General features: G+C 37.1%; 1 long non-coding RNA gene across 1 annotated transcript; it reads left to right on the top strand.

The window, feature by feature from the left end:
- Positions 1 to 50,269: 50,269 nt before the first annotated feature.
- Positions 50,270 to 64,911, top strand: LOC102010634. Its single transcript, XR_262045.2, has 4 exons — positions 50,270 to 50,338; positions 58,950 to 59,085; positions 59,565 to 59,671; positions 64,647 to 64,911. It is a non-coding gene; the product is annotated as an uncharacterized LOC102010634 (long non-coding RNA).
- The last annotated feature ends 7,178 nt before the right edge of the window (positions 64,912 to 72,089 follow it).

Here is a 72,089-nt window from a genome sequence, read left to right as displayed (position 1 = left end):
GTGCAGAAATGGGTTTTTGGACACTAGAATTTTATGGGGTAGCATATTGTAAGTCTGACTTTATAGTTCCAAATCATTTTAGATGTGCCTCGACCTATCTATTTTTTTAAATCTTCCAACAATTTTATATTATTTTGGCATTTATTTATTTATTTATTTATTGTCTTTTTGAGACAGGGTCTCACTATGCAGTTCAGGCTGGCCTTGAGCTCACTATGTAGCCCACACTGGTCTCGAACTCTCAGTGATCCTCCTACCACAGCCTCCCTCTCATATGAGGGCTTTGGGATAAATAAGGAATGACATATCTCCTCATCATTCCTAACATATTAAGGAAGTACTTTTCCATATTGAGCCCTCGGAAAAGTGTTCTTTAAGACAGCTGCTTGAGAACACAGTCTAGTGGGTTAGAGAAGACTGTAGATAAATCCAGTCTGTTTTTATGTGACAGGAGTCAAACACTTAATAATTCTCAAGCCATAAATTCTCTCTTAACTCATCATCCAGGTGCTCCTTCTCCAAGGTGCTCTTCCCAGCTCCTTCAAGGTAATCAGTGTAATCAGCATCAACATTAAACGTGAAGACAGAAAGCCAACGCCTTGGGTTCTCTGCCATCATGGAATTCACTAAAACAAAAGTGGAGAAGGGTCCTGCAGCGGATTGATAACTGGTGGTCAACTTGTAACCCCCAGCTGAACTGAGTGAGTGTGGTGCTGGGTGTGGGAGGCCCACCTGAGGATTGTTGCCAGCAGCATAAAGGCAGACCTGGGGAAGAAGCGGGGCTGTTGGGAGCTGAGAGAGGCTGTGAAGAGCTGGTAGAAGCTGTGGGGAGCTGGCTTTTCTGATGAACTTGGCTGTTTTCATCCTCCCAGGAGCTCGGGACCTCGCTGGCACTGAGAATGGCTTCAGTTCACTTTGGAGAGCTCTGGTCCTCACTTTGAGCATCACTTCCTGGTTCCTGAGGGGAAGTTGGTGCACTGCCGGCCTCCTGGAAAAGCTTGCTGCGTTGGCTTCCCTGATTGGAACACGGCCATCCTGATCATCGGAGGAGCTCGGGACCTCACAGTTGCCAAGGATGGCTGTGGTACCTTTTGGGGGAGTTTTGGTTCTTCTGAGCATTACTTCCTGGCTCCAGTGGAGATCCCTCAGCCTGCTGGCACAGATCCTTCATCCTGCTGGCGCAGACTTTGTAGATTTCACCACTGACTTTTGGGCCTTCCCAGCAGATCCGTGAAACAGGCCTGCATGAGACATTGTCATGGGCTCTGGGCCTCCAGTTGGATTCATGGGAGGCATTGTTATGAGCTCTGGGTATTCAGCTCAACTCATGTAGGACATTGTTGTGGGATCCAGGCCCTCAGCTGGATTCCTTGGTCTTAGTGTGTGGACAGATTTCCTGCACTCTTTTGTATACTGTGTTTTTTGGGTGACTATTATAAATAATCATATAAAGCATGTGTCCTGTATTATATTGTTCCCCTTGCAAAATAAGCCCGAAACCAACACAGGTCCTAATGGGAGTTGGCCTGACATAGTGCACCAGAGCCCATAGGTAACTGAATTCAAGGACACTCTCCACCGTGTTCCTTCCTGTGTAACTGTAGAACACCAGAATGTAATGAGATAGCTGAGGGGCTGGGGATTTAGCTCAGAGGCACAGTGCCTGCCTGGCAAGCTCAAAGTCGTAAGTTCAATTCCTGGTACCAGAAAAAAAAAACAAAAAAAAAGAAAAAAGAGATAACTGATATAAACATACAAATCACACACAAATTTCAACTGCCCCATGGAAGAGCAGTACATTACATTTGCTTCCTGCCTTCTGGATTTTAAAGTGCCTTCTAATACTGACCCTCACAACTCTGTGAGTTCAGCAGAATAGGCTTTTTTGTTCACATTGTACAGATGAGAGAACTTGGCTGTTGGAGGTGAAGAGACTTTTACTTCTTGTAGGCAGCAGGTGTGGCAAAAAGGCCTTGATCCATGAACTCTTCCGTGCTCCATCCCGACCATGTCTTACCGCCTCTTCATGCCACAAAGCCATCAGAATATAATCATGTTCTATTATCACTTCTATTACATTTATGTGCCTCTAACCCTGGAATACAGATTTACTTTTGTGGAAGCTTCACACTATTTTTTATTTTTTGGCATTATTGAGGATTGAATCCAGAGCCTTTGCAGTGAGCTACATTCCCAGATTTTTCTTTTTTAATTTTGAGTCTGTGTCACTAATTTTCCCAGGCCAGATGAAACTTGCAATCCTCCTGCCTCAGCTTCCCAAGTGATATTTTAGGCATTTTCCACCACATTCGGCAAGGCTTCTTGACTTTTAAAGGATAATTTGTAAAAGCTGGGCCAGGGATATAGCTCAATGGCACAGCGCCTTCCTGGCAAGTGAAAAGTCTTGAGTTCGATTCCAATTTACAAAAAAAAATTGTAAAAGCAAATTTTAAAAAAAAATCTTTAAACTTGCATCAGCATATCTCTTAGGGGAAACAAGCAAAAGGTAACGAACAGGAGACACGGAAAGACACTGGAAACAAATTTTACTGCCTTTCTGTGTGTCCTGACTGTACATCATCCTAATTCTGCAGCCTAATTTTATGCATTTGACCATTAAAAACTAGTTTTGATTCTCTGAACTTCTTGAACATATGTTTTCAGTTTGTGCTCTGATAGTAATAATGACAAATTGTATTTATTTTCAATATCCCTTCAGAATGACTTACCAAAAATCACAGGCGTCATCAGTCAGTGGGAAGAGCAGTGGAAGAGCTGGGGGGAAAGACAAGGAAGTGGCATTCTCAGAATTTCTCAGTGATTCCAGAGCACTGCCAAAGGCGAGAATTTACAGCGAGCTGGAGGATTTGAGTAAAAATAAAGTTACTAGTTCTAAGGTATTTTAATCTTTTATCTCTACTAGACGTGAGAACTTTGTAAGCACATCTAGCTGTAAGTAATTTATGTCCCAGCACTAAATGTTGAGAAAGTTTGACTTCATGCTGAAATAAGACTTCTGACTAGTTGCTGTACAGACTTCTGAATTTTTATTCGAGTACTTTAGTTACCAGAATGCTTTTGGATTAATTTAACAGTCATTACAAAAGCCTCTGCTTTAAAAATTCAGCACGTTATTGAAATATTAAATATTTGTGCTTCTTTCTTTTCTTGTGAAATGTACCAAAAGCACAGAAAGGTTTAAAATCTGTATGTGGAAGTTTAAAATTAGCTGTAAATGTTAAAGATGACACTCAGTCTGTGTTATCTTATAGAAATATTTTTCCTGAGGTAATGTTCATTCTCTGCATAACACCATATTCAAATTTTTCCCCATAAAACAAAAGCCAAATAAATTAGAAGTGATGCCTTAAAAACTACCCTACCTTAAAATGCTCGGACTGGTGTCCTGTAAGACTTTAGGAATTATTTCCTCCATAGATGCTTAAACCTCTTAAGTGTGCCACAGTAGCAGTACAAAGTCTGCTTCACTTATTGTCTAAAAGAATACTGCAGTGGAATGGAATCCCTGCAGAACAGAAGTGGAATTTGCTAATCTGAGCTTTTAGTTCCCGAAAGTAGCAACACTGCTAGCAATTAAGAACAACAAACAGCCAGCAGAAGGAGGGGAAAAATTCAAAGCAGAACTTTTCTTGTTTTGAGAGGTTCATCGGGGAATGCTGTGACGTCAGGGGAATAAACACCCGAGTAGGGAAGCTGTGTTGCTTGCAAGGAATTCCAACGATATCGAACACCTCTTATCTGTTAATCTGCACAAGACCATGGTTCAGACCCTGCTAGGTGAGATGCAGGCAAACCAATGCCCTTTAGAGTCCGTGGAGTTACTAGGATTGAGGATTCGTATTGCTTTGTGAAGGACGTGAAAACACTTTCCTTCTGTTGCTTCTTTGTAGGAGGCTTTCCTGTTTGGTTGGTTTAGCAACAGAAAACCTTGAAGCTTTTTATTTTAGCTCGTTTACTGTGGGGTTAGGAGAGAGTTTACTACTAACAGACTAGTTATTAAATATAACAAGGTCTTTTCTAATATTAGGTGAAATACTATTCAAAACTCGGCAAATTGTTAGTGAATCATGGAAAGATCAGTGTAATGAGCCTTACATTTCCAGCCGTTGTACAGCCTAAGTCTTCAGGAGAGAGGCAGTGCTCAGTAATACAACACACTGAGTCATTTTAATATGAGCTCTGTGCAATTCAGAATATTCCTGCTGGAGATCTAACGAAAGGCATTGTTGGTGAAGTTTAGAATTGTCGTTATCGGCTGTCTTGGCTGCATGGAAATTATCATTCCCCACTGAGCAGGCTTTAGAAGGTCTGATTACTTGGTGAGACCAAAGCTCCACACCCTGGTGGTACTTTGAGTCTCATTTTCTCTCCAGCTCCTGCTCCCTTTACCTAATGGTGGGGTCCCTACTGCAGGAGAGACAGGAAAGACCTCAACTTGCCTTCCACCAAGCAAAGATTTTCTTTGAATCTACTGCATCTCATCTCAAATTTTTGTTAGCAGTGAAATCCTTATCACTATCCTTTCAAGCATGAGAACAAAAACTGTACTCAGCAGGCCAAAGTCCTTTACCCAGTTCCTCTTCCCCTGATCCTCTTTCATATACGTATGTTAAACGAAAGACACTGCTTGAAATTGTGACTAATTATAGTGTAGGAACCAAAGTACAGGTAGAAGAAAAAAACAAGAAAAAACAAAAGTAGAAAAAAACAGAGGAAGGTAGCCAATAAACCCCAAAGAAATTGGGGTTAGTATTAATGTTGTTAATTTAGGGTAAGGAAATAATAATGGGTGAACTAAAGAAGAAAAGGTTGGGACCACCTATTTGGGAATCAGAGGAGAAATACTCTGACCTGAGCCTGCTGGAATGCCTTACATCAACCATTTGCTTTTTGAAAAGTTGACAAGCACCGCACGCCAAAGACCGGAGATGGAATTATAACCGTGATTTAAGTATGTGTTCAAAGTGCATTGTGTTTAAAGTAACACAAGGTACCGAAACCTGCGGGGAGAACGGCAAGCCTGCAAAGCCATTAGCATCTACCACTTAAAGCTGTTCAAAGGCGGCGCGCCAGTCACAGTCCGAGGACCTGCTGACGCACTGCGGAGGCCAAGGCCAGCCGAAACCCCGCGGGGCACCAAGCAGAGGCCAGGGCGGAAGGGCGCCTAGCAATCAGCCGCTGCCTCCGGGGCTCTGCGTGCTCTGAAGAGGCACTCTTCAGGACTTCATTCAAGACCTAATACTGCTGGAGACTTTGGTAGCAATCAGCACTTAGTAGGCACACAAAGACCCCTGATTACAATTAGCCTTTATAGGTCAGCTTAAATTCTAAATTGCACACCTTTCAGGGAGGTTAGCAGGGGAGCTGCGTGAGCCCTGCACCCGGACTCTGAGGTGGAACCAGGGTGCGGTCCTGATCCCTGCCGCTCCAGCCAGCTGATGGCTCGCTCGCTGAGTACGACGCCCCAGAGCCATGACGTGGCAGAACAGCAGACACTGGAAGAGGAAATGAACTTCAGACATATATTGTACATGCATTGATAAACGGTAGGAACAGGAATGTGACACTGCCCAGCGCCTTTTGAATTTTAATTAGCTCCCAATTAACAGCTATGGCAGTATTCCCACCACTGGCATTTGTAAGTCGTAGAGGTTCAAAGTGGATGAAAAGGAGGAAGGGCTAAGTATGAAGTTAGCCTGTGTGTTTTGTTACAACGTACATTCAGACCACACAGTGGAAGGGAACGGTAACTAAGCCTTAGAATCCGAAGTACAGGAAACCGTGATTTCAAGCTTTGTCAGCTTCACGTGGCGACCGGGCAGCGTGGAAGACTGAACAGGTGTGTGGGTCCTTTTTAAAGTACTGTATATAATTATCGCTTATTTCCCCCTTCCTTAATTATAACTGCAAATTGCTTAAGCCTAACAGCTCCAGTATTTCACCGTTATTTTAAAAACTGGCTATAGTGTAGTCATTTAATTTCGACTAGTGGGAAATATGGCTTGGAGATCCCAAGGGCACATATTAGGAAGAAGTTTTCCTGAGTATAGCAAAGTGAGAGAAACCATCTGAAAGAAGATGGTAAAATAGTTGCGTGACGATATTCTAATTTTCATTAAAATAAGAAAAACATGATATCTATTTTTGTTTCTTTTTAGTACTATATGTTCATGATACACAAAAGTTGTGTTTACCTTGAACTGGTAAGTACTGTGTCCCAAGAAATGTCCCTCTTGCAGGTCAGCCATTATTACTTCTCCTTTCCCTCCCCCATCTCCCTCACGCCGGACCTCCGAATCTCCGTAAACACTTATACATGAATCTGCATACATATTTAACATTGCATGTAATTGCATAATTAAAAATTTGATTGAGAACTCTACAACATAGAAAAAGGTCTCCAGACTTTTCATTTGCATACAGAGGAAAATTTTCTCCTTCTAGGAGATAAAAACTAATGGAGGTTTTGGTAATGATAAGTGTGCTCTGTCTTAATTTTGTTTATCAATTCTAAATAAAAGAGATATCTAAATGTCTAGACTAGTGCCCTAGATTAGTAACACCTGACGGAGCTGGAGGATAGATGAGAGGAAGTTGGTCTAAGACACGTGAATTACTGGAGAAGTGATGTTCTAAAACAGTGCTGTGTCATCTAAGGCCCTTACCTCATCCTTAGGAATTTTCCCCAGGACTGAAGGATGGGGCCCCAAAAATAGGGAGTTGTCATTTGGGGATAAGAAAGGAGGTTATTAAAACTGGTATTTATTTCTAGAGAAGGTGAGAGGGTGTTCTCTACAGGCTCTGAGATTTTTGGAACTGGTGTACGGAAATGGCAGCAAATCATCATTTTGAGCGGAGGGGAGTTGGTGGCAGAAAAATTGCGTGCTGACAGTTTTGTTTTCATCGATGTTTATTTTGCTCCAGTTAGTGACAGTCACTGAAAGACACACTATGTGGAAAATCATAGCACCATGAAGACATTCATTAGGAAACAGAAGTGACTTTAGCCGAGTGGTATCGTGAGAGGCAGTGGGATACCAGCTAGTGGTGGCAAATACGGCCCGTGTGCTGCAGCCGGCTGTTCCTTACCATTGAAAGCTCTAAAAGGTTCGCCAGCACTGAAGTAAATCGAGGGAACAAGATATTTAGATTTCCAGCAGTGTTCCTCACCCACCGCACTGTGAGGGTTGCTCAAGTTTTGTTGGCTTTAAGCCAGTTTGTCCAGGAGAAATAAAGAAGGGTAGCATCCACGTCATAGGATGGGAGCATTAACAATGCATTTACCCTTCATCTACAAGATAAAAATATTTGATGGTTCTACTTATATTGGTTCAAGAATGATATTATTTTAGCAGCTAATCCTTAACCTATGTATGCATTTACAATTTAAATTCTGTATCTGCCATATGCCTGGATTTGAGCTTTTAAAAAAGTGCCTAAAGCAATGCATCGCTATATTGGCCTTGGGAATAGTTCCTACAAGACAGATTGTTTTTTTTTTTCTTTTGGACTCCTATGTTTTTACAAGAAGACTGAAATGGATTCACTTATTTAACATTCTGCTCTGGGCCAGAATGTGATAACTTTTTCAAAGTGGTAAGCCTACATTTTTTAAGCTCTGCAAGGCAAGACCCTTTCCTACGATAACCCTAAGTGTCAGCTTTAGTAACCAGATATGAACTATTTGCCCCAGGGATGAGTTTCCTAACAATGATAAAAAAATCACTATAAAATGAAAATAATCTTAGTCTTGACATTATAAAAAAGGTAATTTTTGTGTAGAGTGTACTTCAAAGTCGCGTGGGAATGCATTCAGAAATAAGAAGATGAGAGGAAGTTCCTCTGCTCCCTCCTCTCTTCCACAAGTGCAAGAGGAACAGGTTTTAACACAGATCACCGGCAAAAAGCTGAAGACCTTTGCCTGCTAGCACAATGTCCTGTCCACTTCACTCTCCTTAACTTATTGCATAATTACACAAAGCTAATGAACACAGCTTCAACTACAAGGACGTAATGAACCTTTTTCTCATCGAAGAAAAGCTTATCCTGTTACAGTAACACGTGAGTTTTGACAAGAACCTAGTTGCAGGATTAAAGACAGACTGGAGTGATGTGGATTAAGGGTTGAGGAAGAAGTTACATATTTAAAAATAAAAAGATGTATTAAATTTCAGTGAACTTACTTCCGTCTGAAAGAAAAAAAAATTTGTAGCTTCTTTCAAAAGAAAAGTGATCATTTCTAAGAATGACATATGCAATGCTATAATTCATATTGAAATATGTGAACATTAGATTTCTAAATGAAATTCATTTTAAAGCTTGCTAAAAAGGTTTGGAGATGTGAGAGCAATTTTCCATGACTTTTGCAGATATTTTATGACTGTTTATCTTTGAGATGCCTAGAAAAGGAACATAATTGCAATCATGTATGTAATTGTCTATCCCTATGCACCCCCAAATAATTTTGCTCATTACTTACAGTGATATTAAACATTTGGAGGTACAGGGTTTTTTCTCAGGATTCCAAAGAGACCACTGTGATTATGATTTGCTGTTTTCCCAGCTGACAAGGAGGGCTACCTCCATCCCCTTGAAGGTGGCCTTGGGCGTTTGACTTGATAAATGAGAACTGAACAAAAGTGACACCTCTAAAGGCCAGTGCACAATTCTCCGTGTCCTCTCCCCTCTTGCTGCGACCAGGAGCAAGCTAGAACCTTGTTAACGTGCACTTCTGAATGAGGAAAATCTGAGGCAGAGCCGGCATTTGACCTCTGTTGGATATGTACCATACTGAGCAAAGACCTTGCTATTAGTAACTACACTACTTTGCCTAGTTAGTATTATTACTTAAATTCTTTGTATTAAGGACTTTATTAGAAAACACCAATTTAATGTCAGTCAAACTGGGATTCAAATTCTGGCTCTGTCACTTTTTAACTAGGTGATATTGGCAAGATTCCCAACTACTCTTTCACTTATTTGTCTATGAAAATGGAAGTATAAGAGCTGCTTCATGAGGTGGCTGCGTGGATTACAATGAGGACATGTAAGGAACTGGCCTTAATTCCCAGCACATTGTATTCAGCGACATAGTACATAGTATCTTCTACGATAACGTCTCCTAAAGACGTGTACAGCTTAAGCTATTTCAGGTTACTTATGATGTCATCAGGTTTTAACTCGAGGCCAGATTTTTAGTTAATGTTTCCACTAATGTAACTCCATGCATATTATGAATATTATAAAGGTAGAGATTTAGGCCAAATTATAATGGCAATTTTTGCGAATCTATTTCAGCATCCTGAGTTTAGAAATTTTGATTAATGGCTCCTTCAAAAGCTTGGCGTTAGTAGTGACTGAGAATGGTCAGCTGAGTGTAGAGCTGAGTAACTGCCCAACAAAGGCCCGCGGCAAAGCTCGGATAAGAGGGGCCTAAGAGAGGGGTCTTCTCACTAGCAGCACAAGTGTGTCTGTTTTTACACATCAAATCCAGCTTCTAAGAATTGCATTCTTAAAGGGAACCGACTACAAATGGAAGTAGAATGGAAAAAAGTAATCTTTGGTTGCGTATGGTGACACTGTCGTTGAAAATTTGTATTCTCAGAGACCACGTGATTCTCGAGAACAACAAACTCTACAATAACTGTAAGAAGTAACTTAATAAAAAAAATAAATCAAATGGGTAGACTGGTTAGTGTGAAGGTCAAATTTATCTACCACTTAAATATTTCTAGTATCTATGATAATTACTCTATTTACAAATAGATAATATTATTACTGAACTACATACAAGGAAAGAATCAAGAATCATTATTTGTTGTACGGCTGGATGTCTATACTTACTAGCAGAGAAAAAGCATAAAACAAAGACAGGTCCTTTGGGAGTTACAATCTAATTGGGAAAACAAAATGTACATTCCTTCCCCTTTAAAGGTTAATGCATGCAGTTCAGATGAAAATTGCATCAGAGTTTAGAAGAAAGAAAATCACTTAGTGGTTCATGAGGTGTGGCTGAGGAACGCCTGGGGCTCACGGAGCCCTTTTAGGAGACCCACAAGGTCAAAGTTATTTTCACAACAATATCAAGACAGTGTTTCCCTTTTTCACTTTCATTCTCTTATGAGAGCATGTGGCATTTCCCAGAAGCTAAACTCTGTTCAATGACACCATTTCTGTGATATCTAATGGGATGTATACTCTCTAATTTTCATGCCTTGATAGCTCTCTGTTTTAATTTTTAATTGATATAGAAAAGGTTATGAACCTATATAGACAAAAGCTCTGCTCAAAAATTTAAGAGTCCCAAGAACCTTGGATTTATACAAAATCTACAGTCTCCCCAATTTTAAAGATTATCGGTAGATAATTATTTCTACTGGAAAAGTTTAAAGATTGAATGGTGTGATACATTTTGAGATGCAGAAGTAGATGGCATTTGTATATTTCCCCTAGTTACACACACACACACACACACACACCCCACAGTGGTAGGATGGACTGGAAAAAAAGAAGCGGCTTTGAGGTTCTTGTGGAAACTATGAGGTTTATACCCTGAAAATTATCCAGTTATTCTATTTATAGGGAACAAATATATATCATTTGTTGCAAGAGGCATTCTGTACCCTAGTATATACATTCCTCTTTTCTAGTAGAAATTCCCTTTTTTACTTTGAAAATGAGAATTTCAAAGAATCATTTATCAGATACAGAAACTGGTAATGTGGGAATGTGGGAATGTGGGAATGTGGCAATAAAAGAGAAACAGAGCTCCTTCTGTGAGGAAAAATGGGAGATGGAGATTTTGTTCCAACAAGAATCCACTCTGGTGTTGCTGTCCCCTGTGTCTCCGTGTTCCCGTCTCTCCACTATCCCAAAGAATCCCTGGCATCTTCGTGTTAGTTAACGCGGGTCGTGAAAACTCAGCTCTCCCTTTCGTCAGTCACCGCAGCCCCTACCGGCTCCAGCTCGTGCGTTCAGTCCGGACGCCGACGGTACTGCACACAGGCCAGTAACACCGGCCCGACCTGGAGTGATGTCTCTCCCGGGCCTGCACCCTCAGATTCTATACGCACACGGATAATTCAGATTCGTAGTCATGCATATGCTCTGTTTCAGAGTTTGAAGCTGTACTTGGTCACGCAGAACCTCACAGCATATGACCTGGTAACAGACGAGGAGGCACTGGGCAGAAAAGGTGGAAGAAGTACCCACGGAGACTGGCTCCCCTCGGAGAGCAGCTGAGGACCTCGTCCTCAGGCAGGAAGACAGCACAGCCGAAAGGCTTGGCGCGGCACCTGCACCGAGCTGTGCACTAGCGTACCTGACCACGTCCGTGCGTCCGTGCCCCGAGGAAGCTGGGAAACGGAACTCCCGCTTTGGCTTTTTTCAGTACTAGGATGAATAAAGATCAGCATGTAGCCTTTTACCTTTAATTAACAGAAATATTCCAGAAGTCAAGACTTTTATTCTTACAACTCTAAAATCTCAGTCTAAGGAAATTAATTCCACAGCTGAACTTATTCAATGCTCAGTAAATAGTGTCGGACGACTTGAGTCTATGGTCCATCCTCTCTTCTACTATGCTATGGTAACCAGGGACAGCTATATTCCGTAAGGGAAAGCAGAAATAAGGGCAGTGAAAGGATGGGGAAAGGAGTCAAAAAGGGATTCACCCAGACAGACCTGAACTATTGCCCGGGAATGTCTCATGATGCAACTGACTCAGCTTGTTCCCGTGTCCACATAGTCATATGAGCAAACACACGGCCTACTGGAGATAACTGAATGGAGCTTTGCTATGACCATTTCACTGATCTAACCCTTACAATCAAGTCATTTGATAACACTGAGATCATCTAATTCATTTATCTGTCATGAAACATTATTACTTCTGGTTTAACCTCAAAACTCTGACAAATACTGTTTTCAAAGGATTCTAAGAAAAAAGTCAAAGAAAAAAGTGCTACAAGAAAATCTTTTGCTATTGTAACCTGCACATAGTTTGCAATTTTTCTTTCCTTCTATACCCATGCATTTTTGCCATTTTGCTCTGCATTTCCTTACATAACAAGAAGAAAAAAGCTGAAGGTTGTGGTACTTGCCTGTAATCTGGGACTCTGACGCAGAGGGTCATAAGTTCAAGCCCAGCCTGTGCAACTTAGTGACTTGGTAAGACCCTGTGTCAAAGAATAAGTTCAAAAAGAAGAAGAAAAGGGAATGAGGAAAAAGGAAGAAAGAGAGAGAAAGAGGAGGGAAGAAAGGAAGGAAGGAAGGAAGGAAGGAAGGAAGGAAGGAAGGAAGGAAGACAAAAAAGGCTGTAGATGGAGTTTAGTGCACAAGCCCTGGACTCAATCCCTAGTACTATCAAGGAAGAAGAAGAAAAAAGAGAAGGAAGAGGAGGAGGAGGAGGAAAAGGAGGAGGAGAAAGGGAAAGCAAGACCAAACACAGCAGAGCAAAACTGAAATCCTGTGGTTTCATGTCTAGCACCCAGGGCATGGAGAGATGCAAGGTAACATGGGTTGACCCACCCCTGGCCTTCCTGTTGGCAACCAACCTCGCCTCTGTAAGCTCTATCTTGGGCTTGAGCTAGTTCTGCTTGCTACCTATGGTTTTCCTCTATCAGATTAATTAGGTCACCACTATTAAATTCAGCTTCACACAAAGTCTTAGGATATTGGCAAAATGAAGACAAGTTTTCTGCCAGAGCATAATATACACGGTCTCTACTCCAGCTGCCAGTGGAATCTTTCCTTGTTCCCAGCTGAAACCTACTGACCCTGAATTTTAGCCACTAAATTCCTGTGAGCATTCTGCTCTTCTGAGCTCCAACCAGAATTACCCATCAGGCTATGCTTACAGCAATCCAGGGCTTCTCTGGCCTGCTTCTCTAAACTTTCCCAAACTCTTACTGCAAACCAGTGTGAAAGTATTGTAAACCACATAGTCAAGTATAGTTACAGCAGTGACCCCACTCTCAGTACCACTTTTCTGACATAGTTGCTTTGCCATCACTAGGACATAATATCCCAAACCTGCAGTTTAAATAAAGAGAGATATATTTTGGCTCACAGTCTCAATGGGTTTAGTCCATAGTCAGCTGACTCCAAGCAGAATATGCAAGGTGAAAGGGCGTGATGAGGGAATCCACTTGTGTCATGGCAACCAGGAAGCAGAGAGGGAAGGGAGGAACCAGGAACAAGAACACGGTCTTTCAAGTCACAACCCTAGTGACCTTTTCCTTCCGAGCAGGGTGCTTCTCTGAACATGAGACATTTGGGAGATATTTTAGATCTAAACTATAGCCTCACTCAAGAAAGTACATGGAGCTGTAATTCAAAAATTAGCTTTTGAACACCAGTTCAAATGTTAGCCCCTTCAAATTCTAGGATATATCAGTATTAGTGTTAGATATGTGGTACAAGAGTACATTTTTTCCCAAATCAATAGCTTCCACTGAATCCACAAATGCAGTAAAATATTTAATATAGTCAAATATACCTGACTGCTCTAAAAAATGCTGAGATATGCAATGTTCAGTGATTGACATGAGCATTCCAAGATTAAATGGATCAATATAAATGGGGTCATTGAATTTTCCTCACAATTCTAGTTCTACTGATAGTGTTTATCATAGAAATTGTGAGTATATCCAGGAATTTATTTGGTGACAGTCTTCTGGGGTATGTTTATTACACTTTTAAAATACTGGAAATATAATACTCTGTTCTCATGCAGCAATAAATTCCTTGTGTTGTTAATCTGTGTGAAAATATTTGGATTTATGTTAACTTAACAGCAGTACTTCAGCCTACATTTGATATCCAATTGGAAATAAGTCATTGCTTCCATTTGCATTTATATTCCAGAAAGGAGGCAGCTGCTTTTAAGAAGTAGGAAAATGGTGCTGGGGATATAGTTCAGTGGCACACAGCCTGCCTGGCAAGTGCAAGGTCATAAGTTCGATTCCATACCCCCAGCCCCCCCCCCACACACACACAAAAAGTAGGAAAATGAAAATATTGTTCATTCCAAAACAGTCTTCCAAAGTCACATGTGCACTCAAACTAAAGCTACTTTGATTATTTCATTATAATTTCAATACTATCCAATGCCTGAAGAACAGAGATTTTCTTTCCTGCATTAAATGCAGAAGTATGCTTGTACATTGAAAGGGAAATACAATGTATGAGAAAATTATAGTGGAGCCACTCACTGTGCATGGAAAATTAGAATAAAATTAGGGGGAGTCTGAAGGTGTTTTAAGAAAAGTTAACGTGTTGCTTAAGTAATATAGTTGTCCTCACTGTCAATCAAGAAAATGGCTTATTTTTCTTAACTATATTTTTAACATAAAACAATTCCACATAATATGTCTACAGATATTTTGGCATTTAATCAAAGTTTTTTGTAACTGAACTAAAAACGATCATATAGGAGTCAAAATGTTGAATGGTATTTGTTTTTCATTGTTCCAGTGATGAGAAATGAAGAAAGTTTTAGACAGCTTAACGTCTATCGAAGTGTCAGGCACTTCCTCCAATTTTTAGTCTAGTAACACCTTTTCAGGGTAGATGTTTACCTAGAATAAAAATGCACTACTGTTTTTAAGATATAGTATTTTGAAATATATAACAAATATTTGCAGAAATGGAAAAAATGGAATATCCTGTAGGACTGAGAATATGTTAAATACATACTGTGTTGGTTTGGGGCTTATTTTGCAAGGGGAACAATATAATATAATACACATATGTTATAAGATTATTTTTAATAGTCACCCAAAGAATGATATACAAGAGAGTGCAGGAAATCTGTCCACACACTATAGACCAGGCATCCAACTGAGGGTCTGGATTAAGCAATAATGTCCTGCATGAGTGTTATGAGCCTAGAGCTCATAACAGTGTCTCCCAAGAATCCAACATCTCATGCAGGCCTATTTCACAGCTCTGCACTGGGAAGGCCCAAAGGTCAGTGGTGGAATCTAGGGAGTCTGTGTCAGCAGGATGGAGGATCTGTGCTAGCAGGCTGAGGGATCTGCACTGGAGCCAGAAAGCGACACTCAGAAGAACCAGAGCTCCCCCAAAAGGTACCACAGCCATCTTTAGCAACAGTGCGGTCCTGAACTCCTCCAGTGATCAAGATGGTGAAGTTCCCATCAGGGAAGCCAATACAGCAAGCTTCTTCAGGAGACCAACAGTGCACCATCTTCCCCTTCAGAGCTAGGAAGCAAAGCTCAAAGTGAGGACCAGAGCTCCCCCAAAGTGAACCAAAGCATTCTCAGTGCCAATGAGTCCTGAGCTCCTCGGAGTTCATCAGGAACTCCCGAGCTGAGTTCATCAGGAAAGCCAGCACAAGGAGCTCCTCCAGCAGAACCAACAGCTCCTTACAGCTTCTGCCAGCTCCCAATAGTATCTTAGCTCCCAACTGCCTCACTTATTCCTTTCCAGTTTTTCCTCTTGTGCTGCTGGCAACAGTCCCTGGTGGGCCTCACACACCCATCACCATGCTTACTCAGTTCAGCCGGGGGTTATAAGTTGACCACCAGTTGTCAATCTACCACACATACATAGAAACTTCTATTTCAGAAGATCTTTAGGAATAATAAATTTCATGGTATGATGGGTTTAATCTTCTGGGAAGATACTCAGCAGGGAAATTGCTGGGTTAGATGGGACTCTAATACTAGTTTTTTGAGGAATCTCCACACTGATTTCCACAGTAGTTGCACCAGACTACACTCCCACCAACAGTGGAGAAGTGTTCCTTTTTCTCCACAGCCTTGCCACCAGTTATTATTAGTTGATTTCTTAATAATTGCCATTCTTTCTGGAGTGAGATGAAATCTCAGTATTTTTAATTTGCATCTTTGGGTGACAACTTATGCTGAACAGTTTTTCATATATTTATTTCCTGTTTGTATTTCTTCCTCTGAGAAGTGTATATTCATCTTACATGCTCATTTTTGGATTCTGTCTTTAAATTTGGAGGGGCTAATTTTTTTTCAAATCCTTATAAGTTCTAGATAGTACTCCTTTGTTTAAGGGATAAGTGGCTAAATGTTTTCCCAGTCTGTGACTTATCTTTACACTCTATTGGTAATTTCTTTTGCTGAGCAAAAGCTTTTTAATAAGATGAGATCTCAATTGTTTATTCTTTGTAGTATGTCCCATGCAATCAGGGTTTTTGTTCATGAAATCTCTGTCTACACCTGTGTCACCAACTGTTCTACCTATTCTCTTTTCCAACAGATTTTGCAGTTTTGCTTTAATATTTAGATCTTTGACTCATTTCAATTCTAGCTTAATGCATACTGAGAGACTTGAGCCTACTTTTAGTCTTTGATCTGTGGAAAGCCAGCTTATGCAGCACCATTTATTAAAGAGGCTATCTTTCTTCCAGTGAATGTGCTTGGACTTTTTGCTAGTGATAAGGAGGCTGAGTGTGTTTGGACTTGTTTGTGTATTTTCTAATCTGTTCCATAGAACCTCAAATCTATTTTTTTTTCTTTTGGCCAGTACCATGCTGTTTTTATCACAGTGGCTTCGTAGTATAATTTCAAGTCAGGGATTGTGATGTATCCTACATTGTTGACTAGAATTATTTTTGCTATTCTAGGTCTCTTCTGGTCCCAAGTAAATTTTAGGAATACTCTGTCTAATTCTTTGAGGTATATAAATGGCATTTTGATTAGGATCACATTAAATCTGTGTAGCAATTTTGGAAGTATGACCATTTTTACTATGTTGATTCTTTCTGCCCATGAGCAAAGGATATCTTTCCACTTTCTGGTATCCTCTTAAATCTCCTTTCTGAGCATACTGTAGGTAACAAAAGAAATGACAATTGAAATGACATCCCCCATGAACCTAGCATATTCTCAGATAAAAGATAAATGATCTAAGGAGAATGATAGAAACCATGAATGCACAGCATAGGAAAGAAATAGAAGCCATGAAACATATCCAAAAAGATATCCAAGAAATTAAAAATTCCGTAGAAAGCATACCTAACAGATTGAACACATGCAAAGATAAAATATCAGATTTAGAAGACAGGATGCCATTAGTGACATAAAAAGAAAGATATCTTAAAAATAGCAAGGGAACAGGAAAAATCCATCCAGTAGCTACAAGATAAAACAAAAAAATCATGAGAAGAGTGATCACAATCAATGAGAAAGCTGGAGATAATGCAAAGGTCATAAAGAATATCTTTACAGAATTAATGGCAGAAAACTTCCCAAACACAAATAAAGAATTTGACAAACAATAAGTAAGGCATATAAGACTCCAAATAGCCATGATCAAAATAAATCTACACTAAGGTATAAATAATCAAGATTTCAGAAATTTAACATAAGAACAGAATATTAAAAGTGATTAGAGAATACAAACAAATTACATATAAAAGAAAACACATTAGAATCACAGCAGACTTCTTAACACAAACTCTCAAGTCAAGGAGAGCTTGGAGTGGAGTCTTTTAAGCTCTAAAAGAAAACAACCTCCAACACAAACTGATGTACCTTGAAACTCTCTTTCAAAATTAATGGAGAAGTAAAATACTTCAATGACAAAGAAAAACTGAAGAAATTCATGGTCACCAGACCAGCTCTCCAAAATGCTCTGAAGGCTGTTCTGGAAAGAGACAAGGAAGGCCAAAATTCCAAGAACACCAATTAAAAAAAGCCACCAAGCAGAGCATGCACTTAAACAGAGGGACAAGACAGAGAACTAACAATAAGAAAATAACATGAGAAGGATAAACCAATACATATCGGTTATAACCATGAATGTAAATTATCTCAAATTCACCAATCAAAAGAAACAGACTGGTAGAATGGATCAAAAAGCAAGATCCAACAATAAGCTACATGCAAGCAACACATTTAACTCAAAAAGACATTCTTGGAATGAAAGTCAAAGAATGGAATACAATACTCCCTGTGACAAGAATCCAGAAAAAAGCAGGGCTAGTTATTCTATTTGTAGACAAAGTGATCTTCAAGCCCAGAATTATCAAAAGAGACAAAGAAGCTTACTATATACTTTTTAAGAGAAAACTCCAAGCAGAAGAAATAACAATCATAAATATATATGCACCAAATACTGGTGAACCACCTACATAAAACATATTACATTACATTCATATTAATGAACATGAAAAATCAAATAAGCACTAATGCAATTGTAAAAGAAGACTTCAATACCCCACTGTTACAAATAGATCAACTAGAAAAAATACTAACATAAATATCAGAACTAAACTAAACCTGTGAATAGGTAGGCTTAGTAGATGTCTACAGAGAGTTCCACCTAATAACATCAGAATACACATTCTTCTCAGCTGCAGTTGGATGTTCTTGAAAATAGACCACATACTCGCCCATATAATATGCCAAAGTAAATACAAAGGAATTAAAGTCATCCCGTGCATATTAGCTAACCATAGTACAATGAAATTGCAAATCAATGGCAACAGAAACCACAAAAAATACATTAAAACCTGTAAATTAAATAACACTATACTGAACAACAAATGGGTCACACATGAAATTAAAGAAGAAATTAAATAGCATTTACAATTAAATGATAAAGCTGACACAACATACTAGATATATGAGATGCAATGAAAGCAGGCATATGAGAGAAATTTATAACAGTGAATTCTCACATCAGGAAAACAGAATAAACTCAAATAAATAACCTAATGTTGAAGCTCAGACTTCTAGAATAAGAACAAATCAAACCCATAGCTCACATGAGGGAGGAAATTATAAGGACAAGAGCAGAAATTAATCCAGTCATGACTGAGAAAACATTACAATGAATCAATGAATCAAAGAGTTACTTGAAAGACTAAATAAAATTGATAAACCATTAGCCAAACTCATTCAAGAAAAGGAAAGAAAAGACTCAAATTCATGCAATTAGGAATGACAAGGGTAAAATCACATTGGATCCTGTGGAAATCTGGTAGATCATCAATACCTACTTCAAGAACCTGCACTCTAATAAGATGGAAAAGACAGAAGAAATGGACAGATTCCCAGATACATATGAACTGTCAAAACTAAAAATAAATAAAAATTCTAAATAACTCAATGTCAGTCAATGGAATTGAAAATGTAATTAAATCTTACCAACAAAGAAAAGCCCAGGTCCTCATGGATTCACTGCAGAATTGTGCAAGTAATTTAGAGAGCTAATGCCACTACTGATGATATGCTTTAATGAACCTGAAAGGGAAGTACTACTCCCAAAGTCATTCCTGGAAGCAAATAATTACCTTCATATCAAAACCAGAGATGGACCCAACAAAAAAGGTGAACTAGGGGCAATTTCTCTCATAAACATAGACACAAAAGTTCTCAGTAATATACTAGCAAACAGAATGCAGCAAATCATCAAAAAGATTACACCATGACCAGGTAGAAGTCAGCCCAGGAACGCAGAGCTGGTTCACCATATGCAAATCAATACATGCAACACACCATATCAACAGAACTAAAGATAAAAATTGCATGATCATCTCAATAGGTGCAGAGAAAACATTTGACAAAGTCCAACACCCATTCATGATTTTAAAAATGTACAAAAAATAAGAATATATTGTCTTTATCTAATCTGATAAAAAGCCATTTTTGACATACTGATAGCGAAAATCATACTAAATGGTCAAAAACTGAAAACCTTGACTCTCAGTTCAGAAACAAGACACAGATATCCACTGTCACCACTCCTGTTTAATACAGTTCTGGAAACATTAGCCAGAGCAATTAGACAAGAAAAAGAAATAAAAGGAATAAAGCAATAAGGACTGGAAATGAAAAAGTTGAATTATCATTATTTGCAAATGACATGATATTCTACACAGAATACCACAAAAATTCCACCAAAAGACTTGTAGATATAATAACCAAATTCAGTAGCTGGTTATAAAGTTAACACTCAAAATTAATAACATTCCTGAACACAAATACAAATGCACTGAGAGAAATTAAGCAAACAACACCCTCACAATAGCTTTGATCAATGGAATACTAGGAATCAATCTAACAAAGGAAATAAAATATCTATAGCTAGGGTAATTGTACTACTAATATCTGTTGGTTTATTGAAAGGAACTGTTACTGTGTAATTGATCAATCTTGCACTCCTATATCTAGTTATATGTGCAACCATTTTGAAGATGACGTTATGTACTATAACAATCATTGTTCATATCCTATCACCACGTTTTGGAATTCTGTATCATTTCTATTATTCTCTATGCTGTTTTGTTTATGTATTCATTTTTGTTATTTTGGGTTTTTTTAAAATGGAAAACAAAATTTATATGTAAAATTCATATGTATAAGGATATACATATTCATATGTATAAGGAATAGGTGTATTGCTTGTGTCAGTGGTTTATTGAAAGGGTCAGTGATTACAATTTTCTTTTTTTCTTGATCAGTATTGCATGCTTGAATTTGGTAATCAGAATGACTGATCTGAAAACAATAATATGCAGTATAAGAGCCATTGTTGAACTCCTACCATCTTGTTTGGTGAAGCTCTGCATCATTCCCAATGTTGTTTTTTATTATTATTTGTTACTGCCTTTGATTGTTTGATCCATCTTATATCTTTTTTTTTTTATTTTAAAGAGTAAAACAAGGATAACATAATAATAGGGGGGACTTAGCATATTACAGACAAAATGGTAGGAACTTATCAATGGTTATCGTTTTACATATTATTATCTACAAAATAGTTTCTCAGGAAAACAAATAGACAAATAATAGTGCGTTAGAGACAAAAGAGGTAGGAGATTATCAAGAGTTGTTGTGCTATACTTTGGTATCTTCAAAGTGGCTTCTAAAGAAAATAAATAGAGCTATACATGAGTGACCTATTGAAAAATCATTAACTATTCTCAATGGTTGTTGCCATCTTATATTTTTATGTCTGGTAGACTGAGAAACTTCATTGAAGATAACAGTATGTAATGTAACAACCACTGTTAATTCCTATCATTTTGTTTGGAGGTCATGTATCATTTTTGTTGTTTAGTGCTGTTTTGATACTGTCTTCATTGTTGTTTTGTTAGTTTCTTAATTTTTAAAGTAAAAATTCTAGAAAAAAGAGAAAATTACAGTGTAGCAAATCTGCTTTACACCTAGCAAATTTTCAAATCTGGGGCTCACCTTAAGGGCTACTATACCAGCTGTGTCAAAAGTTTATTAACTGTAAAATACAGACATTAAATTTTATTGCCAAGTCAAAGCATCTTAGATATTTTCCTCCCCTAGAATCAAGAAGCAGTTTTTTGTCCATTCTTTCTCATCTCTTAATATTATTTATTTTTTTCTTTTTTCTTTTAAAGAGAATAATAAAAAAAGAACAATAGCAAAATACCGACAAAATATACAAAACAAAAACAAAGCAAAAAACAATAAAAATGATAGAGGGTTTCAGAATAAAATGATAGGAATTAACAGTGCCTGTTATATTACTTATTGTTATCTTCATTGAAGTTGCTCAGATTACCAGATGTAATAATGTAAGATTGATCAATCTATTAAGGAGGTTAAAAAGTAAAAACAAAACAAAAATCTATTAGAAAAAATAGAGTTTCAATAGACTAGATGGTAGGAATTTACCAATGGTTGTTATATTGCATATTGTTGTGTTCAAATTAGTTGTTCAGATTACCTCATGTAAGCATGCAAAATTGGTCAAAAAGAAAAAAAAACTTAGGCATTAACTGCTCCTTTCAATAAGCCACTAGACTTCAGCAGTACAGTTACCCCAGATATATCTATATATCTATATCTCTATATATATCTATATAGAGATAGATATACATATTTGGATTTCATTTACTCTTTACTTGAGCAAGCAATTTTCAGTTATAAGTCAGTGACTTTTATGCATATATGTGCAATTCAACCAGATCAAGACAACAAATGTTTCTAACCCCATAGAGTGTTCCATGTGTGTGCAGTATTTCATTATGTATAGTGAACTAGGCCTGAATTACTTTGGGCCTCTTTCCCATGATCATAGAAAATTCTTCATGAAATCATGCATATAATTTGAGGGAATAGGCAAGTATCAAGCATAGACACATGAGATTCTAGAGTCGCACATGGAGCCCTTCTTGTGCCTTTAGATTCTGGTTACCTAACCTGAGATGCCCTTAATGAAGGGTACTGCTCTGCATGCCTGCTTTTATGACATGAGAAGAAGGATAAAATGCGTGCTGAGTAGGACACATGTCTCACAGCCCCTACACCCTAAAATAAACCCAAATTTGTTTCACAAAATTAAAGTAATTGTTCAAAGAAGGAGGCATTACTTCTTTGTAAATCCCAATGGTCTGTGTTGTAATTCTACTATTAGGGCTAGAAACTCCTGATAGCATTCCCAAGTATCACAAAAGTTTTAAATGCCCTTGGATTTTCTGCGTCAGAATACTCCAGTGCAGAATGTCTTCGAACTAGAACAGTTTAAGAGTCTTTTCTTGCTCGGGGATCCTCTAAAAGCTGAATTAAATATTAAACACATCATAGATTACATTTGATTCTGCTATATAATATCTTTAATATAAAGAAAACTATCAAATCTTAGGCCTTCTCTTATTCTGAAGGGAGCAATGTGCAATCTGTCTTTCATCTAAAAATAGCTCAACATGAGATTTACCATTGTGTCTCCACAAACTTGGCCAAAGTAGCAGCCGTGAGAGTTTCCATATATCCTCTGGTATACATACACATAACTTATGAAGGTTTCCACAAAGTTCATCATTTTCTCATACTAAATAACATCAATATAATGACCTATGTATATACCCCCAGTTTAGGTGTAATGCCTAGTTGACCAAGATTGCGGTGCACTAGATTAAAACAACCAGTGGTAAAAACGTAAAGGTGTGTGACTTTACTGCTCTATAAAGGCAAATTGCTTATTATGGTCTTTACTAATCAATATAAAGGAAATAGCATTTGCCAGATCAATAGCAGCATATGAGGAACTAGGGCTTGAGTTGATTAATTCCAGCTAAAGAAGCAATATCTAGACTAGTAATAACAAGTGAAGTCAAGACCTGATTAAATTTATATTAACACAATGTCATTCTTCAAGATCCATTTGTCTTTTTTGCTGATCAAAAAAATGTCATCACATATGCATTTTTTAACTGTTTAAGTCTTCGAAGGTGGCACCAATCTCTATGTGTTTATAGGGATGCACTAGTTTTCTTTTAAAAATATACATATATATTACTCAAAGTAGGTTTGAGATATATCTATATATCTACATATCTATCTATATCTATCTATATGTGTGTGTGTGTATGTCTACTACTCAAAGTAGGTAAAATTTTAAGAACAGATATTCCATGGTTAGCAGAACAATAGTAGCACTTTAGGAGCCCCCTTTATGCTCAAAGATAACTGTTATTCTCAGTTATAACAATATATTTTTCAGTGTTTATTCAATGTACATAAAAGGAATGATAGTATATGTCTTCATTATATAGTGTTTCATTTACATGATATTGAATTTGTGAAATTTACCTATATTGTTGTATGGAGCTGTAGATATATAAATTCCTTTGTTGTGCAGTTTTCATTATGTAAATGTTATATGCATTATTTAACAAAACTTTTCTTAATGGGTGTTTGAACTGTTTCCATTTATGTTTAATACAGGTGCTGCTGCTCCAAACATTTTAATGCATGTCTTTAAAATGATATACTTGCTCTTGAGTATATCCCTAAGGATGGAATTTCTGGCACATAGAGCATGCACATGTTCAATTTTACTAGATATTGCCAAACATGTTTCTTCTTGCCAATTTGCATTATCACCAGCAGTGTACGAGAGTTCTAGTTGCTCCACATTCTTGCCAATATTTATTTTCCATCGTTTTTAAACTCACAGCTTTTTTAGTATAGATACAGTGATATAATACTATCATTTAATATAACAAATAAGAATTGGGTATTTTTTCTGTGTGTTTATCGGCCATTTAGCTATTCTCCTAAATGAAGTGTCTATTCAAAACTTTTTATCCACTTTTCCTCTCATGACTGTCTTTTTCAAATTGACTTGTAAAAAATTGTATGCAGTCTATAAAAAAGATCTTTATAAAATTAATTGAGAATATATGGCTTTACTCTATCATTGGGTTTAAAAATCTTTTACCAGGGTATAATATGCACAGGAAAAGAGCACATGCTGTAAATGAACAGCCCAGGGTGTATTACATATTGTATGTGACCATGCAAGCAACATCTACTTCAAAAAAGAGAAGATCTTATATGTCTCTCAGGCTACCCTTTAGTTTCTATTCTTTCAAAAGCAAGTTTTTACAATTTATAACATAAAATGGCCAATAATGGCCAGGAGCACAACTGGTCAATAAATACATAAAAAATGTTCAACATCTCTGACCATAAAAGAATTACAAATTAAAGCAATAGTGAGATTCAAAATTATTCCAGAAAAAATGGCGATCATCAAGAAATCAAATAGTAACAAATGCTGGAGAGGTTGTGGGGAGGGATGAGCATGTCAACATTGTTTGTGGAAACATGAACTAGTACAATGATCATAGAAATCAGTGTGGAGATTTCTTAAAAAGCTAAAATAGAAATTCTATTCCACCCAGCTAGTCTCTTTGTAGGTACCACCCCAAAAGAGTTAAAGACAACATATTACAGTGATGCATGTGTACCCACATTGATAACAGCACAACACAACTCATAATAGCTAAATCCTAGCATGGCCTAAATGTCCATCAACAAAAAATGTGGTATTCACATACAGTAGAGTACTACTCTGCCATAAACTTGAGTCATTGATAAACTGGATGAACTTTGAGACCATAATGTCTCAATTTTTATTTAGATAAATATTCTTAGGTAGAATATATATTTTTTATTTTAAAGAGAAAAAACAAAAAATCCAATAATACAGAATTTCAAAACAAAATAATAGTAGATAAACAATGATTAATATATTGCATATTGTTATCTTCAAAGCAGTTGCTCAGATTATAAGATATAGGCATGCATAATTGATCAAATAATATAAGCACAAACCATTTTTTTCAATGAACTAAAAGAAGTCGGTAGTGTAATTATTGGTGAAAGAAAAAAGAAGGAAGGAAAAAATATATATACTTAAGTAGAATACATTAAGGGCAAATCAAAAATAGGAAAGGCTATTAATAATTGTTACAACCAACAGAGGATTCATCTTTTGATTACATAAAGTGTCTATACATCCAATAAAAAGTATAGATAGTGGACATAAAAGAACTAATCAAAAGAATATATCCAAGTAGCCTAGAAAATGATGATGCACTTAATCTCACTAGTCATATGGAAAATATAAATTATAAATTAAATTCACAACATCACACTACATACATATCAGACTGGAAATACAAAATTTCAGAATAGATATGAATTAATTAATAGTTCATACATCACTGGTAGGAAATTGGTTCATTCAGCTTGGAAAACAGTTTGGCAATATCTACTGCAGCCATAAACACCCCACACACACACACACACACATACAGAATGATCTGACAATTGTTCTTCTGGCATACACCCAATAGAACCTCACAAAAATTTCAACAAAATTCATGGAAGTCAAAAAACAAAAGAAAGCAAAAAGACATAAAAAAGAATACATGAAATAACAAGAATATCAATAACAAAATAAAACTAGTAGAACCCAAATATCCATCAACAACAGTTAATAAATTGTTATTTGTATAAAATTAAATATTACAACTCAGTACAAAGTAAACAAACCGCTGGTAAATGCAACAACACAGATGAAAATGACAAAAGAGAGCAGATATAAAATAATATATGATTCTTGTTATATGAAAATTAAAATAGAGACGACTATTCTACAAAATGTCAGAACTTCAGATGAAGTATTGCCTTTGGGTGATAATGACTCAGAAAGAACAAGCAAAATGTCTGTGTGGTACTAACATGTACCTCTTGATCTGAATGATAGTGACATATTGTATGGATACTGAAACTACCAATGCGTTACAGTAACATAGAACGCAGTAATCCTCAAGTTGTTCATGTTCTAATATTTTCTCCCAGTAGGATCTTGTAAGGTGATGTTGGTAAACATTTTCTGTAAAGGGCCAGGGAGTAAATTCTTTGGATTTTGTGGGCCGTAAACTCCCTTAAACTACTCAGCTCTATCACTGTGATATGATGACCACCAAAACAATATGTAAAAAATTGTCATTTTTAAATATACATTTATTTGCAAAAACATTAACAGCCTAAGAGGAATGTGAGTATTTTACTGAAATGAACAACAACAATTGTATAGTTACTTCATATTAGAAGCTTTGGGGAGTACTATCTACTCAAGAGTCTCTATGTTAACTAATCTTGATTGTCAGGTTGCCTGGGCTAAGAGATGCCTGGAGAGGTGACTGGACTGGGAAGCACGCCACGCGTCCTAGATGAAGCCACTGATGTTCACAGCTGCAAGTGCTGTTAGAGGAGGTGGGCCACCGCACGGCTGTGGAGAGCGAGCTTCTGCCGACACCCTGCTTTGCTGCTCAGTCAGCATGAAGTGAGCAGGTCTGTTTCACCACTTTCTTCTGTCCTGATGCTCCTGCCTGGAAATCAGCCAACCATGGACTGAGACCTCTGAAACTTTGAGCTAAAATAAGCCTTCAATTTAAAACTCAGGTAGAAGACACATTTCCTAGCTGACACAGAAAGTACCAAACACAGCCTCATAGTTTTTTAACAATATGAAATCTTAAATATTGGCTATTGATTTTCATAAGCTGAAACATGGACAGATAGACTTAAAAATATCAAGACATATTTTCTTCCTATTTCTTGTTTTTGTGAATTTCTAAGGTAAACTGTGCTTTCAGATAATATCTGAAGATACTTACATTTGTTACCTGACAGGGATTTTTCAATATATGCTAAATCATCATTTGCTTTTCATGGGGTTGGTGTTCTACGCTTGGATCTAAGTTACTGCAATAGATAGTCACTGGGGTTCTATCAGTACTGAATATTAGCAAATTACTGTTAATTGTTGTATTAGTGAAAACAGCATACTGATAAATGAACAGCTAAAAAACTATTTTAGAAAGTGAAAAACGAATGGATTCTGAACAGAAGATGAACATTTCTTCTCTTGATGCTATCAACAAAGAGATCAGTTGAGGATAAACAATTTGAGAGAACCACTGGGGCCGCAATAGATGTGTTTCACACCACTTGCCAGCATTCTGCACAGCTGCAAGTTTAATGGGGCTCGCAAGGCCCAAGTTAAATATTTTAATATGTAATGCGATGTGATTCTCGAGCAGAAAAAAATTAGGTTAATTACCCCTTTTGTAACAGTTAGCTGGAAAAAATACTGTTTTCCCCTGTCAAGGAATGAAGAATTCATGCATAATGACAGTCAGTAGAGGCATCATGCAGACACAGTCACCCAGGAAACTGTTGTGGAAATAGGCCAAGGAGAATGTGGAACATGAAGAAAATGTGTCTATACATTTACACCCATAATTGTGCTTCCACTAATCCCACTTTTTTATGTGTTATACATGTCAAATTTTAATCTCTCTTGGGCTACCTGTAAAATGGCATAATACTCTTTAAATAGATACACTGACTATTCTCACGGCCGGGAATATATATGTATTCTCAGCTTGAAGAGAAAATGTTGATGTAAGATTTAACGAGCTTCACCGTTCACTGAAACCCCCGCAGGTGATGTTCAAGGCTGACCTTCAGATTCTGAAAGAGAGCAGTACCTGCAGGTGAGGCGTAATTGTTTTCTGTCACGCACTTTTATCCATTTATTTGTTTCTGTCTGCCATGACTGCTTTGGAGTGAAAACACAGACTCTCCCAGGAGATACCAAAGCATTTACTACTGAGGACACATGGGTACTAGAAAAAATAGTTACTCCTCAAATATTAGCAAAGAGGAAAACAGAAAAAAAGATGCTTTTACCATTTGTTTCAAAGCAGTGTAAGAAGGTGGAACCCATAGGCAATGGAAGCCTCCTTGGAGCACTGATGCAACTACAGAGGCGTCAAAGGGCAAGGGCAGTTCTGTCACCGGCTTCACTGTTCATCGCATCCCTCCATTCTCCCAATAAAATAGAATATTTACAAACTTTAGACATTGCTGTGTAATTCATCAATCCCCTGAAGATGCTGAAAAGTTGAGATGAAGTCTGTCTTTAACTTACTTAAATTTTTTTTTAAATTAAGCTTTCTAATTTTGTGCATGCAAACTACACTTATTTAGGCCAGAATATACTCTTCTAATTCCTACTTGCTTATAAAATAGTTCTCTTACTCACAGTTTTTGACTACTTACTATGTCCCAGGCATAGGGGCTGGGGCTTTCCTGTATTAGTCATTTTAAATTTTCTAACTACTTAATAAATTCGTGAATACTGAAGGCTGCAGTTAAATGGCATGTCCAGATTTCATACAGCTATGCAGCGTCAGGGCCAGGACTGGAATCCCAGTCTGTTTGACTTCCGAGTTTGAAGACTGCTCACCTGTTGCACATCTCTCCTTGATCTGCATAAACATTTAAGAATCCCATGTAAATCAGGGAGGCCACCAAGTTTCTCTTTCATGTTAAATATTCTTTGTTGTGTCTTTCTATTTCTGTAATCAATCTCCTGGCTTTAATAAGTTCCTCCTGTGCATTTCTGAAAGATTGCTTAGACATCATACGTAAAGGTATTAGCCCAGATGTGTTCTAATCTGTTTATACAAAGAAAGACCTGCTAACACGCTGGTTACTTCACTTCAAGTAAAACGAGATTGGAGTCTCTTTACTCTAAAACACTGAACACCATGGAATTTGTCCATGAAATAACTTTCTGTTGTTGTTAGACCCAAGTAAGATTCAACTTTCTGCCCAAGTACATTTCATATTATTATATACACCACATAATTTTGATTATTATAAATAACTTGAATATTAGGTATACCAAATACTAAACATGTCAAGGTAAGAATTCAGTCCTTACACTGCCTACTCACTGTCATCTTACTTAACCACTGATGAAGATGTTGAAAATATATTTCCAAGTAACCACATTATCTGCTGTCTACTTATTTGAGTGCAGGTATTTGACTATCATTTGAGGAGATAGCAATGCGCATAGCTTGCAGTGGTGATGGGTATGCATCTGTGAACGAGACAGTTGGGAGCCCGAATTAGAGATTTGACTTAAGAACTAGAATGAAGCTGATGACCAATGTTACAGGATAGCTAAAGGCATGGAAAAATAGGAAAATTCTACTAGGATATATAGAAGTGTGGGTAATCAAAATTAACAAGGAAAGTTTAAAGAAAAGAAACTGGAGACTCAGATACCCTTAAGGTATTAAATACCCTTTAAGGCCCTTCAGGTGCCATAAATATCACAGAAAAACAACACAGAGATAAAATATGAGTGTTTTAGGCAAGCCACTCAGCATGTACCTGATGGTTTTACAAAATTCTCCCAAACAAAATAGCAGGTTGTCCCCAATAGCATATGTTTCATCAATGCGTCAAAAAGTGAGGAATGAAGGAGAGGAGTGAAGAAATACTGAAAGGGGGGGCTGGGGATTTAGCTCAGCGGCAAAAGCGTCTGCCTGGCAAGCGCAAGGTCGTGAGTTCGGTTCCCGGTACCGGAGAAAAACCAAAAAAAAAAAAAAAGAAATACTGAAAGGGTCTCTGAGGAGGGACCTTCGGGAAAACTGTGGACAGCGTGACAACGGGAAGAGGAAACGTTTCTGCTGCTCAGAGTTCTGTGTCTTTCAGTGCTGCACGATGAGATGAGCACATCTGTAAGTGTAAGTGATTTCAGCGCTGAAAGGGAGAGCTTGGAGAGGAAACGACAGGTGGAATAATACCGCAGGGAGGACTGAAGGAACGTTTTCAAGGAAACCGAAAGTAGTTGTAGAAGTAGTCCGGGTTCCCTGTTGGTCCCTGATATTACGATGGCATAATTCAAGGACACAGCCAGATCCCATAACATAATGCTGACCTCGTTTGTTCTAATCATTGGAAGGTATCATTGTGTCAAAAAAATTTAATCACTTTTTGCCGGGTGTGATCTCTGAGGACTGAGGCTTTAGCTTTCCCTTCACATGCTTTCTGTGTGATTATCAAACAGCCTGGAGGAGGTCTTCTGCTTTATGGAAGGATTTGTTGCTACATGTCTGTGTCCTTGGGAATTTGATGGGCGTGGTGCCGCTTGGGGGTGGGCTTGTCTTTATACCCTTGTCTTCTCAGAATCAAGGCCTTGGCCAGAAGTGCTGAAAGTAGAAAAGAAAATATTATCCGACTTCACTAACGCTGTATGTAGAAAACTTGTCTAATTTGGATTGTGGTTTATGTGCATTGTGTCTCTAATCTTCATTTTAAAGATGTGAACTCGTGGTGAAAATAACAGCAAATTATTCCTTGTGACCCTCTTACAAGATGGGCAAGTAGTATCGTCTTGAGTGAGGGAAATTGGCTGTCCCGGGAATACTTAATGTGGGACCCATGGACAGAGAGGGAGAACAAATCATCCCTAAAGCTGAGAATTTTCATAGTCACTTTGACTCATAAGCAGGACAGTGTATTTAATTAGACATGTTCTAGGCAGAGACGATGAAGTTGAAAGCAGTCTACAGGCATTCTGTAATTCTTTGAAGGTAGATCTGTGTTTGTGCAAAGTTTATGGTGACCTATAATTTCTCTATTGTTGCTGCTTACAAATTGAGCTTTTATACAAACTGAGTTGATCCAATCTCACATATATTTTTGTACACTGATATCTGCTCTGCATTATCTTCTATTTTTATAAATTCTAATAACTTTTTTCAAAAGGGAGTGAGGAGGGGCTGGGGATTTAGCTCAGCGGCAAAGCGCCTGCCTGGCAAGCGCAAGGTCGTGAGTTCGGTTCCCGGTGCCGGAGAAAAAAACAAAACCAAAAAAAAAAAAAAAAGGGAGTGAGGACATTTTAATTTCCTTTGTGGTAGTAGAAATGGGCTCATTTACTCTCTCTGTCTCTGTCTCTGTCTCGCTGTCTCTCTCTCTCTCAAAACAGCTGATATTAAAAGACACAGAAAGACAAGTCATGTATTAGCATCCATTTTTGGAAACTAGTAAGCCAATCTCTTTAAGCAATGAAATAAAATAGTGATACAAGAGACTAGGAAGAGCATGGGGTTGGGAAGCAAGGGATTCATAGAAAGAACTTCAATGCAGAGCAATAAAATATAGACTGAGACATTACTTCTGGTTCTTCAACATAGAAAAATGTCATAATAGAAGTAACATATGATATATTTGAAAATGATTACAAAGAAGAGTATGGAATTCCCAGTACATAAAACAATTAATGTTTGAAGAAAAGGACATGCTTATTACTATGACTTGATTATTGTATACTATATGTATCTATCAAAATATCATAATGAAGAAACAGGACATTAAAATCTCTCCCCTCCTCATGTCATTACATGATATTTTCCTACTTCATAATGTGCTGCATTGATTCCATTTTACACTCTTTTTGTATGTTCCCCCCCCCCCCCCTGGTATCAGGAATCGAACTCACGACCTCACGCCTGCCAGACAGGTGCTGTGCCACTGAGCTAAATCCCCAGCCCCTCTTTTTGTATGTTTACTCACTTATTTACTCACCCAACAAATAATTCTGTAGTGCTTTCTTAATGCAAATGAAACCTGGTCTTATCCTAGTCTTATGGGATGGAGGTAGGACAAGTGATAAATATACAGAACAACAAAATGTAGAGCAGATTAAATAAATTCTACTCAAAAGATGAAACTGTGCAGAGTTCAGAATGATGAAGAATTTCATTGGGGTGGAACCATTTTGTGGGTATGAGAACGTAGCCAGTAAAATTTGGGAAGGATTTATGGAAGAAACTGAATTTGGGTTGAGAATGAAGGACAGCGTCTGAGGAGACCGAATGGTGAAGGAAGACCACGCATCAAAGACTTCGCTGTACTGCGTTCCAAACAAAGCTGACCGACGTCGTGATTTGCAAACATAAACAAATGTGCCAAGGCCTGGCTTAGTCATTAATGACTAATTCTACCAGCTGTTTTTAAAAATCAGAATACTATGGGAGAGAAGGTATCGAATTTTCTTTTAACATGATGTTTTTTTCTGATGTGCAGGAAGGATAACAAGGTGAAGATAGCCCAGAAAATGTCTGGAATTTGATTTGTCAAATGCAAATTGCCAAAAGAGTCCCGAATAGTATGCCTCCTACGTGCACATTCTAGCACAGACAGCATTTATGTTGTAATTTTCCAAATGAATAAATTGAGACAAGGAGATTTGTCATAATGTATTTATTAGACTAATCACTGGAAGAGAAACAGAATCCCAGAGTCCTTGTCATGAAACCTCTATTTTCTGTAGTTCCTACAATAAGGATTTGTTCAGAGAAGCACAGTTATTATAAGTAGTACAGAATGAAAAAACTGTTACAATATTTTACTGTGGAAATGTAAGACCTGTCTAGGCGGCCCAGTGTAACACTCTTACCTTTGCATCTAGTGTTTTTAAAATCATCAGTGCCAGCGATAGGGAAGAAAATATAGATGCAAATAGGCGTAGCAAAGAAAATCTGGATACCATGAGGACAAACAGAACCTCTCCCCAGATTAACAAGTACCGAGGTTTTATTCTCAGAGCTGTCAATCACGGTAATGCAAGTGACGTCTGTAAACTGGCCTCATTCCTCCACACCTGGCCATGCTTCCGGCCAGAAATCAGAGAGGCTGCAAAGGAGACTGAGACAAAGAAACAACTGTTGCTTTGCTCACATTTTTCAAATCACCAGCTAAAAACTTGTGGCTTAATAAAAAAACATTTAGGGTGGGAGTTCTAGTAAATATGGTTCCAGTGTAGCTAAATTGACAAGGTACAAGTCATCACTGCATCTCTTGACACCTTGAGACCATACTAAAACCATATCCTTTATCCATTCTTAAAGCCTATAAAGGAATAAATAGCCAATTGTGCTTTCATTTAACATAATGCAAATTAGTTTCACACATCCAAGAGCATGGTAAATCTCTCCTTAAAAATGCATGTCAAGTCCTTTTATCCATCCCTAAGTGATGATTATTCTAATCATAACTGAGTAACTCATCTTTGACATTTTAAAATCTATATAATGAAATAATCTCACAGAGATAATATTCAGAATGTAGTAGGAACTCCAAAAGCTTAGTTGCAAAAACCATCACATTAAATAATAGACAATAAACCTAAATAAGCATATTTTTAAAAGAAGGCATACAAATGGCCAACTGACACATGAAAAATATTCTCAATATCACTTATCATCGGGGATATATAAATTAAACCACAATGACTTATCTTCCTGCCCCAGTAAGAATACTTATTGTAAAAAACTTGGGAGAGAAAAAGACACAAAGTCAATAAAGAAATATCAGAGTTAAACTGCACAATAGAACGAGAGGATTTAACAGGTCTCTTCAAAATTTCATCCAACAACAGCAGAATACATAGTATTCTCAGCATCCCATGTAATCTTCTCCAAAAGAGACTGTATTTAGGCCATAACATGTATCTCTGTAAATAAGAAGAACAGAAATAAAATTTTGCAGACTAGCAGATCACAATAGGATGAAACTAGAAATCAGCAGCAAAAGACACCACAAAAACTACACAAACACATGGAAATTGAATAGTACACAACTGATTGATCAAGGAATCATAGAAAAACATGAGGGCAGGGGTTTAACAATTCCTAGAATCAAGTTATAATGGTAATACAACAGATCAGAAGCTGTGAAACCCAGTGAAAACAGTTCCAAGAGGAAATTTACAGCAGTGAGTGCATACATTGGGGAAACAGAGTAATCTCAAACAAAGAACCTACTGATGCATCTCAAGGCTTTAGAAAATAAAAAAGTCAAACAACTAAACATTAACTGTTATATTTGTTTATCTGAGTAACCAGTCTGAAGATATCAATATGTAATATAACCACCATTGTTAATTTCCTATCATCTTGTCTGAAATTCTTTATCATTTGTATTGTTTTGGTGTTATTTTGTAAATGCCTGTGTGTCTGTTCACATGTTTTTGTTCTTTTGTCTTTAAAATAAAAAAAGAAAACAAAAATGTCAACTTCAAACTTGTAGAAAGAAAGAAATTATAAAGAGCAGAGAAGACATCAGTGAAATAAATTAATATCAGAAAATTATGTACTCAAATCCACAGAACAACCAGGTTAAGGGAATAAGAAATAGCTCATCCTTCCAATATATGTAGACTGGATTATAAAATTGAATATTTATCCATAATTAAAGCTCAGCAAGCTATTGATATGAAGAAATATCCTTCCACAAATAAATCTTGAGAAACAAGAGTAAATATTAGATTTAAACATAAAGTATTAAGATCTTGCCCTTTGAGTGACATAATAGGAGTACTCACAGCACATTTGTTCAGCATTATCTTAGAGATTGTATGCAGCACAAGTAAGTGATGGAGGAAAAGATATAAGGATTGGAATTAAAGAAAATTGTTTTCTACAGATTATATGCTCCTCTATGCAGAAAACCCTAATATACAGGTAAATCATTAAAATTATTGAGAATTCAGTAATGCTGTCAAGTACTAAGTCAATCAAATCACATCATCCACACAAAAACCTGTACATGGATGTTTTTATCAGTTGTATTTATATATGGGTATATGTAGAAGAGTCAAGATATTTATCAATAGATTACAAAATAAGCTATGGTATGTTCAGACAATGGAATATTATTCAGTGCTAACCATGAACAATCAAGCCATGAAAAAATATGGTAGAATCTTAAATGCGTATTGTCAAATGAAAGAACTAGAAGGTTACCTTACATATATGATTACATATATGTAACATGGCAAAAGGCAAAACCATGGAGACATACAAAGATAAGAGCTTCTAGGTGTTGACAGGGAAGGATGAACAGGTAGAGCACAGAAGACTTTTAGGGCAGTAACGCTGCTCTGGGTGATGCCGGCCTGGTGAATATTTGCCAGTACACATTTGTACAAACCTACAGTGTGTACAAGAATCAGAGTGAACCCCAGTGTAAATTTTTAACTTTGGGTGAAGAGAGTGTGTTGACACGGGCTCATCAGTTGTAACAAATGCACCAGTCTGGTGAGAGATGTTGATGGGGGGCTGTGCTTATGTGGGGAGAATTTTATATAGAAAGTCTCTGAACTTCCAGTTCAGTTTTGCTGCACACCTAAAACTGTTCTGAAAAATGAAGTCTATTAATAAAAACAAGACTAAGGATAAATGCTAGAGAGGATGTGGAGAAAAGGGAACCCCTACTACACGCTGCTGATAGAAATATAATTGAGAACAACCATTATAGAAAGTGTGCAGGATCCTAAAATATTTAAAGTTAGAACTACAGTATGGCCCAGCAATGCCACTCCTGGGTCCATGTCCGAAGGAAATGAAACTTCAGTCTGCTGAAGAGCTATCTGCTGCACTGAGTCATTACTCACAAGACTTCTGTACTCCTGTGTCTCCTGAATCACTATTCACAATCGCTATGCGTGAGTAAAAAGTGCAGGTTTTCTGTGCAGTGGAGTACTACTCAGCCATAAGGAAGGATAAACTTGAGACATTTAAAGCTAAATGGATGGCCTGAGACCATCACTTTTTTTTAGTACCAGGAATTGAATTCACGACCTCACACTTGCCAGGCAGGCACTGTGCCACTGAACTATAATCCCAGCCGAAGACCTTAATCGTAAGTGAAATAAGTCAGATGCACACGTGTAAATATCACACTGTCTCTCTGGTGTGAGAAATTGAAAGTGTAAATAAGAACAAAATGTAAAATAGAAATTTTGAAATAGGAAGAAATTGTTCAGAAGGAAAGGGGAACTAGGGAGGGAGGAGGGGAAAAGGAGGAAGGGAGAAGAAAACTACGAGAAAAGAAAGATAAAATGGAAACAAAGCTTTGTAAACAAGGAGAGGAAGAAAGGTTGAAAGGAGGGGAAGGGAATGGTAAAAAAATAAAAGAGGAATCAAGATATATCATGTGCAGGTACAAATTCCCTATGTTGAACGTGACCATTATATATACCTAAACTGTACCAATAAAATTCATAAAAAATAAATCCGTACAATTGTGCTGAAAAACTAAAAAGAAACCTAACAGAACACTAAACGGATGACAAGCATGTTACCGGGATGGACTGTGGACAATTGCACGGAGATAATTAGTAAGATCTTGTTCACTCAGACTTCATAATTGAGGTCTTGCCTTACAATGAATAGTTGCTTCGCAGTGTTTTATTTCCCAGGTATGGTCTGCCTTGGAGAACATTCTCATGCCTTTTCTACATGATGTGCTCTTTCTGAAACCCCTTTGTGCTTCAGCATACAGTGACATAAACATTCCTTATTAAATTTTTCCTTCTTCTGTGCAAGATGCCTATGTCCTTTTGGTAAAGTGTCCATTTCGCATACACTCACATAAAGACCAAGATTAGGTGTAAGCAGTATTGGTGAATGAACAGCAACACCATTGCCGACGTGTCTGCTTATCACATTATGCATATAATTACTTTTACACCAGTCAGTAGCTTCCTAGCTTCTTCAGACAAATGCAGCCTAAACTCATTACAAGCTCCCGGAAATTCATCAGCTGGAAGGAGTACCAGTGCAGGTAAGTGATGTGCTTCTTAACTGGGGATTTCATTGCTGCTACGTCATGCCGCCAATCCATTCATCCGAGTTTCCCACCAAATGCTTTGGGTTGAAAACAGAAGACTTCATTAGTGACACTTAGAAACTCACCTTGATTTCTTGTAATTCCAAATCTGTCATAAAAGCTTGAGAATTCAATTGAAATCCATAGTTTTTCTTCAAAGTTCACCAAATTTCAAATATGTGCTTACATGCATTATAATGTGATTTCCTTTTATTCTGGTTATTAGTTCATAGATGAGTGGCTTGGCCCTAGAATTTTCAGATCCAACAGAGGCGTGAACTATATACATATATGTGTAGGTGGATGTGTGGGTATGAAAGCTTTGCAGGTGTCATCCATTAGCCAAAGAGAAGTGCACATGCGCGTGTGCACGCACGCATGCACACACACACACACAGTCACACATATGTTTTTCTGGTTCAGTCTATCTGAACTCTTCAACAGTCAAATCTCTCACAAAGAATGGCTCATCTTTTAATGAACTTATGACACTGAAGGAGTCTCTACTTCAGCAAGTTCTTTTGTCCAGAAGGTTGCTGAGCTTATCAAATTCTTTTTGTTCTCTAACTAAGAGAATGACTGTTTGAAGGCAGGCACTGTGAAGGGATGGAAAGAGCATACAATTGGGTAACTTGGCAATTATCCTGTAAAACCAAAAATAGGCTGATTCCTGCCCCAAAACTCAGTTTTCCACTGCTCTCGCACAGAATTATTTTAGTGGATGTTGTGGTTTTCTTGGTATTGTGTATATTATTTCTGAATGTTGTTTATCTTCTGTTAACTACATCTATAAAGTTCAGATAACATAATAATAAGTAATATATCCCTTGGAATTAATCATGAATATCAGCAAGAATCAACTCAGTTTAAAATGGAATTCAAAATTTTCTTCTATAAAAACTTTTTAAGCTCCAACATAAACAAAAACATCAAAAAGGATATATTCTAGCAGTACAACTCAATTTTACTTATAGCAAATGCCTAATAAGTTCTAATTATACATCTAGTGTCTTGAAAGCTGTGCCACTTTACTGTAGTTTGTATGCTTTGAAATCCCTTATATGGACAGTGAAGGTGTTCAGTAAACACTTTGAACTAAGGTTTAAAGAAAGTGGTCACATACACCAAAGAACATACAAATAAATACATGTATGCCTAAAAGTACTTTTTCTGTAGACAAATTTGATCTGTGGAATTCTGCATTGGTGCTTTCCTCAGACAGTTTTCCTTCTAAGAGTCTGTGGCATGAATTGTTAGTGATCCCAAATGAGTCAAATTCAAATTAATAAAGACTTTACCTTCATCCCTACACTTGTGTGTGTGTGAAAACCACGTCCTCAGATTCATAATCCTGCTGAAGAGCACACCGAGCCTCTCCTTCTGCCTTGGACCTCTGAGAGCTCCACATTTAACTCCTCCTGGCAAGAGTAAGACCGTGGTCAGAGAGTGAAGTTAGGTGACCTTGAACATGCGTCACTTAATTCCCTATTGTGAGACTTCTCACACAGCACTTAAAACCCAGCCTGGGCTGAGGATGGAAGTCAGCATGTGAGTGATTTGGCCGAGTTTAAGAAGACTGCATGCTGTTTTAAACCCTCACACCTAATTTTGTGCAATTAAGCATGACTGACACTGTCTTTTCAGGAAGGAATTAGGAGCAAGCTGGCGTCTACGAAGAATAACTTCCCCTATGCCTAACAGACAGTTCTCCCCGGGGTGAAGTTGAGCTAATTAGCAGGGCACAGTATAGACAATAAAGGAGAACTTTAATGTCAGTTGCTGCCATGGACTTTATTATCTTAAGCAAAATGATGTCCCTCAGTAGAGAGCTGCAAAAAAATTGTTCTCTTGGATGGGGTGGATTCTTTAATTGGATGAGATTTGTCACAGCCATATTTCAAACTGACACTCAAAATGTCAATCAGTTACTTTCAGGTAATGAAATCGATCTATTGTATTTCTGTGCCACACACGGAATAGCTGAAAGCTCAGTAAACATTTCTTTTCAGTTTTTTTCTGACATGACCAAAATTAAATAGTGATTTATTGTCAACACATTACAAGGAAGCTTATCAACTGAAAGTTTATTCTTTCCATACTGGCCTCCTCTTACCTGAAGGAAAACTTGAAAAGACTAGTTTTATAACATTTTAATTATTAGCCTCTAATTCTTTACTTATTTTACAGAAAGCATTTTACATGGTTCTGGTTATATTTCTTTTGTTTTCATACATTTAAAGGTGAAATTTGGTATATATAGAAGCTTGTCAAATTGTGTGTCTATTAACCCATTGGGAAGAGTTATGGTGAAACTAGTAGATACCTACTTTGTAATTTTGTGCACCTAGAAAAAATTTTGGTATATACTTTAAAACCTTGCCACAGTGTATTTTGTACTATACTTACTTGAGAGTTTATTTTGTCTCTCAATCAGATTCAAGAGAGGTTGGGTAAGATTTGGGCTTTGAGGGAGTAAACAGAATTTAAATAGGTAAAAAGTTAAGGACAGAAGTTCAGAGAGATTAAAGTATTTTACTCATTTTTGTGTTCTGTACAGAATCTATGATCAAGTCTCACTCAGAGTGGACATTTAATATCCAATGGTTGAAGTGCACTGAAATCTAAGCCCTGGGGAAAAACTGTGCAATGATTACTTTTCCTTGGATTTTCACATAAATGTTTGATTCTTGCAGATATACGGTTTGGCAACAGCTACCAGAGCATGACAAACGTATTTGTTAATACTTCCGTAAATGATGTAGCAATTCATGTTGGCACTGACGGCTGCATTTCCCATCACTACTGAATTTCTATGCGATGGGAAATTGTTCGTAGAATCTTGCTGAAATAGTATTTTGTCATAGTGTTTGGTCTTTTAAATTTTTGTATTACATTTTTGTCTGTAGTAACAAATAGTGTGTGCTAAAGTATTAGAACTTGATGTTTGTGGCTGAGAACACAGTGTTAAATATTACTGTATGTTGGAATGACAGATGTTTATACATTAGAGAGCACAACCATGTGAGTGACAGACGGGCCAGCTGAGGAGTTCGTTTTGCTTTGCACAGATTTAAAATCGTTTCAGTGAATATTCGACAGTGAAGCAATTTCACAAGAAAATGTGAATTTCTCTATTACCGTGAGTAAAATGGTAAGGTTTGACAGCAGTGAACTTACATCCATACACTGCAATAATTTTTTCCATTTAGACAGGGCATGCAATCTGCAAATGATGAGCTAAATGTTTATCCATTTTGTCCTTGAGATTGGGACTCCTAATGTGTGTCTCACTGTGTAAATAAAATATACACAATTGTATTTAATAATAATAAAGTAGCTCTTTTATAGTTTTTACAGATTTCAATCAAACAGAAATACTTTTTGGATGTTGGCTATGTATACAGTGCCATGTTGAATGCTACTCAGAAAGGTAAATAAATGAGCCCAGGACTCTAATCAAGCTGGAGAACATGCTAATCTATTGAACTCTGATTGGTGTGGCCACAAAAAATATATTTAAGTACATGGAGGAGTCAATGATGAGATTATGAATGAATTCTACTTCTGATCAGTACTGCGGAACCGAAGGTCACTAACCCAGAACCTAGAGGGCTGACCACCAGCACAGGTGTGATGTGGTCTTGGCTTTGGAAGGATGCATGAATTCAGATAAGCAATTATTATATGGAAAAGGAAACAGAGACGTCAAGCATTCTACAGGAAAAAAGATAATAAGACAGATGATAGAATAAAAGTTTTATCTAAAATAATAAGGAAGATATGGCTGGAGGTTTTATACCACAAAATTCTGGGTCTTGAAAGAGAGAGGTGCTCATTTTTAAAATTTAATTTTAGTTTAGTTTTTGGATCTTATGGTTGGTGATCCTGTGAGAAAAGTTCTAGAATTATAACTGACTACTAACATGCTCTTTAAAATTCACTTGAAGTCTATGCTGCGGGAGGCAGACTTGGGTGTATTAATAGATCAGCCTGGATTTTGTACATCACTTGAAGGGTGTTGGCGGCAGAATGGAATCAATACCCAAAGACAGCCAGAGGCTGTATCTAGAGCTCGAAAGGACACACAGAAGGGATAATAAGAGCCCGGGCTTGTTATTTTGTAGTGAAATCTGCCAAGTTGTAGCAAACATATGTCAATTGGTTTGTGCTATGAGAGACTAATTGCAGATTTTAAAAGAAGTTAACTTAAACTTGAGAAACTTGATTCAAAGAGCAGCTTGGCTCTCAAATGCATATGGAATATAGTCTCAGCATAGCAGTATCTCCAGGCCTAATGTGGCTTGGTAAATGACAGCTCGGTCTTGGATGCTGTTTTCTGACTGTAACCCTTCATTTTTTTTTAGCGCTCCGACCTTAGCTATTTTGTACTGTTTCTGTGCTCCAGTTTCTTCAACTACAAAATGGGGAGTAAAGTCAGTATCTGTTTAAGGTTGTTTGGGATTAAATGCCCATAGACGCTAATACCACACCTGTCACACGGTAAAGGCTGTTATTTCTGCTATTATAGCAGTTTTCTGCTGTTTCTCTCTCCTCTTCTGTTCATTCCAATCTTCACTTCCTGTCTTTTAACTCACTCATTCGAAAATGTATGCCTCCTCTAGTATCTAAAAATATTGCCCTCTACTCTTTACCCCAGACTTCCTAACAAAAACTTGCCTTTTCTGTGTATTTTCCTATGTCGCCCTCTTCATTTGGATGAAACTAAACAGATTTTACATTTTGTCCGTATGATCTGTATTTGCTGTAGCAGAACAGTAACGTCATGGACACCTGCCCACAGGCTCACTACCACACCCAAATCCACAGGAACATTCACTCAAAACTCTTCCACTTTTTCCCACCTTCTTCATCATCATGTTAAACCTTATTCAGCTGAGGATGTGGGCTCCTGCCACTGCTTTCTTAATTTTTGTTTCCCATTTCTGTGAATACCAAGCTATAACCTTAAAGCGTGGGTTGCATTTCCTCTTCCTCCTGTTCCTCAGAGCTTTACCTTTTCTTCTTAAACTTCATTGTGATGTCTCACTGTTATCCACTTGAAGAAATTTCAAACTGAGATTTGATGCCTTGCTCTTCCTGTTCATCTCTAGCTAAAAATCATCTAGTCAGTGGCAAAAAAGCAAACCAGTGACACTCTTCATCATGTTGAGATTGTTTCTTAACATTTCCCTAAAAAGTAGATCTAAAATTACACAGATGTTATTTGCAAAAAATTAGTCCAGCTTTGTTTTTTATAGCATCATTTGGCTTGAGGATTGACAGGTACAGGAACTGCATCAAAATTCTAAAGAGTTTTCCTTTTGTTCTTTTGCCTAAGATTTGGCAAACGTTGAGTACCTGTGACCTTCCAGTTATACTGAAGGATGCAAGAAAAACAGAGCTAGTTAAAACTGTTTCCGTGCTGAGATACCTCACAGTTTTCTATTCAAGGACAATTTACAGTTAGGTACTGTACAGTATCTTCCAAACATTTTTATCATGGCACAGGATTTGCTCATAGTATAATTCAGAACATGTGGGTGTGCACACACTTTCTTGTACAGTTGAAATGAAAGTAGACAAATATGCAAAAAAGCAATCACAATGCACTGTGATAAGCACTATGGTTGGGATATGTACTGTTGTATTGTCTTATCCATCTAGCAGGGCCTCTTCTAGGGAGTAAGTGCTCAATAAATATGTGGAAAGGAACAAATATTTGGAAGGATTTGAAATTAACTATTACTAAGACACTTGTAAATTGTATTCATTAGGCAGTTAAATACTGATGCATAATCATTCACTTATTGTACAAACTAGCATACAAGGCATTCAAATGATAGAAAATGAAATATAGGTAAAAATTTTTTATAAGAAGAAATCATACCTATTAAAGTCCTTAACATTTAGATATGTTTCCAAGTACGCCCCTGGACTGCAAATCTGCTCATTTTGTGGTCTCCACCTTAGTCTCACATCAGATTTTTCCTGTATCCTTTTTCTCAATGCAATCACAGGTAATATGACAAGGAAAGACCATCTATCAAATGTTCTAATTTTAATAGTGAGATTTTCTCTGTATATGAAATAAGCAGGACGTAGGAGCTGTCTCAGCTTCAGGATGTCCCAGCTTCTATAAAGTGACAGATTTCAGTTTGTTCATGGAATATGGATCCAAATAAGCTATTCTCCTTTGGTCAAGATTCCCACAATCCTGAGCACTTTGAAACTCCTTCTCTGACTACTTGGGCTTGTGTCATGATGTTTAGCACATTAGTCTATAAATCCATATTTATTTACAATTCTCGTGTTCTCGATTTGGATAATTTGTTGGTGGTCAAAAAGATACATCTCTCTTTTTAGAGGGTTTCAGCCTCATTTTAGTCAGAGAAAACCTCTGCAAACCTTGTAAAGCAAAGGATCAAAAGTGACCGTCAGGGAATACTAAAATTTAAAAACATATTATGTTCAGGGAAGAATGTACCTGTGCAATCATATTTCAGCTAAATGTCAATAAAACATTTCCAGTAATGATGAATTTATCTGCCTTCTGTCACTATTAACAAATGCACACAAATGTTTAATAGCTTAAGTATCTGGGGATGGGTAAATTTATGTGTTATGAACATGCCAGCTCTACAAGTAAATAAACCAGCACCGTGTCTCAAGGAAAATCAGGGCCACGTTAGCTAATGCATAATGCACAGAATTTGGTGTGCAAGGCAGTTATTTCAGTAATATTTAAAATTAAATTGTAACTTTATCAAAGTTGATGATAATGTGGATTTACATGGTACAGTGTATAGGTACATGGCTTTCCTAGAGAAACCAGTACCCGATTACTGACTGAGAAAGCTTTATAGTGATCCAGCCATCATGTCCTCGTGCGGAGCTCTTTGAAAGGTAACTCAGTGCTCTCCGTAGGTTTGTTGCGGCCTTACTGAGGCTGAATCATTTACTTCTTCCTCTACCCAGCATCGCTTCTCCCTCCTTCCTTCACACACATGAAATGCTAGTGAATGCATTTTACTGCACTGTTATTCCAGCACTTGCTTCCAGAAAACCAGCTTAAAGCAGAAGACAGTAAATGAAGTTGAGTCTGACATTACTTGGCCCCATGGTCCCACTGCGAGTATCATCTATCAGAATCATGACAACTGTGCTGGGTATTATGGCATGTAAATTCATACACACACTTTATTTTTTATCGCGAAGAGTTACTCTTAAGGTTTTTTAGAAAGGAAGATGCAAACATTTTATTCTTTCCACCAAGTTTCTTTTGATTCCCCACAAATTCTTTATAATATAATATTAATAGGAATATAGCTGGTTTTGACTTCAGAGCCACAGGAGAAATTCTGCTTGAGATGGAAAAGAATGAGAAAGAATCTTTAAATCCATGTGAGGCTTATAACATTTGAAAGAACTGGTGAAAATTTTTGCATTTTATTTTCCAGATAATGGCAAGAATTCAGAGAAACATCAATCAGAGCCTTTGGCCTTTCTGCCCCTAAATTTATGAGTCCATTTGTTTCATAAAATTATCATTAAATCCAAGTTACCTCTGAAATACTGTTATAACCTTTACAGTAGGCTCAAATACTACGTGAAATCAACTTACTGCAAAAAAATTTGCTTTAAATGCTGATAGAGATCACTGACATAAAAATTGTAGCCTGGGTATAGCTCAGTGGTGGAGCTCTTTCCCACCGTGTGCAAGGGAATGGGTTCAATCCCCAACACCACACATCAAAATTGTAGTAATAATAATAATTAAAACTTATACATGACTTATGCAACACAAACAACACAATTTATATGTTGCTCGGAACACACTACAATTTTAAACAGGTAGAAAATAGTTCTGAGATAATGACTGCTCTTATTCCCCTGCCCTGAGTTTTGGTGGTCATTTACTTACCACAAGTAAGCTTACAGCTCATTCACATAGGAAGATACCCACTAGTAATGAAGAGTTTATGGAGACATTATGGCAAGGACTATACTCAAAATTAAATATAAAACAGTAGATATGCTATATCCTCTCCCTGGTTGAAAACAGGATTACGATCACCATGTAGTACATTGTAGATAATGTAGTAAGTCCAGTAGCATTTTTACTTTTGTATCTATCTTTTCTTTTAAACCCATTCTATTTCTCAACCTTTTCCCTGGTCTGTTATTATAAAAAAAAATTCTTAGAATCTATACATTCAGGGGCTGGGGATTTACCTCAGCGGTACAGTGCCTGCCCGGCAAGTGCGAGGTCATGAGTTCGATTCCCGATACTGAAAAAAAAAACCAAAAACCAAAAAACAAACAAACAAACAAAAGAATCTATATATTCCACTAGCACCACAGTCAACCTCCATATCTACCACTATGGCCAAGATCTGTCTTTTACATATATAGAACATTTTCTATCTTTCTATCTTAAAATGATTGAAGCAGTACTTAAGATCTGTACGCAAGAGCACTCATGACATCCTCCACCAGGGGAGAAGGATGACAGGTGAGGTAATGGGGGAATGGTATACAAGGTGTTGGCAGTTCTGCCCTGAGCCATTTAGCTAGTTTTTATTCTCTCAGGTACATGTCCCTCTATGGGTACCAAGAGTGCTGCTATCTAATCAAATAAGAACTCTTGTTTCTTTTAATCATCTTTTTCTTACTCATATTCACCAATTCTTTTCTTTTAAAATTAAATTCAGATTTTATCCGGATAATTTTGATTCTCACCTCTGGTCTCTGTTAATTTTCCAGACTATTTTTTAATCTCAATGATCCTGCTCCTCTCCTTTTGAATATTAATTTATTATGAGAAGAACACATCAGATCTATTCCCTTAAAAAGTTGTAAGTGTAGAATGCAGCATTAACTCTGGGAACAAGGCCATACACCCGACCTTTACAGCACAAGTATCTTATGTAGCTGAGACTGCATATCTATCACTCTGCTATCTTTGTGTTCATTTAATCCCTGACTTTGTTGTCTAACATCAGCCAGATAAGTATTCTCCCTTCAGACACTGGCCAAACCAGTCCCAAAGATTTAACTGCAGGAGACAGGAATATGCATGGTACCCAGGAATGTATAATTCTTAAACCTGGAATGTATACTTGTTTAAAATAGCTATTAATCTACTTAATACAACTGTTAGCTAAGAAACATTGCAACCTAATACTTTCCAGTTCCAAGTTCTTCCATTTTGTGAATTTTTTCTCACTTGTTAAAATATTCTCTTTATAACTGGAGCAAATAACAAGTTTATTGGAAATGCAGATGTCTCCAAAGTCTTGCCTTTTTCAGGCCACTAATATTTTCTTAAATTATATATAGATGCTTTTGAGTTGTGGAAAAATATTATTTTATTCAGTCAGTTAACAATTATTTGAATGTTCCCTGTGCAGCAAAGAGCAGAGGAAGAACAATAGAATATTAAATAACAATCCCTGAGTTAAATTTTATTTTCACCATTTATTTTAATAGCAAGATAGGTTCAATCTATTCAATCTCTGGCATTATTACTTCCAAACAGAAAGGATGATTTCTTTGCATGTGTAACAATGAAGAGATTAAGTAGAACTATGTACAGGTGATTCCATAAATGGAGTACAAGTAAGGGGTAGAACATTCTTCATCAGTGGGAGAATGGTAGCATCTTATGTGAAATGCTAAGATAGGTGCTGGTTGCCTAGCTACCTGGTGTGACAAAAGTCTCTCTGTTAATCTATAACTCCTTTTCATTACCATATTTGTTGAGAGTGAAATAAAAAGTGAACAGAAGGAAGGAAGGTAAAATTAAGATCCTGTGAAATCTTTTCAGGAAACTCGAACATAAGTGTACTGAAGCAAGCATTTCTGCCACATATAGAAATATTTTCCTTATGTTACTTCTCCTTGAAAATATCTGAAGTATATTTCAAACTACACTTTCTCCAATCCAAGATCATCTTAATTTACAAAATCCATTAGTCTTGAAGAGTGAAAGACAGCTTTTTGTGCACATGAGATGATAGCTTTAATGAACATATGAAAAGTATCATACTTGCACAATTTTACATTTTCCCTAAGCTAAAGGAGCATAATAATACCTTTTAAACCATTTTATTTTAAAATTTTGTAAAAATAAATGGCAGTGCTATTAAAGAAAATGCTCTTCAAATCAGTGAAAAGTAATTGCGTATAGACAGTACAGGAGAAAAAAGCAAACCTTACCAACTATGCTCTCAACTATTACTTCTACAATACTATGAAATTATGCTATTGGAAAAGAAAAAATAAATGCTCTCTGATAAAGGCACATTACACTTAAAAGGTCGTTAAATTTTAATGTGTAAAATTAAGTACATAACTCAAGCCTTGAGCAAAGACACTCCAGCCTCTTGCTCAGCAGAGAGCATTACACCATGAAACACACATTTCTCTTCATATTTTTGTAGGATATAGTCTGAAATAACCTTGCCTCTAACTCTTTACAGTTAATTTTTATGAATGTTTTTAATTAGGGAAAATGTTTCACAATATTGAGGCTCTGGGAACTGCAATACACAGAGTTTTCTCCTACATGAATTTTAAAAGAAGCAACACGCCTGATGTTTCATAGTTAACGTCAAAACAGTAAAATGGGAGCATGAGCACGGTAGGGGGTTATATAGGACACCGTACTGTCAGCCTTTGCCTTCCAGACACATTTGATCATGAATCAAAATGGACAGAAAGAAAAAATACAAATAATCCAATAAAGTGAATCTTAACCATGGTGAATTGGTATTACCACAGGCTCAGAATATATCTGAATCTAGAATTTTTGTACATTGTGCCTGATCTCCAAAATACACTTATATTTCGTGTTTGAATTCTAAGTAGTAGGAATTTACTAGGCCTGTTAGGGTTAAAGTCAATGAGCTCAGGAGCATCCCAGGTTTGACTGTGGGGCCTGGAGGTAACTAGGGGGGTGTCAGACGGTCCTGTATCTTATATGTAGCTGAAATATGATGTCCCTGTGGCCTTGCAAGCAATGATCGGGGCGAAACAAGAACCTGGAGATGCTCTAGTCGTACTGCGCGCAGGTCTCCTGCTTGCCGACCTAAGTCTGAGAAATAACTGAACTGACCTGGTGAACTTACATCATCCAGTTCTTTAAGCTTTGGAGATGAAGGGAGATTTTTCAGGAAGTAAAACTGAACAATGAAAGGGCCAGAAAAGAATGTATTTCCATTACTCAAAGAGGAAAAAACAGATAATGAATTCTCATTCAGAAAATATTTATTTGCCTGCTGTGTCTGTTTTTATTCTTTTCTTTTAATCTTACCATGTTCTGTACATTAAATATATAACATACAGAATTAGAATAAATAACATGTAGTTTTAGAATGTATTTTACCAAAAGAGCACATATATACACACACAAAATAAGATCATTTGAGTTAATAAGAACATTAGAAAACATTAAATATTTATTAAAATCATTAAAGGGAAACAAGCATTTAAATAGGCTACACTAGCAAAGAAAATGTTAGAAAATAACAATAGTAAGTGAGGACTTGAAAACTGAGATTTTAAATCAGAGAGTGAATGTAAAATAATTTACACACTTGGTACTTTCACCATAATAAACCTAATCTATTGAGGAAGACAGAAAATAAAACAGAAAATCTGTCCAAAAACTCCTAAATAAGCATAATAGGTTTATATATGATTGGAGTGAAATAAGTCCTTATAAAATGTCACTAAATAAAATGTCACATGTAAACATATAAATGTTTATATGTGATATAAATTTTGTAATTAGAATATGATAAATGTTGTAGCTGAAATATATTTACAATTGGATAGTGAATGGGAAAATTAACTTCACGCTCTTCATGTTATGGAGACAAAAGTAAGACTAAAAAAATAAGTAAGAGCTGGGTATGGAGGTGCCTGTCTGCAGCCCTGGCACCCTGGCTGCTGAAGCGGGAGGATTGGAGGTTGACCACAGCCTGGCCAGTTTCCTGAAACCTGTCTCAAATTTAGTGAAACCTATCTCACAAAAATTGTTTCAAAGGGCTGGGAATAAAGCTCAGTGTGAAAGTCTTGGGTTCAATTCCCAGTTTCAAAGGAAACAAGCGAGAGGGAGGCAGGGGAAATGTGAATGTGTTTCTACGCATGACTACGGAAGCAGACAATCACGAAGCAACCTACACAAGTTGTTGGAGAGCCATACTAATCAGCGTGACCTCTTAACATACAATGGACTCTTCTACAGGTAAACACGGAGAATGCATTAACATGGAATTTAACCAAAGTCTCTCCTCCTTCCTGGCTTGGCAAGTCTAAGTAGGAGAGAGAAAATGAGTGAAAAGAAATAGGAAGCATACTCATAGACAAGATTATGCCAGAGTTAACACAGCATTGACATTGTCAATAAATCAAAGAAAATATTTATTATTATCCATGGAAAAGTGAAAGTCACTTTGAATAAGTTACTTAAATTTATTCATTCAATAAATATCTGTGAAGAATCTACCACTGTGACACACTGTCAGATATAAGATAATATAATGAATAAGAATATGCTCTTATACTTAGAATAGATCTTTTCTCTCTTGATCTGTATAGTGATTTATAGTATTAAGGTGAGATTTAAAAGAGATGACATTTGACGTGCTTATTATCCTGAGTGTGTTCACAAGGAATTGCAACGTGAACACAACATTAAATACAAGAAAAGATTATTTTCAGTGACGAATTCCTCAAGCATGGCCATTTTACATGATTCACCTGCCTGAACTAGAAATGCACAGAGAGATATGATTCAGATTCCACCAGAGAGATTTCCGTCAGTCTTTGGTCTTCTGCCAAGAAAATGATGAGCTTGGAAAAAGTAATTCTATTTTATTGTCTCTACATCTGATAGTTTTTAAAATTAGTTGTCACTCTAAGTTAGTGCTGTTCTCTGCCATTTCCCAGTCTGTCCTCTGTAGCAGAGTAAAAACCCCTCCCCCATTTGGCCATCCTTTCTTCCTCCCCCACAATGTCTTTGACTCTAGACTCTAAATTAAACTGTCTTTTTTACTATTCAAGTATCGACAAGGAGTTCAATTATAACTCGTTCCCCGGTGAAATCTTTCTGAATAACAGTGTAGACGAGCACCCGTCCTTGGATGTTTCTCACCCTTGCCCCCGATCCCAGTACTGTGGATGAGGTGCCCTACCGGGCCATCATGTTTCCACTGGAAGGAGCCGGGAAGAAATACTGGTGCTCTTCGAACTGTGGAAAGGACTTCCTTTCTGCAGCTCTCCTGTCTTCAAAACCTAGAGACGGGAGCATCCCACAGAGACTGTAGCGGTTCATTCAAAATCGACTTTCTTTTCCCACCTCCACGTCATCAGAACTCAGTGAAATTGGCAGTTGCTTCACCACGCCCTCTACTCAGTTCCCGTCACCACACATTTTATTGCTGCAGGTTAGATCTGAAAGGTCCCCGAGGCTGCCCGTGTTGTGAAGGCGTGGTCTTCAGGTTGGCACTGTTGGGAGGTGGTGGAAAGTCAGAGGTGGCGTCCAGTAGAGGGACTTCCAGCCTTCGGGAGTGCTCCCTTGGCGAAGACAGAGGGAGCCCACTCCTCTTTCTTTTTTGCTTCCTAATCATGAGCTAAGCAGTGTTGCCCTATCGTGTGCCCCCTACCGTGATATGCCCCCATGCAGGACTAAAACCAACAGGGACAACCCTCAGTGGACTGAAATTCTGGAGCTGTGAGATGTTCTTTCTTTGTGAGTTGACTTCAGGTGTTTTGGTATAGGGATGGAGGGCTGTCATACCCACTGTGCTCTCTACTTCCGAACACATCCACTCAAGAGGAAAACAATCCCCAGGCCACCCATGATCACGGAAGTTCCTCACACTTCCTTGCATTTCAGCCTCTTTGAGGCCGCCTCCCAATCTTGCCCTGCTTCAGAATCACTTTCACAACTCTACCCTCTGAATTAGGGATCAGCCATGAACAAAACATTCTCACGCTACTTTATGAACTTTCCATTTCTTCTTTTGGTCAAATCTGTTTGAAATCAACTCTGACCCCATGCATTTTAATTGTTCCCCCTACCACCTTCTTCTCTGTCAGCTCCTCTATTTTTTCTTCAACTTCAGTAACTATTTAATTTGACCAAAGTGTAGATCGATTAATCCTCACGCCATTTCATCGTCCCCACATGCCTCTTGCATTCCCTTCTTTCCTTTTATATCCATGAAAAGCTACATAACCTCACGAGTCACTCTTGTATTTACATTACTGTCACCATTGCCCACTTCACAACGGTGCCTGAGAAAATTAGAACTATGAGTAAGTCTAATTAAACCTACTTCTTGGTTCCCATTTTCATAAAATCTCCTCAGATATTGCTTGCATTCAAATCTCTTTTTTCTCTTTCTAAACCATAAGAAAATTTGCATTCAATTCACCAAAATATTTATTTTTAAGTAACCACTAAGCTTAGTAGTGTTAAATCCTATGATCAGTCTACCTTTGTACTCATCAGTGACATTTGATATAATTAATTACTCTATCTTCTCTAAAAGTCTTTCACCACTTGGCTTCCAATACTCCTGCTCCTCACACCATTTCACTGCATTCCTTTATTGGTCTACACTGCAGGTAAAGGGCCCACAATATGAGTCTATGCACCGTGACTCTTCTCTTTCTGCATTCGATCCCTTCCTACTCACCTGGTGTCATACTATGAGCTACTTGTTTGAGTGTATGGTTTTCAAAGATGTTTCCAGCCTAGATTTCTCTCTGCGTTCCTTCTGTATACAAAACTTTGTCAACATCCACCCTGTATGGCTAGCAGACAGCTTAGAATAGACATGTACAAAACTCAAACCTACGATCATCTACTATAAATTTGCTCTAACCGTTATTCCAATTACAGCAAATTGAAACATCGTCTTCCTGTGTAACTATATGAGAAACCTTGGAGGGTTTCAGTTGCTCTTCCACTTCACAGCTAACCTATCAGCTTTAACGCATGTTCTAGGTAAAAGAAATATCCATAATCTAACCACTTCTCACTGTTGCTCTTGCTGCTACGGATGTCCAGATAATGGCTTTGTTCACCCTTGGCTCTTGTAGCACCGTATATGTCTCTCTGCTAACCCTCTTGACATTCTACTGTGCATTCTTAATGGAGAAGCCAAAGCAATTTTTTGAAACAAATAAGCTACATTTAGGGTTCACTAGAGGAACAGACTTGATTATACACATATCACATATATTTGTATGTATTCATATATTTGAATGATATATAAGGGGTTTACAAAGTAGTCTCACAAAAGGAGTCAGAGGTGGAGGAATGCAAGTGGCCACCTATGTGCGGGAGAGTCCAGAGATTCAGTGGACGGTCGAAGGCAGGATCTAGTGAGGGTCTGTGTTGGAAAATCAAAAGGTCTGTGCTGGAGACCTGAATAAACTAATGTCCAAAAGTAGCAGGGCAAATGAGAGCTCCCCAAAGAAGCAAAGAGGGTGGTCTTTCTTCTTTCTTATGGGCTACAAGACTATCAGTTTTTGCTCCTGCATCCAGAGTTATTCTCCCTTTCTCAGTTTGTGAAATCAAGCATTTCAATTGTATAAATCAATCATGCAGAGACATCCAGAGCTGTGCCATAGGTGTTTCTTAATCCGTGCAACTTGACACCACAATAAACTGTACCGTGAGTGATCCACCTGTCATTACCAGTCTCCTGTTCGGATGCTCTGCTGCAAGTTCACTCTGCAGCTGTCACCTCAAATGCACATTCTACTTCTGAGCTCTTGCCCTCACCCCTCTGCTTCCTGATATGTCCTTGCCAGGGTATCTGAGAAATTTATGAGGTGTGATTAAAATATACATTGAATAATTAAATTTTACAAATGTATTAGTGTAGAAGATACATTGCCGTTAGTTTCACATCAAAATACTTCTCCTTCTGTTGAACACACATTCAATTTTTCTTGCTTTCTGAAACAGTTCTGCAAATCTTATTTGTGAATGGTTTTACAAAGTGTGATTTAAAAATAGAAAGCAAACAAACCAAAACCAGTGACTGTTGCTGCTGAGTGCTATCCAAAAGAAGGCCAGGCTTGTGAAAATATCGGAGCATCTCCTCATCCACCTTATTCACTGCATCTATAGAAGAGTAACTGAAATAAAAAGACACAGAGAGAGAGACAGACAGACAGAAAGACAGACAGACAGACAGAGAAAGAGGGAGAGGGAGAGAGAAAGGAAGCCGTAGATGGAATTTCCATTACATAGGCAAAGCTTGTGGATTTACCCCAATATATTGCTGAATAATTAAAGATCATGTAATGGATTGCAAAATCTTGAATTTCCTTTTAGTTAGAGTATTTGACTCAACTGAACTTCAAAATGTCGACTTCAAGAGGGATTAACAGATGTATGTATATGATTAGAGTATTTTAGACATTCAACAATTGGGCACTTGACCAGAGAAGTATTATTACAAGATTGAATAAGTGATCTTATAATACAATGAGATAAAAAAAGGATCCTAAATGTTTATTTTCTCTACTTCAGTATAAAAGTTTGTTTTGCATAGCTATGATTTTTATATACCTTGTGTCAATAAGAAAATTACCTAATATTTGACCCAGCACATTTTTAGTGTAATTTACACCATTACTTGATAGAGACACATAATACCTCTTCACATAATATTTTACCTCAGACACATATGAATTCATCTTTTGTCTTCCCTTCTCCAAGTTAAACTATGTCATTCAGTTTATTTTTTCATCACACAATCTTTCTAAATGTGACCATTTCCTTAAGTTTCTATTTTTTCTTTCTTATATATCTAGAAATTTAGGAGCAAATAATTGAGAATATTACTGCAAAGGATTTAAGTGGTGCATGGTGGATGGACGGAGAGAGAGCTCTGCTTATTAGATGGGATATGAGGACAAGAGCGTACAATCTAGTACCATTTCAATTACTGATGAGTGTCAACTTGGGCAAAACACTTACAGGGTTGAGCCTTAATTTCCTCAATCTGAAAAAGTAGAGAATCATCCTATGCTATCTAACAGACTCTTTGGTTAAAATTGGGAGAATACTTCATTAAATCTAAAGCATTTTATAATTATTTATTGTTAAATTTTCTGCTAATCATGGAGAAAAAGAAAATTCTGACCATTAAAGAAAACCTCCAAGAATTTTTAACACATTAAAGTCAGCTAAGAATACCAATTTCCTGTATTTAATGTTTGAAAATCATTTAATAAAATATGGCTCTTTGAACCAATTTATTGAGACATATTCATTTTTAAAATTGTATACTGTACTGTTCTATTTATTAGAGATAGTAATAGTAAAGGAGAAAATTTTTGAAATAAGTAATTGCTATTTTTAGTTTAAATCTTTCCCCATTCAATATGTGACTGCGTTCTGAATGTGTAGAATTAAACTAGCAGGGTATGTATTCAGCATGGTGCACTGGAAATTAGAGAAAAATCTTCTTACATAATCGGTGTTTCCTGCCTGATTTCCCTCCCAGCATGCGAAAAATGCAATTGACAAATGTGACACAGATATGTATGAATATTAGAATTTCTCTTCCACAGACTTGCTGACAAAACAAACACACATAGTATTTATATCTATATATTTAGTTTCTATTTATTATAGTATTGAAGCGAAGCATTTCATCTTAGATTTGCCCCCATCTCAAGAAATCTGAAATTTAAAAACTCAATTCCTAAAATATTTCCTAAATAGTGATACCATCAAGAAATCAAGCTTCGGGCTATCGGTATAGTTCAGCTGCACAAACGCCTGCCTGGCAAGTGCAAGGTCCTGAGTTTGAGTCCCGATACAAAACAACAAAAAAAGAAATCAACCCTCAAGCGAATATGTGAAGGCTTGTGGTGTACGGAAATTACAGTACAGAATCTGCAGGTCTTCGACGCAGCATGAAGCTCATAGAGCCTCACAGAGAGCAGCCGCGGACACAGAGCGATTGACGCTCCGTCAGGGAGAAGGGCCCCGGGAAAGGGGAGGAGCTTCTCCACCTCTGCGAAATCACCCTCAGGCTAGACACCCGTGATGTATACTTCCAACTCTTTGCCCCAGTTTACCTTTTGAATTGTGAAATCGCTTACAGTAACCTAAATATTCATTTTTTTTTTTTTTTTTGGTTTTTCTCCGGTACCGGGAACCGAACTCACGACCTTGCGCATGCCAGGCAGGCGCTTTTGCCACTGAGCTAAATCCCCAGCCCCTAAATATTCATTTTTTAAAAATTGAGCTAAACCCACTAGAATTACATCAAACTTCTCAACACAAACTTTAAAAGCCAAGAGATCTTGGAAGGAAGTGTTTCAAGCTCTGAAGTAAACCAATTTCCAACCCAGGTTGATATATTCTGCAAAATCACCTTTCAAAAGTGATGGAGAAATAGATGTTTTCATGTTTAAAAGCTCCTACAGAAATTCAAGAGCACCAAACTAGCACCCTAAACTATTGTGGAAGACTCTCAAAAAGAGAAAATGAAGGCAACAGCGACAAAAGAGCTAATAGAATGAATACACTGGTAGGGTGTTACATAGAAGGGAAAATTAGGGATTCAGCAAAAGGAAAATAAGGAGATAACAGGAACAAGTTATTACATATCAGTAACAACCCTCAATATGAATGATTTCAATTCCCCAATGAAAAGACATAGACTAGGAAAACAGATTAAGAAACAAAATCTAATGGTATGCTATGCACAAAAAATTCATTTAACTCAGAAAGAAACTCATAGTCTAGAAAATCAAAGGATGAAAAACAATATTCCATGCAATGAGAACAGGACATGATTTTTGCCTGGTTCCCATTGCATGGAACATTCTTCTGAACAATACATGGAGCTTTCTCCAAAACAGACCACATACTAGCCAACAAAGCAAGCTTAAGTAAATACAAAAAATTGAAATTGCAGGGGATATAGCTCAGCAGAACAGCACCTGCCTGGCAAGCATGAGGTCCTGAGTTCAATTCCTGCTACCAAAAAAGAAAAAATTGAAATTATACTATGCATATCATCTAATCATGGTACAACATACTTAGAAATCCATGACAAAAGAAAACACAGAAATTATGCAGTGTGTGGAATCTAAATAATATACTCTTTAAAAACAATGTGTTACAGAAGAAATCAAGGGAGAAATAAAACTGTCCCTAGGACTAAATGATAAAGCCAGTACAACACACCAGAACTTACAGAATACAATGAAAGCACTCCTAAGAGGGAAGATTAGCAGCCAGTGATCACAGAGAAACAGAATGATTCCAAGTAAATCCCTAACAATGCACTTCAAGGTTCTAGAAAAACATTAATAATCCAAATTCAAGCCTAGTACAAGGAAGGAAATTATGAAGATCAGAGCAGAAACCAATAAAACTGAGACCAAATAAAGAAAGAACAAATGAACTGAAGAGTTGGTTCTTCAAAAAAATAAGCAAAAGAGACACTTAGAAAAAAAAGAGCCACTTAGCCAAGCTGATAGAAAAGGAGAGAAGAGACCCAAATTAGTGTGACCATAAGTGGAAAAAGTGAAATTACAATGACTTTCATAATCAAAGAGATTATTAACAGCTACTTCACAAGTCTATACACCAATAAACTGGGGAATTCGTAAGAAATGGATAGGTTCCTAGATACATACAAATTACCAACAGTGAAAAAAGAAGCTTTACGAACCCAGAATAATTCAATAAAAGGAATAAAAACCAACCAAGAAAAGTCCAACCCCAATGCACCACTGCTGAAAGTCACAACAACGTCAGGGAGCTCTGACAGCAATACTACTCGAGCTCCTTAATGAAATTGAAAGGGAAGACCTCCCAAAGAAAAGAAGAAAAGGTACTCACCAGTCTCTTTAATGAACAATGAAAACTACGATAGTCTGAGAAAAGAAATCAAGAAGGACATCAGAAAATAGAGAGATATATCCTATTCCTCGATAGGCAGAGACGATAGAGTCAAAATGGCCACACTTCCAAAGGTGATAAACAGATGTAAAGAAAGGCAATAAAAATACCAACAGTATCTTTCACACAACTGGATAAAACAATCCTAAAATTCATGTGGAACCAGAAGAGACACAGAATAGCAAAAGCAACCCTAGGTGACATGAGCAAAGCAGGAGGCAAGGCACATAAGACTTGTAGTTATAGCCGCATTAATAAAAACAGCATAACACTGACACAAAAACAGACATGAGTATCAATGGAACAGAACAAAAGATGCAAAAACAACCCCAAACACACTCAATCCTTTGATCTTTGCCCAAAGAGTCCAGAACATACACTGGAGCAAAGATAATCTCTTTAATAGGTGGTGTTGGGAAAACTGGCTATCCACATGCTGAATATTGAATCTAGACCCATATCTCTCCCTGTGTGCTACACTAAAATCAAAATGGACCACAAAACTAAATGGTAAAACCCCAACACTCAACCTGCTTGAAGATAAAATAGGTAAATGATTGAAATCTTAGACTCAGGCAAGGACTTTATGAACAGAACCCCAGTGGCACAGGAGATAGTACTGAGAAACAAACAGGGGATCATATCAAATTAAAAAGCTTCTTCACAGCAAAAGAAGCAACTAATTGAATGAAAAGAAAGCACAGAGTGAATTTGCCAGTTATTTCTCAAAGGATTAATACCTAGCATATGAAAAGAACTCAAAAAATTTAGACACCCCAAAACAAAAAACCCAATTAATAAATGGGCAAGTAAAATAAATAAGACACTTGCCAGAAGAAATACAAGTGGCCAATAAATCCGTTAAGAAATGTTCAGCACCACTGACCATCAGAGAAATATAAATTAAAACAACACTGATGCTCCACCTTACCCCAGAAAGAAATCAAATAACAGCATCAAGAAATCAAATAACAGCAAATGCTGGCAAGGCTGCAGGGAAAAGGAACCCTTCTAAATTGTTGGTGGGAATATAAGTACAGACAACCACCACGGAAATACTGTGAAGATTCTTCAAAAATTAAAACTAGGAATTCCATTTAACCCAGCTGGTCCCCTTCTAGACATCTTCCTAAAGAGTTAAAAGCGTCATAGCAGAGTAAGTCCCTGATGTATAGACAAGTTCTGTTCCAGGAGAATTGTTCCTAAGTCAGCTTGGTTTGTAAGCTGACAAAGTGAGTCTCACACAGTGCACCGGTGAAAGTTCACAACCTGAACGTTCATAAGCTGGGGACTTACGACCCACCATACTACAGTGGTCCTTGCACACCCATGGTTGTAGCAGCTCAATACGTAATAGCTGAGTCTTGGAAGCAGCCTGTGTGTACATCTACAGATGAATGGGTAGAGTGTGGTGTTCACTCACACTGGAGCACTAGTCTGCCATAGAGAGAGATACCCTTGAGTCATTTGTGGGAAAGCGGATATTCTTTGAAACATAATCTTAAGGGAAACAAATCAGGTACACAAGCTCAAATATCACACGGTTTCTCTTATACGAGAAACCAAATTATACATAAAGAACAAAATGGAAGACCAATAATAAGAAGAAGGTAGATCTTTCTCAAATGGAAAGGGAATCAACAGATGACGCAGAGAGGGCAGGGAGGGGACGGGTGTGAGTACGGGAAGTACACACTGCACACATGCACCAGCTCCACACAAATAACGCAAACCGTACATACTGCAAACATGTGCAATAAAAAAATACTGAAGACTGAAAATGTAATTTAAAACAAGGGTTTTTCCTATTGGTCTATAGGTAGAGTTATAGAAAAAGTTACTCTGGTTCTTTGGTTGCAAATTCCAGGAACCAACTTCAAACTACCTAAGACAGGGTGCCGTCTCTTTCAACTGCTACTTCACTGGGGTTCGCATCTTTCTGAAAAAAAATTGCAGGATTGGACAGACCTCCCAAACTTGATGTACTACAACAACCTCTACGCTCACCTCTGCTCTCTTTTCTTGGAAAGTCGTTTTTCTTCTCTTTCAAGGTCTTATTTCCTCACAATAGCTGTCAGGCTCACCCTTCCTGGAAAACGTGCCTTAAAAATATCACTGCCTCAGCTCTGAATATCTCTCAACTTCAATTTTCACATTTTCAGATTGCAGCTGGAGGCACCTGCCTGCCAGAGGGGGACAGAAGACAAAGACACTGCGTGTGAGCAATCTCCCAGCATTTATTGTACAAGTTATGCACAACGAAAATTGAAACTTTTTTCCAGTCATTAAAGTAAACTCGTAAGTTAGTGAAATAATACATCATTCTTGTTATATGGACAAAGAAGACCTCTCACAGTTGATATTATAAGTGATCAATAATATATATAGGTATATTTCTCACAAAGTGTGTATTATAGCTTACGAACTAATTCTGGTAATTAGTACTAATTTTAAGAAAGAGAAAAATTATAAAAATGTCCCAATAGTATGTTATCAAAAAGCAGTGTACAGACTGGGCAGTGGCTACATTCTATTCCTTTCCACACTCACACTACTTTCAACAAAAGACACTTTTGGACATATAATTATAGGAAATATATAAGGTAAAAATATCTAGTTTGATTAGTTATCTATATTTTTTGTTATTTATTCTCACCATGTGTTTTTTCTGGGTAAAATCATAAAATTCAAAATTATGTGTGACTCTTTCATTGAGGGGTTTTCCCTGTGGTTCTGGAATACTGAGTCTCTGTATAACTTGTTTATTTTCCTGACAGTTCATCAATATGCCACACAAAGTTATGGAAACCCTTTTGCATTGTATCTGACATCTTTTGATGAGATGATGGAAAATGATGATCTGTAAGTCAACAATACTCGAAAGGTAGCTAATTAGATTTTTAAGTCCTCAGGGTCTATAGGATTTAAAAGTTAGAGATCAGGAATTATTAAAAGAAAAAAGATTGACAGTTATATCTACAAACTTTATTGATTATAATAAGATATTTATAAGTCTGCAACACCAGAGGGAAAAAGGTAAGAAAATGTTTCGTTATGAAAAATTCAGGGGCTTTTTTATAGGCTACCAAGTAAATATAAAAAAGCTTTCTTGTGCTTTCAGCATCAGAGTTCTAAAGATAGGGGTATTCTGCAAATACGCTCTGAAAATTATGTTTACAAATAGATTACCCACAAAATCCATTTGCTAGCCACTCCTTAACATCATGGCTAAGAAGACCAGCTTGTTAAGAAACTACAGTAGTTTAATTCATCACCAGGTGATGAATGCTTTTTAAGGGGAAAAATATTATAGTAGGCATTTTTTTGAAGAGGCTATAGCTTCATAGTATCTAAAAATAAAAAAAATTAAAATATGCTTGTAGTCTGTCTATACAGAGCATGCTTAAAACTTCAAAAAAAAGAAAAACCTTATATTTACTCAGATTTATTATAATCTCAAGTGATAAGAGGTTGTAATTGAATGAAAACACAAAAAGACCACTTGGCAAGATAGTATCTCTTTTATTTCTATTTTAAGTCTATTTTTTTTCTCCTAAGAATATTTTATATTCTCTGCTATGAAATTTACAAAGATTAATCCACTGTATTCAAATTCAACTTAGAGGAGGAGAGAAACATAGATTATATTTTCTGTTTTAGATATACTGGGAATAAAAAGTGTATTTGACAATTTCCTTGAAATTCAGTTGAATGGCTTGATGGTATGCAAAAGACACAATCAACCTTAAATCTATACAGCAATTTTTTACATGGCTGAATTTCTTGCAATTTAATTAAAAGAGATGCAGAAAGTGCTATCAATGATAAAAATCAAAATGTTTTAAACTAGTTTCATTAAACAAGAAACTAATGAGTGTGAAAATTTTCAGTTAGTCTATTCCTGTCTCCATAGAAATAATGAAGATGAGATATGTTAAAATTTATTCATGCGATGATTTCATGGCAGGAAATATCCTTGTTTCTTAACCAGCATTTCTAATACTTCCATAATTAATTTTAACATTTAATTTGTATTCATTATATGTTTTATGCATAATAATTACGTTCGTCTTGCACATGTAAATTGGGTTATTTGTACATATACATGTTACATCTTAATCACTTTTACTTCCTCTCCCTTTCCTGTCTCTCCTCTCTAACCCCTTCCCAGAACCCATTTCAACTATCAAAAGTGCTAAACTCTAAAACGCTGACAATATCATCTTGATCAATGTCTAGGTGATCAAGATGTTGAGCAAAGGAACTCTCATTCATTTCTGCTGGGAATGCAAAATACTACAGCCACTGTGACAGGCAGTTTGGCAGTTCCTTACACAGATAAATTCTTCACATATTACTTAGCAACCATTTTCCTAGGTAATTGCCCAAGTGTGTTGAAAACCTAAATCTACACAAAGACACAGGAAGACTATGTATCAATATTTAAACTAACTTCATTCATAATTGCTAAAAATAGGAAGAATACAACACTGCCTACATGGGTAAAGAGATAAAGTAGGGTACATACACATAATGCAATATTACTCAGAAGTAAAGTGAAATAAAATACCAAGCAACAAAAACACATAGGAGTGTTTAAATGAGTTTTGCTGAATGAACGAGGTCGGTTTGAAAAGACTACATGCTACACAGTACCAGCTCTATCCTATTGTTTCATTTTCTGGAAAAGATAAAATGAGAGGTAGTATAACTACCTGAACAGTGAAAAGGGCAGGTGCTGCAGGATCTACACTTGGGAGGTGGGGAGGTGGACAGGCAGAGCACAGGCGACCCCAGGGCGGTGAGACTATAATAATTGTACGGTGATGATGGACACGGGGCACGTGGGCAAAGTCCACAGAAAAGTGCAACACAGAGGGAACCACACTGAGGACTTTTGTTAATATTAATACTGGTTTATCCGTTCTCACAACTGTACGATAAAATGCAAGATGTAAGTACAGGGAAACTGAGTGGGTGGGGGAGCAAATATACAAGAACTCTGTAATTTGTGCTCAATTATTGAACAAAACCTGAAAACACTTCTAAAAATATTATTTAGGTGTTTAAAAAATGCAAGTTAGCCAGGAAATACCTGTAGTAAAAACTATTAACTTTCTTTACCTTTTTACAGCAGGAGAAAGAAAAACAAGTCAGAGAAACTTTGATCGTTTATCAGCACCATAGACTTGGGAAAGTCTTCTGAGAGGATTTAGGCTTCAGGCTGATAATTCTAAACAGGAGCTAGAGAGTGTCACTTGGATGCTGTCAGAAGTGGAGCAATGAATGTCTTAATACTTTTATCCTGGGAAGTGAGAGATTAAAGCAAATGTACAGATATAATTGGTTAAACATAAAATACAGAAAACAATGTCCAGAGAAAACATGAGTACTTAACTCATGTTTGAGGTTGTAGAAAAGCTTTAAGTCTTTCTTTTCAAGTGTGATTATGGAATAGCCTTCTCTGAGCACCACTGATAGTCTGTTACTGAGATGTGTCCCTCCCATATCCTGCCTAGTTTTGCCCTCATTTAAAAAAATTACAACAAAAATATGTACGTCAATTATTTTATATATATTTATATATGCCCCCAGATGATTTCTGTTCACTCAAAATAAGAGGGCAAAGTGCAGTCAGGTTGTGGGTAGGACAAGGCTGGACGGTGCTAGGCCTGTGTGCACTTGCCTTCTGGCTAATATGACAATGAGATAAACCACACCAAATCTTTCTCCATGTGGAACGGGAATACTTGAGGTTCTCACTTGGACAGCTGTCCTGCATTTTCTAAGTAATTTACAAACACTGGCCAAAGAATATATGAGTGTTTATTCTACTTTACAACCAAATTCCAATTACGCTGTCATATGGATGTTTTTGCAGGCATGAAACAGAAAATTGGAATCAGCTAATTTAAACATTAGAAGAAAAAGTATAACACTACTTATAGCAAGATATATAATTATAGTACCTCTGTGTTTGCAAGATTGAAGGTGTAAGGACAGCATTAAGGAGTCAGAGTTTGCCATCTTTCCACTCTATCATCTTTGTTATAGGGCTTGCGCCCTCTTAGGCTCAAGGCGACTGAAAACACCTTCAGGCACTGTATCTCCACAAAATGCTCAAAGTCTGTAGAACAGGGGAAGACGGCACTTTTTCCTTACCCCAGTTTAACACTAAGAATAAATTTCTTGGAAATCTCCAGCAAATTTCCTCTTGCTATGTGCATTTTCCTCTATCCATAATGTTTCTTAACATTCTTCTTTTTGTGTGTGTGCCAGAAAGCGAACTCAGGACCTTGTGCTTGCCAGGCAGGCGCTTGTGTCGCTAAGCTATATCCCCCACCTCTATTTGTGATGTTTCTTAATCTAAAATATTATTACATATGTTACTGCATATGTTCCCACATGCCTGGGACTAAATCCAGGAAATAGTCTTTGAATTTAGACCAGGATTTAGCAAACGTTTCCTGTAACATGCCAGATAGTAAATATTTTAGGGTTTGCTGTTATCAGAGGGTGTCTATTGAATATTCTTGTTTCTGTTTTGTTTTCCCCATTTCAAACTTGAGGAATATACAAAAACTGGTAGCAGACTGGAATTGGCTTGCATGCAGTAACTCGCCAGTCCCTGACTTAGCCAATTACTTTTTAAAAACAATATTGATGTTAAACTATATAATGTTTAAAGTTTTTGTCATAGGTCCAGTTCAATTCAACAAATATTCACTTGCATTTTTATGTGTCAGGCATAAAAACACAACTATGAGTAAGTAATGTATGTTTCTATTGAGACAAGTAGTTCTGAACTGAGAAATGATTATATAGTCAAAGGGAACCACCAAATACAGTAATTATTTATATTATAGGAAAGTCCATATGAAAACAACATGGCATCTAGGCATTTGGGGAGGATAGATTTGATATTGATCTCTCCTTTTCAGTTGATATATTTTCTGATTATTGTCTCCTTTTTTGACTTTTTTTTTCTTTGTCCTTTTTGAGACAAGATTTCACTATGTAGTTCAGGCTGGCCTCGAACTCGCAATGACCCTTCTGCCTCAGATACAGCCTGGTTATCTTCACATATAAGGCTATGTGAAAAGCTATGTGCTGTTATTTAAATTTGTGTTGAGGTCTTTCTCATGTTGGTTTTTCCTCTCCCCACTTATATCTTCTCTGTGTTCCATGAATAAGTTTACACTTACTCACTGAGTTAATTGGAAAATCTTCATCTGCAGCTGGGAACCAATTTTTTTAATGTAAAAATTAGGAAGTTGGTGATCGTATTGGGGTAGTTAAGGTGGTAGTGCTTATGGTATGGAGCATGCATCTCCTATCCTTTAAAGAACCAGGACTGTGCCAGGTGTGGTGGTGCACACCTGTAATACCAGCACTTGGGAGGCTGAGGCAGGAGGATCATTGCAAGTTTGAGACCAGCCTCGGTTACAAAGCGAGCTCAAGGCCAGCCTGAACTGCATAGCGAGACCCTGTCTCAAAAAGACAAAAAAAAAGAACCAGGATTGTGTATTCACTTTATAACATGTTTTACAATTTGTAAAATGGAAGGAGTATAATAATTTGTTTGTAAAAATAGAAAATAAGAATGATGTCTCATCAGTTTGGAGCAACAAACAAGTCCAGAATTTTAGTAAGTGGCTCAACGATCCTTTGGTTCTCATTTGTGTTACAGGAAAGCTGCAGCTCAGCCATGGATGCAGCCGTCCTCTATCTTCTCATTTTGGAACCTGGGCTGACGGATGAGCTCCAATTTGGACATTGTGTTCTTATTACGGAGAACAGGAAGAAGGACAGGGATGGAGCTAGTGGCCGTATTTAAAGCTGCTTCATTCTTCTTTCAGATATAGCTAATGAAGTAATAGAAAAGGAGCGCCAGAGAGCACGGAGCCAAAGACCCCAGAGAACAGTGAACCACGGGCAGAACATCAGCTCAGTGAGAGATCATCACCGGCTCTGGGCTGGGGAGTGCAGTGTTTTCCAAGATTTCAGATTGCTGTGATCGTGAATTTTCTGAGCGTCAAATCCTTCCTTCTCTCTTTCAGTAACCTTGAACCCTAAGAGTGCACTGCTATCTTGAATAGTGGCGGTGGTTTTGTTCCAGGCTCTTGCTGCTTTTTTCAACGTGAAGTTCTCCCAAAGGGAGGGGGCAGTTAATTTTTCATTGTTAGTAATTGTTTGTTTACTTTTGCAGTGTTGGGCATTGAACCCCAGGCCTCACGCATTCTAGGCAAGCACTGCTCAGTGGTGCTACATCCCCAGCTCTAATAATTTTTAACTTTATTATGGTCAGTTCTAAATGCAGTCACCATGTCCACTCTTCCTTTAAAACATAGCTCTTTCTTCTGATTTAAGTTCAGGTACTTGGAGCCCATCAAAATTTTTGCAATTATGTCCCTTTTTTTCCCTATGCCATTTTGCTCACCTGAAGATATCTTAACCCACTCAAATCTTAACTAAAACTATAACACAGTGACGTTTAATATTTACCCTGAGGTTGTAGTTCAAAATATTTCTTCATGTTGTTTTATGATTGAAATTGAGAAATAATTCCATATTATAATTGCACATGCTCAGGACCTGCTAGAATTTATTTCCTTGAATCCTTACTTTCAAGTACATCAATTCTTTTCTGATCTTAGATTTTTTTTCTTTCTTATCTTTTCTTAACTTTTATCAGTACATGTTTCAGTACATGATGATTACATTCACCGTGGGCAATTGCTACACGTATGTAACACATTTCAATTTTTTTTCCCTTCCCTCACCCCCTGTTTATTTTCCAGTATCAAAGTCATTATTTATAAAACCTTATAAAGTTCATTATCATATATAAGATTGAAAAACAGACAAAAAGATTACAGAACATTTCTTAAAATGCTTTCATAAATGCGGCCAAGAGCCATCAACTCATGCCCATAACTGTTCTGAATCCTTTCTGCCCAAAGTCACAACCCTTTATAGTACATCAACTGCCTTCTAAACTACCACAAACACAAATGCTACAAGATATTTTGCTGCTTTATAGTACTTTTTGTTTCTAAAACCAATGTCCTTTCCTTCTGGTGCCCAGAAAATTGTCACACATACTAGGCAATTTTTTTCAATAAACGCTTGAGGCTTAACAGCTATTTTCTGAAATGGGTATTTTTGCTACTGTAACAAAGAACTGCTCTAGCTCAGTGGACTGCCTGAGATGATTTCTCTGATGCTACTATGGTCTGGCTGGGGATGTTAAGACACTCTTGGATTCTGCTTGGTTATGCTCTATATCTGCCCACTCTTGGATCCACTGTGAAGGTACAGACCCTGTGTGGGATAGAGCTGTGTCAGTGGCAGAGAGTGAGAACAAGGGGATAAAATGAACCGTGTTCTCTTTCCAAAATTTATGCTTAGATGTGATATATAAAGCATCTGTTCACTTCCACTAGAAAGAGGTACTTGGGGTCACAAGGCAGTAGGGTCACTAGGTAAAGTCCTCTTACAGTGAATGGAGGGACTGTGTACCCAGTAGTGTCATTTAAGACAACGCTTTGCAGCAGTAGATTCCTTTCTGAGATTGAATTTCATTAATGTGTTACTCCGTATCTGGTTCATAAGAGCCTTCAAGCAGAATAAAAAGAATAACAAGAAGTAACTCCCATTTTTCACTTAACTTAGGAGGTCTTAGGAATAGCTTATTGAAATAATTGACCTAGAGTCCAGGATAGACTGTATTATGGTTTGTGTCTGTATGTTTCCCCAAATCCTCAGGCATTCAAGTGGCAGGCTTCTAGATATTTGATGGATCCATAGTCCAATGCTGGGATTATGGGTGTGAATGCTACACCCACCCTGGGGTGGATAGTTCGCATATGTAAGGGAGAGAAAGAGGCTGCTTACAGCCACTACTCCCTTTTGCCCTGGTTGTTTTGCTGTCTTCTGCCATCATGAAAAGTTGCCCTTTGCTGTGTGCCACCCTGCCTTGGAGCCAGCTGAGTATGGACTGAAATCTCCACAGATTGTAAGCTAAATAAAACTATCCTTCCTTCCTTAATTTCAGGCATCAGGTATTTTGTCTCAGCAATGATAGAAAAGGAACCAAGACAAGTTAGGTATCTTACTGTCTTTTACCTTGTGAATGATTCTCACATATAACCTCTCTATGACACTATTCTGAGAGAAGACACATGATGTTAATGGTTAGAACAGAAAGTTTGGGACCCATGATGGGGAAGCATTTTTCTAAATGACTGAATGAGAAGGGTAGATTTTGTGCTGAAGCCAATCTGTTTATTTGTTCTACAGAAGGTACCAAACCTTAAGAACATTCTTTAGTTTCTCACTGTAAAATAAATATCTATTTACTTAATCTTTATATAGAATTAATATTGGTGCAGGTATGAAGTATAAGTAGAAATCTCAACATATCTAGTTATAATGTATAAATTTCTTTGATTTTTAAACCATCCTTTTTATCTACCTCTCTCTCAGTCAAAATGTTTCCATGAATTCTCTAAGTTGCTAAACATTTTAAATAGACTGAAGTATTATATTTTTCATATAGGTTATATAGGGTTATAAGTTCCACAATAATTGTATTTATTCCATTCTCTATATAGTTTTGTCACTTTTATTTTATTTTAAAGACTAAAAGTATCAACCATCATTTGGAAGGAGCCTGCACAGTTTTAGTTGTGTTAGAATAAAGAGTTTCTCCTTTTGTGGCAGAGTGACTATTCTTCATTTGTCCTTGTAAATCACACTATACAGGAGCATTTATAGAGATTTCAAAAGAAGATTTGATGCCAAGTGCCATAGTAAAGGAAACGCCATCAAAACTACAATTTTATACTTCAAGAAGCTAATAGACCTCTAATAAAACACATTCCCTGTTGAGATAAGCAGAACTAAGTGTTCTCGTTCTATATATGAAGGAAAGCTGGGCTGAGGAAGAGTGTAAAGTAATTTGCCCAATGTCAAACGAGTCAGAGTAGATCTTGGAATAGGTTCCTAGTAGGTTACAGTGAGCAGGAAAATTATAGAAATTACAAACCACTCACTCACTGCACAATTTTTCTACTGCAGAGATAAACAGCCTCCGTCACGGAAGTCTGTATCAATGGGAAGCACATTTAAAAATAGCTAAGTATCCAAATTAATGATGAATATTGTAATACCTACATCATTACAATGAACACATAAAACATAAAAACTAAAATTTTATATTATTACACATATAATAGGACTTCACTAAGCTTTTTACTTAAAACACCATAGCCATAATCACTTATTTACTCACAAAGAAGTCATTTTGTGTTCAGAGTATAGATTTTTTTTTTTTGGTTTTACATATAAGTTTAATAATCAGTATTATTAGTTATATGTCATCTAAAGTAACTTTGATATCTAAAAAAAGATAAATGCAGAATATAGTTTACCAATGAACTCATTATGGGAGCTAGTGAAAAATGAGAAATCTGTTATATATTAAAGAGATAACATTTATTAGTAACAGCTTTATTTTTTATTGTATGTACAATTTTAGACATACATAATAAATAGTAATCATAAATATGATCACCATCAGGATAATAAATGACATTGTGCTTGGGTTTTCTCAGGACATTTGGACTTCATTTTTTAGGAAAATTTATGGAGTGTTCATTTCTATATCAGCTGTGTCTGAGCCACCAGTAATCACAGGGCCTTGGCCCTCTGGCCAAATCATAAATTAAGTACACAAAATATCATCATTTCTCCTCAACCTTGAGAATGTATACTCAGTCAGTTTCTAAAGAAAAGCCACAAAATGTGCTTTCATGGTGATTTTACTGATTCATGATTCAAACAATGACTTAGCAGATCTCAAGAATATTTTAAAATATGACCTTTCTCTTGCCTCCTAGTTGCAAATGAATATGACTCACTGCCTGAAAAAATCTATATAAATAAAACCTTTGGGAGCCCTGGGCAGCTTTGGGGGCCTCAGTGGGGCACACCCCACCCTCCCACCATTGTAGGAGTGACACTGAGCCCCAGGAAGTTTCCGGAGCCTTGGTAAGCCTTAACCCACCCCCCACACTATCATAGGAGTGAAGCTGAGCCCCAGGAAACTCGACACTTTTGGTGACCTGCCGAGGAGGGGAGAGACTGAACTCCATCCCACCCCTGTGGTTACAGGAGTGATGCTAAGTCCCTGGGAAACTCAAGGGCTTGAAGGAGAAATAGGCCATCTCAGACCTCCATGCAACCCAGAACAAGTCCAGGAGACACTGACATAGAAGAACTTGGAAGTTACACACCTGAAATTTCTTAAATGATAGCAACTGAAGAAGGCCATAGAAGAAATAAGATCAGAAATAATCTCTCAGGTAAAAAAAGAAATGACAAGAATAATGAAAGAACTATTCAGCACATCTAAAGAAGACATAGATAAAAAACATAGAGGCGCATATAAAATGATGGAAACCTTGAATGAACAATATAGGAAAGAAATAGAATGCATGAAACAGATTCAAACAGATATCCAGGAAACTAAAAATTCTGCGAAACCTGGCAAAACCACTTGAATTAAGTGAAAGATAGACTTTCAGACCTTGAAGACAACATTTCAGCTAATGATCATGAAAGGAAGATCTCTTAAAAATAATAAGGAATCAAGAAATACCAATTCTGGGCTGGGGATATAGCTCAGTGGCAGAAGTGCCTGCCTGGCAAGCGCAAGGTCCTGAATTCGATCCCCAGTACCGCTAAAAAAAAAAAAAAGAAACACCAATTCAACAGCTGCAAGATGATGCAAAGAAAAACAATATAAGACTAATAGGTGTCAGTGAAACAACAGGAGTCAACACAAATGACATAAAAAGAATATGTGCAGAAGTAACAGCAGAAAATTTCCTAAATATCTATGCACCAAATACAGGAGGACCCAACTATATAAGACAATTTTTATCAGACATAAAAAAACAAACAAGCAGTAATACAATCGTAACAGGGGACTTTAACACCCCATTATCACAAAGAAATAGATCAACTAGACAAAAAATCAGCAAAGCAATAACAAAACTAAATGACACTTGTGAAAGATGGACTAAATAGACCTTTACAGAGGGCTGGGGATATAGCTCAGTGGCATAAGTGCCTGCCTAGCAAGTACAAGGTCCTGAGTTCTATTCCCAGTACCAAAAAAAAGAAAAACAAAAAGAAAGTAGACCTTTACAGAGTGTTCCACCCAACAATATCAGAATACACATTCTTCTCAGCTGCATATGGGACATTCTCTAAAATAGACCATGTAGTAGCCCATAGAACATCCTTAAGTAAATGCAAAGGAATTGAAATTATCCCATGCATACTATTGAATCATACTGCAATTTTGAAATTATTAACAAAAGACATCACAAAAACTCCATAAACACATGGAAATTAAATAATATCCTCCTGAACAAATAATGGGTCACAGATGAAATCAAAGTAGAAACTAAACACTATTTACAGTCAAATGAAAATGTAGATACAACCTACAGGAACCTGTGGGTGCAATCAAAGTAGTCCTCGGGGGGAAATTTATACTGGTGAATTCCCACCTCAGGAAAACAGAATGAGCACAAATAAACAATCTTATGCTGCACCTCAAGCTCCTAGAAGAAGAAGAGCAAGTCAAACCCAAAGCCCAAAGAAGACAGGAAGTTATAAAACTCAGAGCAGAAATTAAGAAAATGGAGACTATAAAAACAATATAAAGAATTAATTAATCAAAGAGTTGGTTCTTTGAAAGAATAAATAAAATTGATCAACCTTATCAAAAAAATGAAAGACAGCACTGAAATACATGCAATAAGAATTAAAAGGGGTAAAATCAATAAAGCTCCTGTAGAAATTCTGAAGATCATCAATACCTACTTTGAAAATCTATACTGTCATAGGATGGAAAACATAGTGGAAATGGACAGATTCCTAGATACATATGAATTACCAAAGCTGAATCAAGAAGGTATAAAAATTCTGAATGTCAATATCAGCCAACAAAATTAAAAATGTAATAAAAAAACTTAACAAATAGAAAGTGCAGATCCTGATGGATTCACAGCTGAACTCTACAAGAAATTTAGAGAAGATGTATTGCAAATTCTTCTCAAATTCTTTAATGAAATTGAGAGGGAAGAAATTCTCCCTAACTCATTCTTGAAAGCAAATATTGCCCTGACATCAAAACCAGACAAAGGTTCAACCATGAAAGAGAACTATAGGTCAATCTCAGTAATGAATTTAGATGCAAAAATTCTCAATAAAATGCTAGCAAATAGAATGCAGCAAATCATCAAGAAGATTATACATCATGAGCAAGTGGGATTCATCCCAGGAATGCAGGGATATTTCAATATATGTAAATCAATTAATATAATACACTATATCAATAGAGCCAAAGGCAAATATCCCATGATCATCTCCATGGATGCAGAAAAAGCTTTTCATAAAGTCCAACACTCATTCATGATAAAAAAAGAAAGAAAATTGGAATACATGGTCTTTACCTCACTCTTATAAAAGCCATCTATGACAATCCAACAGCCAATGACATACTAAATGTACAAAACTTGAAAATTTACACTTTAAAATCAGGAACAAGACAAAGATGTCCACTGTCACCACTGCTATTCAATATAGTTCTGAAATTACTAGCCAGAGCAATTAGACAAGAGAGAGAATAAAACAAATAATGATAGGGAAGGAAGAAGTGAAATTATCATTATCTGCAGATGATGATACTCTACATAGAAGACCTCAAAAACTCCACCAAAAGACTTGTAGATTTAATAACCAAATTCAGTAGCATAGCTGGATATAAAGTCAACACTCAAAAATCAATAGCATTCCTGTACACAAACAAAAACACATTGAGAGAGAAATCCAGGAAACAACCTATTTCACAATAGCATACAAAAAATGAAATACTTAGCAATCAATCTAATGAAAGAAGTAAAAGATATATACAGTGAAAATCACAGTACTCTGAAAAAGCACAATGAAGAGGATTTCAGAAAATGGAAAGATATTCCTTGCTCACGGACAGGAAGAACCAGCATTGTGAAAATAGCCATATTCCCAAAACTATTATACAGATTCAATACAATCCCAATCAAAATATCATTAGCATACCTTACAGATCTAGAGAACACATTCCTAGAATTCATCTGGAACTAGAAGAGACCTAGAATAGCAAAAGCAAAATCCTGGGCAACAAAGGAAATGCAGGAAGCATCACAATCCTTGACTTGAAATTATACTACAAAGCTACTGTGATA

The sequence above is a fragment of the Chinchilla lanigera genome, unplaced genomic scaffold, assembly GCF_000276665.1.
Source record: "Chinchilla lanigera isolate Chin_1 unplaced genomic scaffold, ChiLan1.0 scaffold00039, whole genome shotgun sequence".
In the NCBI taxonomy this organism is placed as follows: Eukaryota; Metazoa; Chordata; class Mammalia; order Rodentia; family Chinchillidae; genus Chinchilla; species Chinchilla lanigera.
This window is presented reverse-complemented; position numbering and strand designations above follow the sequence as displayed.